Source organism: Camelus ferus, chromosome 10 (genome assembly GCF_009834535.1).
Source record: "Camelus ferus isolate YT-003-E chromosome 10, BCGSAC_Cfer_1.0, whole genome shotgun sequence".
Lineage (NCBI taxonomy): Eukaryota > Metazoa > Chordata > Mammalia > Artiodactyla > Camelidae > Camelus > Camelus ferus.
Genome location: NC_045705.1, coordinates 63385577 through 63457665, shown reverse-complemented (window position 1 = coordinate 63457665; position 72089 = coordinate 63385577). Strand labels below are relative to the sequence as shown.

General features: G+C 43.5%; 2 long non-coding RNA genes and 2 other non-coding genes across 5 annotated transcripts; 3 read left to right on the top strand and 1 right to left on the bottom strand.

Moving 5' to 3' along the window:
- The first annotated feature begins 14659 nt into the window (after positions 1-14659).
- On the top strand, positions 14660-19422 carry LOC116666500. The gene is made up of 3 exons (XR_004323395.1): positions 14660-14673; positions 16468-16472; positions 19354-19422. It is a non-coding gene; the product is annotated as an uncharacterized LOC116666500 (long non-coding RNA).
- Positions 19423-20227: 805 nt separating this feature from the next.
- On the bottom strand, positions 20228-20299 carry TRNAV-UAC. Its single transcript has one exon. It is a non-coding gene; the product is annotated as a tRNA-Val (tRNA).
- Positions 20300-38368: 18069 nt separating this feature from the next.
- TRNAT-AGU lies at positions 38369-38440 on the top strand. The gene has a single exon. It is a non-coding gene; the product is annotated as a tRNA-Thr (tRNA).
- Positions 38441-42162: 3722 nt separating this feature from the next.
- LOC116666499 lies at positions 42163-48663 on the top strand. 2 transcript variants are annotated; one of them, XR_004323393.1, is made up of 4 exons: positions 42163-42582; positions 45083-45182; positions 47485-47686; positions 48106-48663. It is a non-coding gene; the product is annotated as an uncharacterized LOC116666499 (long non-coding RNA). The 2 variants fall into 2 exon arrangements; XR_004323394.1 differs by lacking the exon at positions 45083-45182.
- Positions 48664-72089: the final 23426 nt, after the last annotated feature.

The window sequence follows — 72089 nt, the reverse complement described above, 5'->3', positions numbered from 1 at the left end:
TTTGTATCTCTTTTTTCATCTTTATTGAGGTATAATTGACAAAGACTATATATTTATGGTGTACAACATGGTGTTTTGATGTACCTACATACTGTGAAATAGTCACCACAACCAAGCAAACTGACATATGCATCGTCTTACATAGTCACCGTTTTTCTTTTTTCTCTCTGCTCACTCCCTCCTCCTCTTTTTCTTCCTTTTCTTCCTTTCGTCCTTCCTTCCTTCCTTCCTTCCTTCCTTTCATCTTTCTTTACTTTTTGTGGTAAGAACACTAAAGATCTACCCTCTTAGCAAATTTCAATTATCTAATATGATATTGCTAACTATATTCAGATATCTCTACATTTGAACTCTGGAACTTACTCATCTTGCACAACTGAAACTTTGTATACCTTAACCAACATCTCCCCTTTTCTCCCTCCATAACCACTGGGAACTAACTTTCTACTCTCTACTTCTATGAGTTTGACTCTTTTAGATTCCATATATAAGTGAGATAATGTAATATTTATCTATCTGTGTATTGCTTATTTCACTTAACATAATGTCTTCCAAGTTTATCCATATTGGCACAAATGTCAGAATTTCCTTCCTTTTAAAAGCTAAATAATATTCCCTTCTGTATACACACCACATTCATCTATTAATGGATATTTAAGTTTCTTCTACCTTTTGGCTAGTGTGAATAACGCTGCAGTGGATGTGGGAGTGCACAAATCCTCTTAGGAAACTAACTTTATTTCCTTTAGATATGTGACCACAAGTGGGATTGGTGGAGCAGAAGATAGATCTATTTTTAATTTTTTGAGGAACCTCTGTACTGCTTACAATAATGGCTTTAGCAATTTACATTCTCACCAACAATATACAAGGGTTCCCTTTTCTTCACATGCTCACCAACATGTTATTCTTTTGTCTACTTGATAATAGCCATTCTAATAGATGTGAGGTGGTATTTCATGGTTTGGATTTGCATCTCCCTGATAATTAGTGATGATGAGCTTCTTATCATATCCTTTTTGGCCATCTCCTTTGGAAATATATATATTTAAGTCTTTTGCCCATTTAAAAACATCAAATTATTTGGGGGTTGTGGTTGTTGTTAATGAGTTATAGGAGTTCTTTATGTATTGTGACTAGTAACCTCTTATCAGATATATAGTTTAGAATTATTTTCTCTTATTCTGAGTGTTGCTTTTTCACTCTTTTGTTTCCTTTGCTGTATAGAAGTTTTCAAGCTGGATGCAATCCCATTTGTCTATTTTTAATTATATAAATGAGTTCTTTAATTATAAAAAACTTACATTGTTTCTTTTTCTTCTTGAACTCGTATTTAATTTATACTTTGACATAGTTTTATTTAATGCAGTGTTTAAAATTTTAATTGATTATTCTAATATCTGAGATTATATATATTATATATAATTATGTACATAAGTTTTATATAATTATTATATAAAATAATTAAATAATAAAAATTATTATATAATAATTAAGTAATTATTATATATATAATGTTTTTCCTTGTGACCACAAAGCTCTAGGTCTTAAAACTTTTCTTCTGGAAGTAAAATTGTCATTATATGCAGATGACATGATACTATATATAGAAAACCTTAAAGGCTCCACACAAAAACTACTAGAGCTGATAAAAGAACTCAGCAAGGTAGCACGATATAAGATTAACATACAGAAATCAGTTGCATTTCTTTACATTGACAATGAAATATCAGAAAAGGAAAGTAAAGAAATAATCCCTTTTAAAATTGCATCCCCCCAAAAAAGCAATTTAGGAATAAATCTGACCAAGGAAGTGAAAGACTTATACTTGGAGAAGTACAAAACATCGTCTAAGGAAATTAAAGATAACTTAAGAAATGGAAAGATATCACATGTTCTTGGATTGGAAAAATTAATATTGTTAAAATGGCCATACTACCCAAAGCAATCTACAGATTTAATGTGATCCCATCAAATTACCCAGGACATTTTTCACAGAACTAGAACAAATAATCCTAAAATTTATATGGAATCATAAAAGACCCAGAATTGCCAAAGCAATACTGAAGAAAAAGAACAAAGCTGGAAGAATAACCCTCTCAGACTTCAGGCAATACTACAGAGTAACAGTAATCAAAACAGCATGGTATTGGTACAAAACAGACATATGGATCAATAGAACAGAATAGAGAGCCCAGAAATAAACCCACAAACCTTTGGTCAATTAATCTTTGACAAAGGAGGCAAGAACACACAATGGAGTAAAGACAGTCTCTTCAGCAAATGATGTTGGGAAAACTGCATGTAAATCAATGAAGTGAGAACACTCCCTCACACCACACACAAAAATAAACTCAAATGGCTTAAAGACTTAAACATAAGACAAGACATTATAAACCTCTTAAAAGAAAACATGGGCAAAACATTATCTGACATAAATCTTAGCAATGTTCTCCTAGGGCAGTCTACTCAGGCAATAGAAATAAAAGCAAAAATAAACAAATGGGACCTAATTAAACTTATAAGCTTTTGCACAGCAAAGGAAACCATAAGCAAAACAAAAAGACAACCTACAGAATGGGAGAAAATATTTGCAAAAGATGAGACAGTACCTCCATTTAAATAAACAAACAAAAAACAAACAAATGAATCTAATTACCCCAAAAAAAATTAAAAAGAAAAGATATATCCATGTTGAATCTATTCACATCAAATCCCTGGAATCTCTTATCTGTGACCTTATTTGGAAAAAGGGTCTTTGCAGGTATAATTAAGGATCTTGAGATAAGATCATCCTGGATTACCTGAGCGGATCTGAAATCCAATGACACGTGTCCTTGTAAGAGACACAAAAAGGAGACACATACAGAAAGAAGAGAAGATGATATAAAGGTAGAGGCAGAGACTGGAGTGATGTGGTCACAAGTCAAGGAAGCCAGTGACCACCAGAAGCTGGAAGAGGCAAAGAATGAGTTCTCTCTTAGAGCCTCTGGGGGAATATGGCCCTGACGACACCTTGGCTTCTGGCTTCCAGTCTCTAGAACTGTAAGAGAATACATTTCTGTTGTTTTAAGCTACAAAATTAGTGGTCATTTGTTATAGCAGCCCTAGGAAACTAATACAGTAGTCAACTTAAAAACGAGTCAAATAATTTTGAGTGATTTTCCTTGGCTCTTGATGAATTGACAGATGCTACCAATACTGCTAGTTGTTTATCTGAAGAGTCAGTGCTGAGACTGACTGACAGAGGATTTAGCCTCTGTGAATAGTCTGGGTGTGACAACTATAGTTGAGAATATTTTCAAAGGAGTTGCGGAAACACTAATCCAGTTCAACCTAAAGTGGAATCAGCTAAGACGTGTTACAACTGATCAGGACAAAAACATGTATAAAGCAGAAAAACAGGTTAACTGGACAATTTTACAAAGCTTGTGAAAATGTATGGCATTAAAAATCTGTAATTATTTTCCAGAAAATGTCTGAATCTATCAAATGTTTTGTTTGTGTGTGTGTGTGACTGGATGCTTTATTTCATGATGTCTTCTTATTCAACCCTTTGTTTTTTTGCTTTTTTAAAATTATGTATTCTTTAACCAGCAGTGTCAACAGTGAACTTCATTCACTCTCATAACCTTAACCATCTTCAGTTCCATGAATTTTTGTCAAAAATAGATGCTGAATATCTTGACTTGCTCTACTACATGACAGTTCAATGGATTAGCAGTGGTAGAGATTTACTGTGATCTTGTGAGTTTAGGGCCAAAATTAAAAGTTTTCTAAATGAGAACTGTCCTCAACCCATATTGCAGATCACTGAATGGCTTTGAAAATTAGGTTTTGCTATAGACTTGATAATGTTTCTTAAAGATTTCAACTTAAAATTACAAGGCAAAACAGTACTAATGTGCCAAATTTATAACGCAGTGAAATCATTTCAATGACGGTTAACACTGTCTGAGTCACAAGTAAAGCCAAATTGCTTATTATGCTTCCCATGCTGTCAAATGTTAAAACAAAACTCCAGCTCTCCATTCCCACACGAATTTGCAGCAGACATACTTCCAAGCTCAAACTGCATTTCCAGCCCAGTTTTTCAGACTTTGATGCAAATGTCAAGGAAATTTCCATTATTTCAAAATCCATTTCACTGTGCACTTCAGGAGCTTCCACCTGATCTCCAATTGGAAGTGATTAATCTGCCATGTGAAGACCTGCTAAAAGGCAAATAGCGGGAGAAGAATTTAACAGAATTCTATAAATGCCTTCCTGGTGATGAATAGGATCAACTGAAATCATATGCTCATGGGCGGACATCAGTATTCGGCAGCACATGTCTGTGTCAAAAGACATTTCAGAAAGGTAGTGGGTAAAAATCTCGCTGTAGATCTGCATTAACAGACACCGCAATAGAGTGTTAATAACAGAGAACACTAACTCTCAGCCACAATCACGGAAATATCCTCCACACACCACCCTCACCTCCCAAACAAAATTCTGTTGTTATTAGTAGGCCTAGACCTTTAAAAATCATACTCAGTTATAATTAAAATAAACAACAAGGTCCTACCATATAGCATAGGGAGCTATATTTAATACCTTGTGATAGCCTATAATGAAAAAATACGAAAAGGAATGTATATATGCATACAATTATATACATACAATTAAAACATTGTAGATATCTGTTTCCTCTCTTGTTACCGAAGTACTTACGTAATATCCTGATTTTTGTCTCTTGGCCCACAGCCTAAAATATTTACTGTTTAGCCTTTATAGAAGTTTGCTGGTCTCTACACTAGAATAACATTTCTGGAATTAAATATGGGTACCCCTTTAGGAATCTGCACCTCAGTCTAGGGTACATGTGACTGCAGCTCCTGGCCAAGCCCTTTGCCCACAGGACAGCTGTCGGCACTTCCCCTTGCCCCGCTGCTCCTGGACAGGCAGTTAAGCCCAGTGGGGCAGGAAGCGCACGCGCAGCACAGTCTCACATGGGCACGTCTGCGCAGGCGCAGGCAGTACGAAGCCGCTGATTGGGTTTGCAGGTGGAATGCGGCGGAGTGAGTGCTGAGCTGTGAAGTGCACCGTCCAGACGGTTTCCTTCCAGGCAGTTTGTGCTAGAGGGTCTGGCGACCAACAGAGGATGGGCTCCCCTGGCTGGGGCTTCATGGTTCCGGTGGTGATGGATGAAGGAGCCTGGGGCCAGGTCCTGGTTTCTTGGACACCTCGGATTATCCTCAATGAGGGTTTCTTTTTCTTTTCTTCTCTTTTCTTTCTTTTCTTTTTAATATTTTAATTGTGAAGCATAGCACACATCTAGAAAAGGACACAAAACAGAGATGTACAGCTTATTAGTGTGTCAAAATCATTCCTTAAAAACTACCTCTCAGATCTAGAGATAAAGCTTTGCCTGTCTCCCAGAGCCCCCTCCCCTCCCTGCTTCTTCTCAGTCACCGCCCCCCACTAAGTAATGCTTTTTTTTGAAAAAAGTATGAGAATCATGGTATTGCTTATACAGCAGTCTCCCCTTATCCATGGTTTCACTTTCTGCGGTTTCAGTTACCCAGGGTCAAACGCAGTCTAAAAATATGAAATGGAAAGTCCCAGAAATAAATAATTCGTAAGCTTTCAATTGCGCCCTGTTTAGAGTAGCATGTTGGAATCTCACACCACCTGCTCTATCCAGCCGGTGACAAGAGTCATCCCTTTGTCCGGTGTATCCCATCCATTAGTCACTTACTAACTGCCTTTGTTATCGGATCAGCTCTGGAGGCATCACAGTACTTCTGTTCAAGTCGCCCTTCTTCTCCTCAGTGATGGCCCCCAAGTGCAAGAGCAGTGATGTTGGCAATTCGGATGCACCGAAGAGAAGCCGTAAAAGGCTTCCTTTGAGTGGTGAAAGTTTTCAACTTAATAAGGAAAGAAAAAGGTCATATACTGAGGTCACTAAGATTGATGGTAAGAATGAATCTTCTGTCTGTGAAATTGTGAAGCAAGAAAATGAAACTGGTGCTAGTTTTGCTGTCACACCTCAAACTGCAAATGTTACAACCACAGGGCACAATAACTGTAGTTAAGATGGAAAAGGCGTTAAATCTGTACCGTATTTTGAAAGAAAGAGAAACCACCTTCACACAGCTTTTATTACAGTGTGTTGTTATAATTGTTCTATTTTATTATTAGTTATTGTTGTCAACCTCCTTCAGACCTTGATTTATAAATTAAACTTTAGTATAGGTATGTGTGTATAGAGAAAGACCTGGTATATATAGGGTTTGGTACTGTCTGAGGTTTTAGGTATCCACTGGGGGTCTAAAAAAAAAATAAGTCTTATACAGTTTGCTCTTGTGTCTGGCACTTTTTGTTCAATATTAGGTGAGATTCATCCATGTTGCTGTTTGTGGCTGTAGCTCCTTCATTCTTATTGCTACTTACAAAAGTACAACTTATGAATACTTTGCAATTTTAATTCACCCTACTGATGATAGGTATTTGGGATATGGTTTTTTCCCCCCAAAATTTCTGCTAAAATGAATAAGGCTGCTAACCATCTTTTAACTCTCTCTGCAGCTCTTGGGGGGGAAAAGCATTATCCCTTTTTAGGGATGAGGAAAACCATCTCAGAAAGGTTAAGTCATTTCCTGAAGACAGTGATGCTAGTGCGTGGGGGATTCAGATTCGAAGGCAGACTCTGCCTCCTGAGAAGATTTCTGAATCCTTCTGTGTAGGAGTTAGTAGAGAAAAGAGTGTGGCAATTAGCAGAACTGCTCATGGAGGACCTCTAATCAGTTACCAATGCCAGGGGCTGTTGTTCTTTTCTTTGGTTCGAATTAACTTTACTGAAGTATCATTATATATGACAGTATTGTAAATGTCCAGTTCAGTGAGTTTGGGTAAGTGTATGCACCTGAGATCGAGATACAGCACACTTCTAGCACCTCAGAATTTTCTCCCCTGATGCTTTGTGCTGCAGAATGTACTTTGTACTTCACTTCTTCCATCTGGCATTCTGTTTTTGAGAATCACTTATATCGTGAGTCTCAGTAATTGGTTCCCTTTTGATTGCTGAATAGCAGTAAGTTGTATAAATGTACCACCATTTGTCTATCCATTCATCATTTGGGATGTTTCCGGTGTGGGGCTATTATGAATAAAGCTGCTGTGAACATTCATAGAGAATGCTTTGCTGGATATATGTTTACATTTCTCATGTGTGAATATCTAGGAGTAGAATTGCAGGGGCATAAGCCAGTGTGTGTGTGACTTTGTAAGATACTGTTGGACAGTTTTCCAGAGTGGTTGTACCATTTTAACACTTCCACCAGCTGCTGATGCAAGTCTGCTTGCTGCACATCTCCCCTTCTTCATAGAGAAACCCCCAGATTTCTGGCCCTGCTCTGAAGATCCCAGTCACTCCCACTGCCCCGGGGCTCAGAGGGGCTCCAGCTGGCTGCACCCCAGGGAGATAGACACTAAGTGATCATGGACTTAACCCCAATTGTTTCCCTTCTCTCCAGATTACAGCCTGCCTCTTCTTGTGGTCTAATGCCTAAAGAGAATTGCCTCCTATTTTTGATTCCAGCTTTACTGTTGTTACCTTAGAAGGGCTCGGTCTGTACTAGTTCCCCCATCGCAGCTGGTAGACCAAGTCCTCCATGCTGTGTGTTTTATTGAGGGGAAGTCTCAAAGAATCACTCTTTTTTGTTGTCACCTGGTAATGATGGCTGAGACACTCATTTATGTGAATTAAGAAATGTGCAGAAGGGAGGTTACTGAAAGAGTGCCTCTTGGTCAACATGCACTGAAGAATGAACTTCACCAAACTAAATCCTTGTGTGTTATCTGTGCAGTCTCCCTCACAGCAGAGGATCGAGTGAAGTCACAATCCGAAACACTTTTTTTGGGGGGGGGGTGAGGGAAGGTAATTAGTTTTATTTATTTGTTTGTTTGTTTGTTTATTTATTTCTGGAGGTACTGGGGATTGAACCCAGGACCTTGTGCATGCTAAGCATGGACTCTACCACTGGGCTATTCCCTCCCCCCAGAAGCTCTTTTATTGAGGATTTAGTGTGAGGAATCACAGTCTTGGGCAGCCAGTTTTAGCCTGGATGTAATCATCAAGGGCATTCTGTCTCTAAGGTACAATAGAAGCCATGTTTTATTCTGAAGTTTGTGCTGCTGATGGAATCAGCGTGGGGAATTAGAGGAATGGTCAATGGCAGGCAGCTATGATAGCCTGATGCATGCAGCTTATAACAGGGAGAGTCTTGCCAGTAGGACCAGAAATACGTAAGGTTAGCAGCACTGTTTACAGTAGCTGAGACACAGAAGCAACCTAAATGTCCATCAGATGACTGGGTAAAGAAGTTGTGGTGTATATATAGACAATGGAATATTGCTCAGCCATAAAAAGAATGAAATACCATTTGCAGCCACATGGATGGACCTGGAGAATGTCATTCTAAGTGAACTAAGCCAGAAAGAGAAAGAAGAATACCATATGATATCACTTATACATGATATCTATAAAAAATGACACAAATGAATGTATTTACAAAACAGAAAGAGACTCACAGATGTAGAAAACAAACTTGTGGTTAACAGGGGAGGGGAGGAGGGAGGGATAAATTGGGGGTTTAGGATTTGCAGATACTAACTACTCTATATAAAAAAGATAAACAATAAGGTCTTACTGTGTAGCACAGGGAACAATATTCAATACCTTGTAATAGCCTATAATAAAAAAGAATATGAAAAGAAATAAATATGTATAACTGAATCACTATGCTGTGCACCAGATATTAACACAACAGGGTAAACCGACTCTATTTCAATTTAAAAAAAAAAAGACAAGGACCATTAGATATAGCTAAATAGGTGCCATTTAGATGACTAATAATAACAGGAAATCTGCTGTCGTCTGCTGGTACATAGAAAAAGAAGCAATGTCCTGGCATAGAAGATAAGAAAAAACTCCAGAAACAGTAAAATCCCAGCAACATAGCTAAAGTTCATGAAAAATTCCATAAGAAAAAGTACATTTACAGAATCTGTAGTGTGTTACTTTGCATTTTAATTGATTTTATTTACCTCAAAAACTTCATTAAAGCATGTTTTATGTATTAAAGGAAAAAATACATAAGGTTGGCCATATTCCCTCCATAACATACCTAAGAGATGTAAAAAATTCAGATGATCTCAATTAAATAGAGTTGGGAGACCAGCAGGGGGAGCCCTCGTGCCCTGCAAGGACAGCAGAGCCCAACAGAAGAAAAAAAGACTCTCTTTTCCTGACAAGGATTCAGCCAGTGTAAAACCATGGATTCCTTTTTGCTATAACCCTCCCAACTCCCTTTTTCTCTCTATAAAAGTGGTCTCCTTCCCTTGCTGTGTGGGGACTGGCACATAGATCACCAGCACTGCAGACCCCAAATTGCAATTCTCTGCTGATCTTGAATAAACCCATCTTTGCTGGAGAAATATCTGGCAGTCAATTTGTTTCAAGTCAACAGACCCTTTCCTTTGGAACAGGAAATATTTAAAGCTGGTGACTAAAACTTATCCTTCCCTGCACAGCCCTTGGATAGGGCCCGTTTGCCACTCTGATGTTCCTTTGGCTTTTCTTGGGTGACTTTGCTTATCTGCGCTCTTGTCCTTTACAAGTGATCTTAGAGTTGAGCGCACGGATGGCAGCCCCATTTTCCTCATTTCCTCCAAGTATGGAAGGTGGTCGAGCTCACTAAGCCTTTGCTGTGTTCTAGGGCTGCATCTCTGTTCTGTAACAGAATATTCCATTACAGAATATCCCATCTGGCTCTGGGCTGTCCTGCCTTCCGTGTGCCTTAAGGGTGCAGCACTCCTCTGCCCCGGCTGAAGGAAATATTGTATAAGGAATTCCTATCAGAATAAGTGGTTGGACTGTGTTCCTTCCATCTAACGACTCTGAAATTCTAAGTTCACATGCCCATTTCACATCTTGAAATGTCACAGTCATGGGCTAGTTTGGAGAAAAGGCAGCTTCATTTGGTTCTGCAACATCAAAGTGTACTTGACAACCAGTGAGTGACAGAGAAAGCACTGCAAAATCTGGATGAGTACCCCAGACCGACGTCCTGGCATAAGGGCGGAAATTGATTGTCTCATCATTCTGGAGGCCAGAAGTTTAAGAGGCTGCGCACAGGGTTGGTCCCCTCTGAGGACTTTGAGGGAGATCCTGCTCCCTGCTGCTCTCCTAGTGCCCGGTGGTTTGCTGAGCACTTTGGCACACCCCATCTCTGCCTTTACGTTCTGTAGCGTTCTCCCTGTGTGCTTGCCTTATTAGGTCACGTGGCTGTGCTCCAGACATCCTCCTGCCACCCACATTCCAGTGGGAGGCCAGCTGACATGGGTAGCATCTTTCTTTCCCTGCCACGAGGAGTGAATAGGAGCTCCCCTCCCTCAGAGTCTGTAGACATAGGTGGAGTCCATGCAGCCTAATGAAGCAGCCCCATGTTGTAGGGGAGTGGGCTGTGGACTTGGGACAAAAAGCCCTGGCCCCCACTGCATGACTTCATGTGCCAACATCCCCATCTGCAAAGTAAAGGAAGTGAAAAAGGTGGCTTCTTAATGTCCCTCCAGCTCTAGGACCAAGTCTAGCAACCACTGGGGAATCAAATTGTAATCTCCAAACTAGAGATGAGCGCCATGCTGGGTGTCCACTAGGGGGCAGCAACTGTCTGCTTTTGGATCCACTGCCCTTTGAGCAGGACACCTCGCCTTTCATGAAGTCTAATGAAAAAAAAATCGGGTTGGATAAGAATCTCTCGTTAGTTTTCCCCTCAATACCAAGCCACTCTAGAATAACAACTTATAAGTTATGGCCACTTAGGGCAATAAAAAAACCTGTTTCTCAGTTTTTTTGTTTCACTGAGTTTTTTGCTTTCTGTAATCAGTCTGAATTTCCCCAGACTTGACCCCGTACCCATGAAGAACCATCTCTTTTTCCTAATATGTTGAACTTGGAGATCACTGACTTGTTAAGTCACAGAATTTCACACCTGGAAGCGGCTGTTCGCAGTCAAAGAAACTGACCAGAGTGGTGAGTGGCTAGTTCAAGGTCACTTGGCAAATTAGTGGCAGTGCCAGGACTGGAAACCATCAAAGTCAATTTTCTCAGCTGAGAAAATGTGAGAGGTGATCTCTGAAGTTCTTGAGGCCTAAGAGATCAATGTTCTGGTCTTGATTATCTGGTCGGTGATCTCTGCTCCTCCATGGTGGTTCTAATTGATCATTAAATTTCCTTGGTAGGTTGACTTAAAAACAACAACAACAACAACAACACTATTTTTAAGTGCATTTTTAAATTCACAGCAAAATTGAATGGAAGATACAGAGATTTCCTATGTACCTCCAGCCCCTACACATGAATAGCCTCCCATTACCAACATCCCCAACAGACGGCACATTTGTTACAATTGATGAACGTGCATTGACATCACTATCACCCAAAGTTTACAGCTTAAATTAGGGTTTGCTCTTGGTGTTGTACATTCTATAGATTTAGATGAAATTATAATGATATGTACCTGCCATTATAGCATCAGACAGAGTCTTAAGAATCTTCTGTGATTTGTCTATTCATTTCTCTCTCCCCACAACCCCTGGCAACCACTGAGATTTTTACCACCTTCAAAGTCTTGCCTTTACCAGAATATCACAAAGTTGAAATCCTAGAATACGTAGTCTTTTCAGATTAGCTTCTTCCACTTAGTGATATGCATTTAAGTTTCCTCTGTGTCTTTTCATGACTCAATTGCTCATTTTCTTTAATGCTGAATCATAGTCTATAGTCTGAATGCATCACATTTTATTTATTTATCCATTCACCTACCGAAGGACATCTTGGTGGCTTCCAAGTAGGTTGAATTTTAAATGTATAGAGATGGATTTTTCAAAACTTTCCCTGTCAGAATGAAGTTCAATGAAGTCCCATTTAGTCCATTATCTCAAATGAAATCCGATTAAGTCCATTAAAAAGATGGTTCTCTGGACTTTTGGATTTCACAATGCTGTAAAATTAACAAAAATGTTTGGGCATTTAGAGTGCATTGATTTTACTGAGTAAATATCCACATTTTAATTTTAAGCCTATCACTTATTACTTTTATACAAGGCATTTTCAACTCAAAAAATAGAGACAACAAGATTATACTATATAACATAGGGAAATATATACAAAATCTTGTGGTAGCTCACAGCAAAAAAAAAATGTGACAATGAATATATGTGTGTTCATGTATAACTGAAAAATTGTGCTCTACACTGGAATTTGACACAATATTGTAAACTCAATAAAAAAATGTTTAAAAAATGGAGTCCCATTGTGGTTAGGAAAATAAATTATTTCACAGCAAAAAAAATGAAAGAAAGAAAGAAAGAAAAATACCATATGATATCACTTATATGTGGAATCTAAAAAAAATGAGATAAATGAACTTATTTACAAAACAGAAACAGACTCACAGACATAGGAATCAAACATGTGGTTACTGGGGGTGGGGGAAAGAAGAGGTAGAGGGATAAATTAGGAGTTTGGGATTTGTAGATACTGACTACTATATATAAAATAGATAAACAACAAGGTTCTACTCTATAGCACTATAAAATATAGGGAACTGTATTCAATATCTTGTATTGATAAAGAAATAATAGAAAAATATGAAAAGGAATATATATGTATAAATGAATCACTATGCTGTACAACAGAAATTAACACAACATTGTAAACTGATTATACTTCAATAAATAAATAAACAAACAAATAAATAAATAAACACCATCTCAGAATACATCACAGTGAGAAAAAATAAATTCCTCTTTGAAAAACTCTTGCATTGCTCTTATTTTTCTCATTTTGCACAAATCTGTAAAATCCTTGTCACCCACGGACCCCAGCCCACACATCAGCCTCGGAAACTACTGCTTTGAGGAACTAGCCAATGTGGCAAATCTTCCTCTACAAAAAAGCTCTTCTTGCTATGAATGGCTCCCTTCAAGAGATGTTGGAGGCTGAAGATATTTCCAAGATGTTAGAGAAAACAGTGATGGTGGGAAAATATGTTTTCTACAACTGAGCTTCCAAAGAACTTCCTGGGAGATTTGCAACTTCTATTTCTATATGAGAAAACACTCTTGAGGTCGAAACTGCGCAAAGAATTGAATGGGGTTGGGGTTGGGGGTAGGTGGGAAAGAGAGAAAATTTTCTTTCTGTGAATGCAAACATGCTGAACCAGTAAGATGTAGGTTAAATCCTAGTCCGATGGTGTAGACAGATGCTCTGTGGGCTCCTCACTCTCAATCAGCAAAGGCAGAGAAGGCAGTGAAGGCAGAGGGTAATAGTTTCAAAGAGAAATGGAGAAACCAGAATTCCTGCTTTTATGCACTTAGGGGCTCTTTGGCAAATGGTCTAATCTCAGTCTGCAGTTTTAAAGGACATCACACAATTATTAGCAATCTCCGCTCAGATAATGCTGGCCCTTGTTTACTTTCTTTATTTTTGTTTTTTTGCAGGGCAGGAGGTAATTAGATTTTTATTTATTTTAATGGAGGTGCTAGGGATTGAATCTAGGACCTTACGCATGCTAAGCACATGCTCTACCACTGAGCTCTACCCTCCCTGGGCACTTCCTTTTAAGACTATAATTTTTCACATTCCTTCTGATCATAAGACAGAACCTACCTTCTGTCTTATCAAGAATGTCCCATTCTGCTATCTCTTACATACTCTGCCTCTCTTCTTCTAAAGCCAGGTAAAAATCCATCGAGGACTCGTCCCAGATAGTAGGGGCGTTCAAGAAGCTCCCCAGGGGCTGTGTGCTCCTGAGAAAAGTAGGAGCCCAGGGGATTTCTACCTGTAGGAAAATAGGAAACCATCACCACTTGGAATGGAGAGGGATGCTCGCCACGATGTCTCTCCAAAATCCCAAGTTATGCCCAAAGATCTCAGTTGTCTAGAAAAGCTGACAAAGGGGGACGTGGGAGAGGGTACAGCTCAGTGGTAGCACGAATGCTTAGCATGCACGAGGTCCTGGCTTCAAGTCCCAGTACCGCCATTAACAAACTAATTAAATAAATAAACTTAATCACCTCCTCCACCCCCCCAAAAAATTTTTTTTTAAATTTTTTTAGTTAAAAAAAAAGCTGGCCAAGATGGAGAAGGTGAAATAAGAGGAAAAGCTGTTTAGGATTATAAAGCCTCGCTGCACCATGAAGCTCTGGTGGCTTAGTGCCTTTTCCCCAAGGATAAGTACAGGTTACTGGCAAAGTCTTTTTCACCAGGTAGGCGCTGAGGCTCTCAGGAATGTTCTAGAAACCTTCAGAGGCTGGTATGGAGAGTCCCATTGTCCCTGCAACCTGGGCTTTTCTCACCTTGAGAGCGGTGATGTTTGACTACTAGATTTTTACATAATTAAAATAATTTTTAAATAAACTATAAAAGAAAATATTTAAAAATAATACATCCTTATTGTTGGAACTTTGAGAAAAACAAAGATGGAAGGTGATCACTGTCATCTCACTGCCTGGTCACCCCATGGCTATATTTCTTCCTGTGACTCCTGTGTATTTTTCAGGCACAGCTGTAATCATGGTATCCTAAGTACCTCGTATTCTTTTGTTTCTTGTGTGTGTGTGTGTGTGTGTGTGTGTGTGTGTGTGAGTTTTACCATGTCACAGCTCCATGAGCCTCACTTGTACTGGCTGTGAAATTCCTTCCTGTGGGTGGCACATTTTAGTTAAATATTCCCTTGTTGGGCTTGGGGACAATATGCTTTTTGTTTTTGTTGTTGCTACTCACTGGAAATCTACGGAAGTGTTCATTCTGCCAAGCCCTTGCCTCTGTTAGCCATTGTTATGTTTCAAAAATCTTTCTGAATTGAATAAAAGTAGCAGCTCATGGTTAATACATATTTCTTTCATTACTGATGAAGTTGAACACTTGCATTATTTTGTTTGCACCTTCTGTTTTGGTGAAAGAATCTTTCTTATCGAAAACCATTTGCAGATAAGCAGTAAACGTTCAGTGGGGGAGCATTCACAGAGAATGGGCTGAGAGGGCTAAAATATGTTATGTGATTATCAAATATTTTAATTATTTTAAATAATTATAAGAATTTATATTTTAAATATTATATTTTAATATTAGTATTGTTACGGAAATGACAGGCCAGTCAAGAAACAAGCACCACTCGGAGGGTTGGAGTACTCAGATGTATTACGCCGGCGGGCTCAGAGGGGCTTCTGCTCCGAAGCTCTGAGCACCTTCAAGATGTGCACATGAGGTTTTATAGGGTAAAGTACAAGCTTGGGGTATTCGGCCAATAGGCGTGGAACAGCTTTAGCAGCATTATCATCACAAAAGTGGAGGCGGGGAGGCAGCAAACTAACATTCCAAAGCCAGATATGTATCTTTGAAAATCCAGCTGGCTAGCAAAAAAACATAAACAGCAAACCAACACTAATTAACTTAGATTTACAAGTTAGTCCAGCAGAACTCAGATCAGTATTCCAGTACTTAGACTTGTTAGCCCAGCCCAGCCTCTCCTTCACATTCCTAGACCTGTGAGTTATCTTGTTAGACCAGCCCAGCTTTTCCTTCACAGTATAAATAAATATATTCTATTTTAAATATTATATTTAAATATAATATCTGATATTAAATATAATTATAAATAGATGAAATGTTATTTTTAAATGAAAGACTAAAACATTTACCCCTCTGTAAATCAACTGCACTTTAATAAAAAAATTTTTTTTAAAAAGAAAGTAATAAAAAGGAAGTAATCTTTAGGGAAAAAAACTTCCCCTTCTTTTTTTTTCTTTTTTTTTTTTTTTTACTGTCCACAGTATTTGTTAGTTGTTTATTTATCAAGAGAAACTATCCCTTAGCCCAGATAGCTTGGAGTAGTTTTAATTTTGTTCAGCACGTATGTCTGACATTCAACTCATCTCTTTGTGAATTGAACTGGTCAGTTTTTTTGTATAAATTCTCCACGATCAGTGAAGACCAGAAGTCAGTTACATATAGAGTTATTAACTGAGGGCTCCTCAGAATAAAAAGATTCACCTATTCAAAGATTCCAAAGGTATAATCCTAGGTCCTTTTCTACTTCTGTTGAAATATCCTTCCTCTAGTTTTAAGATTGTCTGACTGGCTTTACCATAGGATTTCTGACCTCACTGTTTTGCCACATTGCCCCTTAGCACCTTTTCAGTTTATCAGGACCATAAATTCCTTTTCAGATCATTGACACCTGTGTTATATCACTAACTAACATCTCCGGGGTGCTGCCGGTGGCAGGCACGGGTAGGCATTTGACGGGCGTTGCTCATTTCATCCTTAGACACCCTACGTGCTAGTTACTAATTCCGGCCCACTTTACAAACGGAGGCACTGAGTCTCAGAGATGAGCCAGCTTGCTCTGGACCCAGAGGAGGTGCCTGAGGAGTGACCAGGATTTGAACTCCTGTCCTGATTCAGAGCTTCCACCTCAGATCTGCAGTTTAACCCCTGAGGTCCTGAAAAAAAGTCCTCTACTCTTCAATTTCATGCAATGTGACCTAACATGTATACCGAGCAGATGCCCATTAAAATCCTTGCCAACTAAAAAGGGGTTCTACTTGTTTGAAAGATTTTATGTCTTCAAATGAGGCAGTTTCTCTGCCTCTCTATAAACGATAAGTTCACAAAGTTAAGAATTCGCAGGAATGTTACTTGGGGCTGTGGTGGACTGGAGCCGTTTAAGTCTGTGGAATGACCTTAATGAGAACAGAATAGAACAACTACCTTATTGTAGTCCTAACAGTACCCACACAACAGCCCCTTTGAGCTTGATAGGTTTTTTAACTATTTGCTCTGCAAGGAAGTTAAAAAATATAAACGATGTAAAAACAACAGTATGTTTATTTTAAATTTGATTCCAAAACACACCTTAAAATGTGTTATGTTTAATATAAATATCTCAACCTATTCCCTTATATGCGAACCAATTTTCCAGATTTGGAATTAATCAATAACGCCTTTTTTAATCAATTTAAATATTTACACATAAAAAAGAGAATAGAACAGAATAGAATTTTTGATCTGAGAAACTCTTTATTACAGAAAAGCCAATAAGCTATGGATAAACTATGTAGCCAAAATTCAGCAAAGGGTAAGGATCCAGCATCCCTCCAACTTTCAAGACAAAATTTTGTCCTGTCTCCCAGATGAAACTATATCTGTGCTCCAGGCTCAGAATTATTTTTCAACTTGGACACGACATCTCTGTGTTCTCTCTGTGGGTAATACAGCCTCTCAAGACATTTTTATACACTTGGCAAAGGAACCACCTTTTCAAACTTGGACCTTAAAATCCCAGTTGTGAGATCTTCCTTACAAATAGCCTCCAAAGTAAGGACACACTCCTTTTCTCTAACAAAATCCAAACTAGTTGTGTTGGTACACCATATACTTCAATTAAAAATTTTTTTTCAAATTATGTAAACATAGAGTTCTGGCATGGGGAGATGTTCCCTGTATATTACTTTTTTTAAACATTAAAAGCAGTATGTTAAGTATGATCCCATTTCTGAAAAGAAAAGTGTGTGTATTTATAAGTACATCTGACATCAGTAGAGAAAAATTTAGAAGCATAGGCCCCCGAATTTGAATTTAACATGCATCTAATTTTCTATAATGCATATATTAGTGGCACAACCCAAAAATATGCATTAAAAAAATATCTAGACCTGCACTGTCCAACTGGGTAGCCACCAGCCACATGTGGTTACTCAAATTGAAAAGAACTAAAGAAATAAAATGTAAAATTCTGTTCTTCACTCTAGCCACAGTTCCATGCTCCACAGCCGCACGTGGCTAGTGGCTACCTTATTGTACATTACAGATATGAACACTTCCATCATCGCAGAACGTTCTAGTGGACAGCACCGGTCTAGGGGACTCAGGGGAAGTGACTTTTGGGTGTTCTTTCCTCTTCTTTTGCTATAAAATGTGAAGACTTCCCAAATATAAGCAGGACCTCAAGATCCTTCATTTATCTCTTTGGGCAAACTAAACATGCTTAAAGTCTTTGTCAGATCATTTCATTAAACTAATTTCACTGGAAATAAACTCAGATGCTACTTACTGATTTTGTTGACTGCCTTAGTGTTACATCTTTTTGAGGTTTTATATGGGTTTATGGACCATGTTCAGAGTTTGTTATGTTCCTCCTCATGTCTCTCCTGTGCTCACACCTCCCAGTCTTGCGGTTTTACATTTACCTCCTTCCCATCCTCAAGGTTTTAGTCCAGGACTGGCTCTCAATATGACGGTTGGACACTGCTGCCCCATGGCGCAATTAAGGATGACACGGATCCTGGCACTAAGCCAGTGTATAGCCTGATTTACTCCCTGGGCCACAGGATAAGTCCTGGTCACCCCACTTCTCTGGACCTGTGGCTTAGCCCAGGCAGGCTTCAGTAGCAATCTCGGTCAGCCCCTAGCCTAGGCTGGCCCAGCCCACAACTTTAAGCAGGGATCCAGCTCCATCCCCCATCTAATTTGAGAGCTTTAGTTCCAATGATCACCCAGGAATGAAATTCCACTGAGCTTCCCTGAACGTCTGGGCCTGGAGCTCTGTAGCCCACTCACCACAGGTGCATTTCCATTCTGCTTCTCATCTGTTGTTCTGAGCCCACCTGTATACAGAATAATGGCCTGTAGAGATGTCCATGTTCTAATTCCAGGAACCCATGAATATGGTGCCTTACATGGTGTCAGCGACCTTGAATGAATAGGCTGTGGGACCCAAGGCCAGGTCACAACAACATGCTTGTAGTATAAGGTAAATAATGACTGTATGCATGTGCCAGGTTGTATAAGTTTTAGAACAAAGAAAGTGGAAGTATGCATGTGCTAGTGGTGTTATGTAAGCTTCACGAACAAAGAAATGAACACTGTGCATGTGCAGGCAGAAAATAGATAAAAGCAGGACAGGTGCACCACAGAGAGCACGCACTACCTTGTGGTAGTAGAATAAAGTGCTGTTTCGCTCCATGTCGGCTCCTTGGACAGTCCGTCTCGCGGCATGGCAGCTCCTCATGCATTTTTCTGGTTGGGCCACTCACCTCCTCGAATCCCACTTCAGCCCACCTCGGCTGACACGTGGCAGAAGAGAGTTTGCAGATGAGACTGAGTTCAGGATCTTGAAATGGGGAGATTATCTTGGATTCTGCCAATGGATCAATGTGATCACAGGGGTCCTTATAAGGGAAAGGGGGAGACAGGAGACTCACAGAAGATGTGACAATGGAAACAGCAGAGGTCAGAGAAAGAAAGAGATTTGAAGATGCTATACTGCTGGCTTTGAAGATGAAGGAAGGGGCCATGAACCAAGGGATGCACATGGCTTCTATAAACTGCAAGGAAACTGATTTCCCCCTCCAGTCTTCAGAAGGGATGCAGGCCTGATGACATCTTGATTTTTAGCTCAGTGAGATGTATTTTGAACTTCTGATCTCTAGAACTGTAAGATAATAAATTTGTGTTGTTTTAAGCCACTAAGTTTTCAGTAATTTGCTATAGTAGCAATAGTAAACTGTCTTTGTTTTTATTATTCTTATTATTTTATTGTTGTTGTTCTGGCTTTGATTATTTTTAAAACCCCCCACCTTTTCTGTGAGTGGAGCTGAGAAAGATTATCAAAGATGAGTTTGCCCACAAGCCAAACCTTTCTCTAAGAATAATCGTGACCATTCATCCAAGTGGGAAAAACAGATTGGTAATGACAGGAGTGTGTAGAATGCTAGCTAGCGATATTTTCAGTACTTTAAAAAGTTGCAAAACTTTTTTCTAAATCACACATATACCATGTATGCACCTATAAGCCTAATATTCTAAGGCCATAAGTGAACTGCCAGGTGGTTTTTAAAATAGCAATAACCTGACAGTGCAAGTGATGAACAAAAATGCATTGAAATCTGAGATACCTTTTTATCCTATAATCTAATCCCCAAGAATTAAAGAAATAATTCACCTTCTCTAAGACTTCCTTGTAATTATCTGCCTCTTTCAGAGTTTGTGGGAGTAATAATATTTAAAGGCTTTTAAACTATTAGAATTGCTTTCTTTTTTTTTTAGGTTTTTTTTTTTTTTGGTGGGGGAGGGAGGTAATCAGGTTTATTTACTTATTTATTTTAATTTTTTTAATGGAGGTACTGGGGATTGAACCCAGGACCCCATGCATGTAAAGCACGCACTCTACCATTGAGCTATACCTTCCCCATTAGAATTGCTTTCTTGCTAATAGGTTGGTGATGCATTTGTAAGAAAACTATTGTATAAGTTATCTATCATTGCATAACAAATTCCACCAATGCTTAGTGACTTAAAAAAAAACCAACAAATATTTATTATTGCACATTGTTTCTGGGGGTCAGGAAATCAAGTGCAGCTTATCTGGGTAGATCTGGCCCCAAGTGTCTCACTAGGCTGTGGTCAAGATGTCAGATACAGATACTGAAGAGTGATTAGTCCTGGAGGACCTGCTCCCGAGGTGACTTGCTCTCATGGGTGGCAAGTTAGTGCTAACTGTTGGCAAGAAGTCATCCCTCTTCTCAAGGATCTCCCCAAAGGGCTACTGGAGTGGGCAGTTCAAGAGAGAGCAAGGCAGAAGCTTCAATGCCTTTTTGTGACCTAGCTCAGAAGTCACATACCGTCATGACCACAGCATCCAACAGGCTACACGGGTCAGCCCTATTCAGCGTGGAGGGGACAATACAAGGGCGTGAATAGCAGGGGACAATGACCATCTGGGGCTGTCTTAGAGCCTGCCTACCATGACCAGGGAGAATCTGTTTTGTTTTCAGCCATAAAGCCTTCCTTATCTCATAAATCCCTAGACATACAGAGTAGGAAAGAAATTCCAAGGTCAGTTAGTCCAAATATCCAGCTCACATGAATCACTTCTTTAAAAGCATACCACTTGGTGAGGTGGGTATAGCTCAGTGGTAGAGCACATGCTTAGCATGCATGAGGTCCTGGGTTCAATCCTGGTATCTCCATCAAAAAAGATAAATAAATAAACTTAATTACCTCCCCCTACCAAAACAAAAAACAAAACACCCCCACCAAAACCAAATATATATAATAAATAAATAATTTTAAAAAGCATATCACTTAAAAATCTTTACTGATAATTTAAAACTGAGTTGCATAAGGCCTGTCTCATTTACATTAGAGCCTCAATATATCTGAAGAGCGGAAATCCTGCCTTAGGAGGAATCCAGCTTTCCGAAACTCTTAGAACATCTTGCCTGCTTCTTGGCACACAGTTAGGAACACATACATTTTTGTAAACTTGACAAATTGTCAACTGGCATTTGCAGATCAACTCATCGGTTAACAGTCAGTGACCCCCTTAATCTGATGTTTCTGTGTGTTTTGAAAGCCCGGGCTCATGGCTGACCTCATAAATTCAGGAGAAGTCAGTTGTATGGTGAATCCCTCCACACTGAGGTTGAATTTCGGAGCCAAGTGGGGTATAGAGAACCAAAAATATTGTCCAATGTCCTTGTCCAGGGATGCTAGTGAGTGAAGGACATTTGCCAGAAGCAACATGTACGAATGGTGATGCAGGATGTCAAAGATGGTGGAGAACACAGGTACCTGCTATGATTTTTAGGCAAGTCCTCCAATCACCTAAACTCTCTGGGTATGGTTTCTTTATCACTTAATTGGAATAATAATGCCATGTGTTTTCAAAGATGTGAAGCAACTGGAACTCTCCATAAGTAACCATAAATGAACCATAAATAGTTAATAATCACTTTACAGACTACTGGCCACATCCAGTATAGTTAACGATATAACATTCACCTCATGAGAGACACCCCGGCAGTTCTACTCTTGGTCTGACCTTTGAGCAGAAGTTCTCAATCCTGATTGCACCTTAGAACCACCTGGGGGAGTTGCTGGGGATTTTTTTTGTTTTTTGTTTTAAAGTCCTGATGTCTCAGCTCCGCCCTCAGGGATTAAGATTTCATCAATTCTGGGATGAGGCCCAGAAATTGGTTTTTTTAAAAAGCTCCCAAGGCTATTCTAATATGCACTCTGCCAAAGAAAATCTCACACGGACAGACATCCACCTCTTAACAAATACATACACAAAACCAAGGAGGATTAAGTCTGAATGTAAAAAGAAAGTCTTTAAAATTCTTTACCTATGACCTTGGGATACAGAAGGATTTCGCAAGACTCATACAGGAAAAAACGATAAGAGAGACATATTTGTCTTTGAAATGTAAATAGTCTTGTATTTGTAAAGACTTCATAAACAAACAGAATAGATAAGCCACAGACTGAAAGAAGTAATTTGGCAAATCAGATGACCAAGCAAAGGATCAGCGTTCAGAATATAAAAAGAATTCAAATGTGTTAGTAAGAAAAAGATGAATTATCTCATTTCCATGAGATTATTGTAAGGAGAATAGATAAATAAAATGGGAATAGTTACACGAGGAATTTTTCAGCAGTAAAAAATGAATCAGGTCTATATTAACATATATATATCTTCATATATGTGTCTGTATTAACATGAATAACTTTTAAACACAATGTTGATCAGTAAAAGCAAGACCTTCAGAATGATACGGTAGGACACGAATTTTCTGAAAAAAATTTGAAACGCACAAATCAATACTATATGTGTTTATGAATACCTACACAGGTTGTGCAAGTATAAAACACACAGATCTGAAAAACACTATCCTAAATTTTATTTTTACCTCCAAGAAGACAGGGAAATAGGATCAGGATTTCCAACAAATCTGTAGTATTCGAGGTGTTCAGCTGAAGTGTAAAATACATGAATGTTGTATCATTATCTATACTTCTTTGTATGCTTAAAAATAATATACAAATCACTGAACAATCTAAAAAGTAGCTCTAGCATCTTTTGGGGGCTAATCCTCTAGAACCACAATAGTCTTTTTGGTGTGACACCTTGATCTGATTATCCTGGTTTTGTAAACTGTCACTTGAAAGAGAAGGCACATGAACTTGTAGAGAAACCAAAGCTGAAAGTCTTTAGTTCATCATAAGCGGTAAATATTAGGGTTTTAATTTTCTATGTGTGATAAACCCTAAGCACCCGTTTGGGGGCGCCAGAGGACAGCACAGGCCAGCCGATCCAGGGTTCTCCCTGGGGAACAAACGGGCGTGTTCACCTGTTCTGCTCTGGTTAATAATCAAACCACCAGTAGGTTCTCACCTCCTGAAGTGTCATGTGATGACAGTAAGCCCGTGCTGCCTTTAACGCCCTTGGCTTCATATAGTGAGGTTTTGCGGAGCCCCTGAAATGCACTTTATTTTTGACTTGAATACTTAAGAGCTTTGAGAACTGAGTCAAGGTGACAATGGTTCTGTCGTTGGATGGGGTTACAGGAACTTTATTTGACTAAGCCTTTGTACTTTCTGACACCCCCAGGAGCCTCATAATCCTTGATAAACATGCTTTTTTCATGTCTTGAGAAATTGTCATGTATCAAAGGATAATTTGAAAGAAAAACAGGGATGATCAAGGTCATTACCCAAATATTATAAAGAAAATTACGTGTAGATAGGTTGAACCCTGGTGAAAATGGAGAGTGAGCAGCTTTCCTTATCTAAGAGGAGGGTCTTCTGAGAGGTCTTGTTAAACTCATCTGGGCAAGTTAGGAGGAAGTCTTCCCATTTTATAGCAAAGAGAAAAGTTCATCCAAAAGTCCCCTCTCCTGAGTCCCCTAGACTGGTGCTGTCCATTAGAACGTTCTGTGATGATGGAAATGTTCACATCTGCAATGTACAGTAAGGTGGCCACCAGCCACGTGTGGCTGTGGAGCACTCAAGAATGGCTAGAATGAAGAACAGAAATTTACATTTTGTTTAATTTCAGTTTTCTTCAATTTGAGTAACCACATGTGGCTGGTTGCTACCCAAGTGGACAGTGCAGGTCTAGATATGTTTAAATGCGTATTTTTGTGTTGTGCCACTGATATATGCACTACAGAAAATTAGATACATGTTAAATTCAAATTCGGGTGTGTATACTTTTAAATTTTGTCTCTACTGATGTCAAATGTACTTGTACTTGCTTTTCTTTTCAAAAATAGGATCATACTGAACATACTGATTTTAATCTTTAAAAAAAGTAATATACAGGGAACATCTCCCCATGCCAGAACTTTATATAATTTTTTTAATTTAAAAAGTTTTTAAAGTCTACTTGATTTACAATTTTGTGTTAGTTTCTGGTGTACAGCATAGTGAGTCAGTTATACATATATATTCTTTTTCATTATATGTTATTATAAGCTATTGAATATAGTTCCCTGCGCTATACAGTAGGACCCTGTTGTTTATCTATTCTGTATACAATAGCTTATTATATAAATTTTGATAGCTGGAGTGCCCTCTGTTGAGTGGATAATAATGGAAAATGATTATTTTAAGCACATTGCTTGAGTTATCCCACGTGATCCTCACCGCCCTCTGAGGTGGATATCATCTCATTTTACAGATGAGGACTCCAAAGTAAATGAAGATTAACATGTACTTTGCAAAACTCAGGCAGAGGCAGTGGGGGAGCCAGGATCTCACAGCTCCCAATTTGGTGGGCTAACTTCAGAGCCTGCTGTTGAATCGCTCTGCTTTAAATAAATCAAGTTTAAAATAAGCATTCAATTCATCTAAAAGACACCCCAACTGCTTTGTTCTTAGTTCTAATCTTAGAGCTTGAACACATCCTTTGTGCTACATTCAGTAATGGCCGAGATACCTTTCTTTAAGTTGTTTTATTTAATGGGGCATCCTGTCAATTACTGAAGAGTTTATTGGGAGTACCTGGGCCTTCATCTCTGACCACTAAGATGCCTTTAGGTGATGTCGAGCCACCGCTGTGGGGGGGCCTGTTTTCTTACTAGGCTTGTAAAACCTTCCACATCAAAAGCCAATCTCGCCAGCCAAGAGTTACGTGCCTTGCTTCAGAGTACAGCACTTGAAAACAGATACTAAGTGTAAATGAGTTAATCTGCTTGTGTTCATAGCCAAGCTCCCCACCTGTAAAACATGGCTTATATACTGGTTGAGCACCTGCAGTGAGCAACGTACGTGGGTTCTCCTCCAGAAGACATGGAGGGACATATGGCAAGGTCCTTACTGAAGACTTCAGACCGCATCCACCAAATCGACATGGCAGCTCATGTAAATAACACGGGCAAAACACCAGGTTCAATGGAGCAGAGAAAGGGCGGTGCTGTTTCCAAGAAAAACTCCAAGAAGAGGGAGATGTTTGACCCAGGAGCTGAGCCGTCATACAATGGCTAAGCTTTCAGCTGGAAGAAATCCCAATTGGAGAAACAGAATGCTATCAAAGAGTATTGGGTTTTGACTTAAAACGTGTGTGAGTGTACGTGGGTAAGCCATTTCCTCTTCTTATCTCAGTGAGGGGTTTGCAAAGCTGCTGACCACAGACACGTCATCTTTGTTTACACTTCCTATCCTAATTACAAACTAATAAATGCCAACTGTCAAATAAAAATAAGAAAATCTAGGCAAATATAAAGAAGAAAACTTAAATTATCCTATTCCTACCCCTTAGAAAAATTTCCTTCTAATCTTTCTCCTACCTGCCCCCACTACCACACACATGCTTTACCACATTAAGTGAGATTATGCTGAATATACATTTTATACCCTAGGATTTAACCTAGCATTACATTGTGATTACTTTCTCAAGTCAACACAGATATATTTGTCTGATGTTGTTTGCTTTTTAATCAAAGAAATACATGAACAGCATTTAAGAGTCAAATAGTCCTGCAAAGCTTCTTCTGAAACAAATCACCCTGACACCCTGCTCCCTAGATTAACTCTCGAAACATTTTAGCCAATTCTTTTGAGGTTTACTTCCATATTTTAGAATTACGTAGTCTCTTCATACCTTGCCACTCTGGATGTGGCTAGCAGGCGTTACCTCTTGACTTCTGATACTGGAAATGAGGGTTTAGCCCTCCCCCTGCCCGCCTGCCCCGCCCCACTCAGCCATACCTCTTCTCGCCCTATCTGTCCACTTGAAAACAGATAATAAAATGGTGTGAGTTAATCTGCTTATGTTCATAGCTAGTCACTGGATTACTTTTTCTTTCCTACCCAACTTTTAACTTTTCCTAGCTTTAACACTCGTCTTATTTTTTTTTTTTTTGTTAGATTTGTTTTCTTCATACCTATTTCTAATTTTTCTCCAAATCTCCCTTGGAAGTGTAAAACTCCTTACTATAAATTTAAGCACATTAGGCATTTTACCAACGTCATCCTCTTTGGGGTGTTTTCCCAGAGCCTGGCGAGTGGCTCCCAAGGGGACAGGCTGCTCTCTCTGCACTGCAGCCCAGTTGTGGTCCTGCGCTCTCCCTGCTCCATTATCACCCTGAGGACTCCCTTCTCCTCACTCTTGTGTTGAGACCTGGATTTCCAGATGGGGTGGCTTTTTCTTTCTTGGTTTACTCCTTCATTTTGGTGAAACACATCCTCTAGAAGCTTTCTGGAAATGGGTGCAGTGTGGCTAAAATGTCTGACATTTGCATGTCTGTTAATGGGGCACATTCAGCCCCATTCTTGATTGATGATCTGTCTAGGAATTGGACTCTAGGTTACAAGTCATCCTCCCACAGATCTTTTTAGGCCTTGCTCTGTTGTCCTCCAGCCTCCAGTTTCCTGCTGAGAGGGCTGCTACCAGGTTGATTTGTCATCCTCTCACTGGAATCTTTTAGAAGGGAGCTTCTCTTTGTCCCCTAGTGCTCTGAGTGTCATGGTGATGTCTGAGGTCTGGGTCTGCTTCCATCCATTGACAAAAAAAGCCCTTTTATTCTATCAACTCATATCATCAGTTTTGGACATTTTTCTTGAGTTGTTTTTCAACAATTTCTGCTCTCCATTGTCTTGGTTCTCAGATTCTCAGATTCTGCTCTTGCTGGCTTGTGCCCTAGTTTCTTATAATTTCTGATGAATTTTCTAGCTCTTCATCTTTTTCTCTGCTTTCTGAGAGATTCCTTCAACTTTGTCTTCCAACCCCTCCTTTGAGTTTCTAATTCTATCAGTATATTTTATTATAGCATGTTAACATTGCATAATGTAAAAAATTTAGTATAATATATTTGGGGGAGCTTTGTTTTGCTCCCTGTCCCTTTTTCATAGCATTCTTTTATTCCATAGATGTAGTATCTTCTTTTGGGGGGGTGGGTAATTATGTTTATTGATTGATCGATGGATGGAGGTACTAGGGATTGAAGTCAGGACCTTGTGCATACTAAGCAAGCACTCTGCCACTGAGCTGTAGCCTCTCCCTGATGCAGTATCTTCTCACATCTCTCCTTTCCATACTTCTTGTCTTGTCACTGTTTCCCTCAAGTTGCTTTCTTTCTGTTTCTTTTTTCTGTCTTGCTTCTGTCTTTGATGTAAGAGGTCATCATCCTCAAATGTCTAACAATCCTTGATTCTCAGTTCCTATGTAACAGTGAAACATAAAAGAGCGATTGGGAGTTTGGGGCTCACAGATGGGGCTGGTCCAGCCTGGGCAGGATGTAGGGTGATCTAAGTCCCCTCCACTCTCCTTCTAGGGGGCATATACCCAGCGTGAGCAATCTGGGGGCCTCAGCAGTCAGGTCTAAATCCTTTACTTAGTCCAGTTATTTTAGGGAACATGACCCTGACCCTCAACCATTTCTGGTGTGGCTCAGTTCAAGACTCTGCTTTTACTATGCACAGAGAACAAATTTCCAGGCTTCAGCTGGGGTGGAGAAAAGGGCAGTTGGTCATCTGCTTAGAACAGAGGAGGAAATCTGGGGATCTAATTTTATCTTTTTTTTTTAAATTGAAGTATAGTCAGTTTCTGGTGTACAGCATAATGTCCCAGTCATGTATATAATATATATATTTATTTTCATATTCTTTTTAATTAAAGGTTATTACAAGATATTGAATATAGTTCCCTAAGCTATACAGAAGAAATTTGTTTTTTATCTATTTTTATATTTACTGGTTAACATTTACAAATCTCAAACTCCCAAATTTATCCCTTCCCACCCACTTCTAATTCCATCTTAAAAAAACTTTCAGGCTGCTCTTCTCTCTGAGCAATTATTTAATTATTTAATTAATTATATTAAGTAATTGAGACAGCCTCCCCATTATATGGGACACTTTATAAAGACACAACTATAAGGCAACTGTCTCTTTTCTAAGGGATACTTTTGCAGAGGGAGGGGAGAGGTTCAATGTATATTCAAAGAAATGCAAATTAAAACCACAATGAGCTACCACTCTACACCCACCAAAAGGGCTGCAGGTAAAGAATGGATAATACCGGGCGTTGACAAGGATGTGGAGCAACTGGAACGTTCATATAGTACTGGTGGGAATGCAAAAATGATGTCACCACTTTAGGAAACTGTTCAGCAGGTTCTTATAAAGTTCAACATATACTTATTGCATGACTCAGCAATTCACTCCTAGGTGTGTTTACTCAAAAGAAATGAAAATATGTGTCCACACAAAGACTTGGCCATAAGTGTTCTTCACAGTTGTGTTCAGCACAGCCCCAAACCAGAACGATCATCAAGAGGATGGGATAAAAGAGATGTGGTATAGCCATAGGGTGGAATGCTAGTCATCAAGAAAAATGAACAAAGTACACGTAACAACATGGGTGAGTTTAAAAATATTATACTGAATGAAAGAAGCCAGGCACAAAAGAGAATACCTATGATTCCATTCATATGAAATACTAGAAAAAGAAAAACTACTTCAGAGTGACAAAAAGTAGATGGCTGATTTCCTGGCCCAGCAGTGCGAGCGAGGTGGAATGGGTTGCAGAGGTGCACGAGGAAACTTTCTGGGACGGGGGCATGTTCTATCTTCGATGGTATTTGTAGATTCATGAGTGTAAATGTTTGTCAAAAGGATTAAAGTGTCTATTTACAAAACAGGTGCATTTGATTGTATGTAAATTATACTTCAATAAGTTTTGTGTGTGTGTGTGTTTTCAGCGAGGCATGAGTGAAGAGATTATGACTTCTGTCCATGGGTAGGGATTGCTGGCTGTTGACCACTGGGCTTCACTTGAGGGAGCCGGCAGTTTTGTTTTGTTTTTGTTCTTGTCTTTCGTCACATATATGCTTTTATTGTGAGCAACTGGTGGAACATTCCCAGCAATAATTAAAATATTAACTTACCAAAGGAGGGATTCAGTGAAGCTGCCTCATTGGAACCCCTGGGAACTCATACGTAGATGGTGACCCAGAGCAGCAGGGAGAGGACTCCAAAGCCCATGAAGAGCGAAGCCACCAGCAAGATGAGGAGATATCCTGAGTGTACTTGGGAGGAGGTGAGCTCATAGATGTAGAGCTGGGCAGTGAAGAACATGACACAACACCTTCCTTGTGTCTATTTCTAATGCAAAAAAAAAGTAGAAGGTAGCTCCTGCTTTGAAAAGCTACAGCACCACAGTCAGATGAAGAAAGACATCAGGTTCACTGCTCATGGCTTCAACTCCCTTTTGCCAGGAACAGGGTAATCCACCACTCTGCCTCCGAAGAACTCAAGCCTGCAGTTTTGATGATCTCTTTCATGGACCTTTTCATTTCCTTAAAAAAGGAGGCGCCACATTTTTGCCTGGCAGGTTGGGGTGGGAAGGAACCTGACTGTCTTGGTTCTGGAATTCAATACAGTTCCCTGTCCTGACTTAAATCGTTAGTCTTTCTCTTCTCTGTGAGGCTGGATCCTGGCCCCAGGCTTTCCTGAGTCACACCACCCCTCCAGGGTCTTGCAGAGCTCCGCTCCTGCACCACACCCCCAGCTCCAGTCCTTTCCTGTAGTCACCATTTCCTTTCCAGATACTTGTTAACTCACCCTCTGAGGTCGGTCCTTTCCCCTACGCCATTGTCATTGTGGTTTCACCTTTTTTACTTATGGTGGGAGAGGAGATAAACCCACAGTGCATGAGTCAATTTGCCATGCTTGTTAGCTTTTCAAAGCAGGAACCACCTTCTGCTTTTTCTTCTTTACTAGAAATAGACCCAGGGAAGGTGTTCAAGAAATATTTGCTGAATAAGCGAATGACGACCACGGGTCTGGTCTCACTGCAGTGGGAGATGGTGCACAAACTAAATCTGAATTTCTGTAATTGGTGACCTTCACGAATGTGGTTGTGAAACACCACTTCTACATGAAGAGCTGAGTGAGTTTCCTTATCCAGAGAAGAGAGGTGAGGATACCTGCTCGTTTCAGTACAGAGATGATGAAAGGCAGGGAAAAAAAGAGAAAACAACGTAAAACCCAGCAAATATTTACCATATGTTGGTTTTTTTGGTTAGATGGCTTTTTTAGTGGTACTTCCAACAGTCTGTAGAATTAATATACGACAGGAGTTTTTTATTTTACTATTTTTTTTCTTCTGCTTAGAGGATAAAGAACAGTACAACAGAGAAAATCTAAGTGACTGAGTGATTTTGTTGACATGTGTAGGGCTGGGCTTTGGTAAAACTCTAAAAACGTATCAATTTGGTGCAATTAAAAAACTTCTCCTTATTCCTCCTTTTTTTGACAGGAATTGTGACAGAATGGCCCCCTCCTCACCTCCCCCCACAGATCTCCACTCCCTAGTCCCTAGACCTTGTGAATTATCTGTGTGCTACCTCACATTGTCAGAGCAGGCAGCTGGCTAGATATGACCAGAAGAAGGGGGACACAGGCCAAAAGGCAGGAACTGGGCAAAAAGGAGGGGCACGGGCCAAATGCAGGAAAACACACATAGTGTAAACAACAGGGGTCCCTGGGCAGAGAAAGGCAGGAACCTCTGGGCGGACAAGTGGCCACACATTTTGGGGTGACAAGTGTCCTAGAGGCTGACAAAGACAGGTGGGAAAAGGCAGAAATCTCCCGTATCTGAATGTAACCTTTTGCTCATTATGCCCTCATTTCAATAAAATTAGCCTTGCAGATTAGAAGTACCCATCATGCACCGATGCCGTGACACTTCCAATCCAGGCTAAATAAGGACAAAAATCCCTCCTCCCTTCTGGAAGGTGGAGCTGGGATGACAATCAGGAAATGAGACCCCAGATCCCTCCCCAGTGAACATTCCACCCATTCAGTTTTACACTCTATGTAACCAACTTGCCAAAGAAACTCAGGGCCGCTGCTCACCTGAGCCTGCCCGCTCTCCCCTTGAGAGTGTACTCTCCATCCCTTAATAAATCCCCACTTTACTTTCTTAACCTCTGGGTCCTGTCTCTGAATTCTTTTTGCAACGGGACGAGAACCTAGTTACCAGCAACAACATGGCCAAGGAAAATTAAGGTAGCAGATGGGATTGAGGTTACTAATTAGCTGAAGTTGAAAAAAAATGATTGTCTTGTTTTATCTAATGCGCCCAGTATGATCACAGAGATGATTAAATTTGGAAGAGGGAGGCAGAAGATATTACAGTGATGAGACTCAACAGCCACTGCTGGCACTGGAGACAGAGGGAGGGGTAGTGAGACAAGGAAGGAGGGAGCCTCTAGAAGATGGAAAAGGTAAGGAAATAGATTCTCCCCTTAGAGCCTCCAGAAAGGAGCACAGCCCTGGTGATGCCCAGATTTAGCCCCAAGACACATCCGATCTACAGAACAGTAAGATAATAAATGACACCATTTAGGCCACCAAGTGTGTGATACACTGTTAGATCAGCACGGGAAAACTCATACAGGAATTAAAACCATTTAAGTTCCTTAGACCAGTAAGATGATACAGGTAATCAGTTAACTTCCTGCTGGGCCAGTCTCTTAACTAGTTTGCTAATGTACCTATAGGATTGCCCCTCTGCAGGTGTATTTATAGGAAACCCTGTTAAGCATCTTCCCAGAGGGTTATAAAAACACAGCCACTTAGAAAAGAGAGGTTTGCCCTGTCTTTATCCTCAGTTAAACTATAGAAGAAATTGTTCCTGACTCACATACCTAACTCAGGGGAGCCCAACTTGGAGATGAAGAGCTGTGAGCTCTTCGTAGGTGGACTTTGCTTTTTTTTTTAATCCTTAGAGACTTCTCTAAAGTCAGTTGTTAAAGTCCAAGGTCTCTTGGCAAAGCAGGCCATTCCCAGCCCTTAGTTCCCCATGCCTCCCTCCCCTTCCTCCCGCTCTGCTCCACACCCCCCACACCCCCAACCGCTGCCTCTGTGGTCAGGCGTTCTGCTTCTTCCAGGGTTTCAGTTGGAGGCATCAACCCTCTTGTCCTTCAGCCAACCCTTCTGTAACTGATACTCCCCATCGTGGACCAGAGGGAGCAAAGCTTCAGGTTAATGTCAAAAGGATTTTAACCCTTGCTCTGCTCAGAAGCCTCCTGTGTGTGCCTGGAGGAGGCAGGGTGACAGAGTTCCTGGATTTCAGTCCTAACTAGGGTCAAGGGGAAGCTGTGAATCAGCACAGTGCCCAGGACCTTTCCTAGGCTTTGCTCAGGCAAAATCAAGAGAAAAATAAAGCATGACATCACATGCTCTGTGCCCAGGAGCCCACTGGAAAGGAGGAAAGGGGGGCCCCCCATCAGAAATGGGTCTTTGTATTGTAGTAGCACTGACCACCAAGAAACTCCATGAAAGCTCAGATTGTTTGAGGCCAAAACATACACACCTGAAAGTTCTGGAAGTGGGTATCAGTGATGGTTGCACAGCATTGTGGATGTACTTAATGCCACTGAATTGTACATGAAGTGGTTCAAATGGTAAATTTTACATTATCTGTGTTTGATCACAATTAAAACAACAACAGAAGCTCAGTTGCTTGCTTCTAAAACCTAAGAATGTTCTTTTTTAAAAATATATTGACTTTTTTATCTTGAGATATAACTGATATATCACATTATATTTGTTTCAAGTGTACATTGCAAAATGATCACCACAATAAGTCTTAGATCCATTCCTTTTTTTATTGAAGTATAGTTGATTTACAGTGTTGTGTTAGTTTCTGGTGTGGAGCATAGTGATTCAGTTATACATTATATATATTCCTTTCATATTCTTTTTCAATAAGTTTTTACAAGATATTGAATATCGTTCCCTGTACTCTATAGGAGGTCCTTGCTGTTTATCTATTTTATATATTGTAGTTTGTATCTGCAAATACTGAACTCCTAATTTATCCCTCTCTCGCTTTGGTAACCACAAGTTACCATGAGTACTATGTCTGTGAGTCTGCTTCTGTTTGGTAAATAAGTTCATTTGTACCATTTTTTTAGATTCCACATATAAGTGATATCATATGCTATTTGTCTTTCTCTGTCTGACTGACTTCACTTAGTATGATAATCTCTAGGTCCATCCATGTTGCTGCAAATGGCATTATTTTACTCTCTTTTATGGCTGAGTAGTATTCCACTGTGTATATATACACCAAAATTTCTTTATCCAATCACCTGTTGATGGGCATTTAGGTTGCTTCCATGTCTTGACTATTGTAAACAGTGCTGCTGTGAACATTGGAGTGCCTGTATTTTTTCAAATGAGAGTTTTCTCCAGGTATATGCATAGGTGTAGGATTGCTGGATCATATAATAACTAAGATCCATTTTTTTGGTGGGGGGGACAGAGTAATTAGGTTTATTTATTATTATTATTTTAATGGAGATACCAGGAACCTCGTGCATGCTAAGCACTGCACTCTATCATTGAGCTATACCCTCCCCTCCCCAACTAAGATCCATTCTTTTTTTTTTATTATTATTATTGAGTTATAGTCAGTTTACAGTGTTGTGTCAATTTCCAGTGTATAAGATCCATTCTTGAGTCTCTTTTTCACTCACCCCACACAAACAATCTATGAAGAAGTCTTGTCACCTCTGCCTCTAGGAGATTTCCAAAATCCATCCTCTCCATCTCTACAACTATGCCCTGGTCCAAGTCACCATCTCTACCCTTGATTACTGCAGCAGTAACTTCCTAACTCATAACTCATCCTCTTGATCGACATAGGCTCCTCTGCAGCCCATTTCCCTCCCAGCAGCCAGAGCTCGTAACTGCGCTCGCAGTCTTCTCCTGGCTGAAACCAAATGGATTCCCCTGGCTCTCGTAATAAAAGCCAAGCTTCCTGCCCGGCCTCCAGGTTCACAAGATCTATCACAATCTGCCTCTCCAGCCGCATCTCCTGCCACTTCCTTTCTGGCTCAGCATGTCCAGCCACTTTCTTTCTGCTCCTTGAACGTGCTGAGCTTGCTCCCACACCAGGCCTTTGCTCTTGCTGCTTCCTCTGCCGAGTCTCCACATGCTGGCTCCTTCCTGGCACTCAGACCTCAGCTTCACATCCTTTCCTTTCTTTTTTATTTTTTAATTTTTGGGGGGGATGAGGTAGGTAATTCGGTTTATTTATTTTTTTAATGGAGGTACTGGGGATTGAACCCAGGACCTCGTGCAGGCTAAGCATGTGCTCTACCACTGAGCTGTACCTTCCCAGGCCTTTCCCTTCTAAGTCTAAAGTAGCCACCATGTCACTCCATCACATGTCCCTGGTGCATACCCCTTATAGCCCTTATTTTTATTTAATTAAAGTATAGTCAGTTTACAATGTTGTGTTAATTTCTGGTGTACAGCATAGTAATTCAGATATATATATATACACACATACATTCTTTTTCATATTCTTTTTCATTATAGGCTACTATAAGGTATTGAATATAGTTCCCTGTGCTGTACAGCAGGACCTTGTTGTTTGTGTATTTTGTATATAGTAGTTAATATCTGCAAATCCCAAACTCCCAATTTATCCCCCCTCCACTTTCCCCCACTGGTAACCATAAGTTTGTTTTCTATGTCTGTGAGTCTCTTTCTGTTTTGTAAATAAGTTCATTTGTGTCATTTTTTTAGATTCACAGAGAAGTGATAGCATATGATATTTTTCTTTCTCTGTCTGACTTACTTCACTTAGTATGATGATCTCCATTTCCATCCACGTTGCTGCAAATGGCATTATTTCATTCTTTTTTATGGCTAAGTAGTATTCCATTGTGTATATATACCGCAACTTCTTTATCCAATCATCTGTCAATGGACATTAAGGTTGCTTCCATGCCTTGGCTGTTGTAAATTGTCCTCACTGTTCCCTAATATTTTCTTGTTTATTTGTCTCATCATGTATTATCCATCGCCTCCCTCTAGCATGGAAACTCCACGAAGAGCAGAAACCTGCACTTCTGGGTCCCCAGGATTTAGCATGGTGCCTGGCACATGGCAGGTGCACAACACATCTGACTGGGTGAACGAATGAAGAATTAAAGTGCATTTCTCAAGCATCAGGAATATCACTGTAGCAGGCTGAATGGTAGCACCCAAAAAGATACGTCCAAGTCTCAGAACCTGTTAATGTGATCTTATTTGGAAAAACAGTCTTTGCAGGTATAATTAAACTGAGGATCTTGTGATGAGATCATCCTGGATTACCTGGGTGGGCCTTAAATCCAATGACAAATGTCCTTAGAAGACAGAGATATAGCAGAGATGGCCACATGAAGACACAGGCAGAGATTGGAGTGATGTTGCCACAAATCAAGGAATGCCTGGAGCCACCACAATCCAGAAGAGGCAGGGAAGGATCCTCTCACTTAGAGCCTTCAGAGGGAGCTCTGCCAACACCTTGAGTTCAGACTTCTGGCCTCTGGAACTGTGACAGAATAAATACCAATTGTTCTAAGCCACCCAGTCTGCGGTCACGTGTTACAGCAGCCCCAGGACACAAAAGGTACTTCATGCTGAACTCGTCTGGCATGTTTGAACTGGGTGTTCACTTTGATGTTATGTTAACCACACACAGTAGCATGGGATTATCTCCCACGTGCTTTCATATTTCTGCCACTGATAACCAAGGGAAGGATGTCACTGTTCTGCACCTTGGAGTTGCCCATAATAGTTTGCAGAGCATTAGGGTCAGAACAGGTGCTCAGCAAGTCGGTGTTGATTGAATGGTGGGGAATATTGATACATTCACTGCTCAGCTTGGGGCTACAAAGCAGAGACTCTGGCATCATGAAGGATCCAGGGAATTTGCTGCACATTAAAGCCCTGAGTTGACACACGTTTGAGTGTCACCTCGGCCTCATGTACACTAATCTGCCATCCCTCACACCCAGCCTTTACAACACAGGGAATATAGCTAATATTTTACAATCACCATAAATGGAGTATAACCTTTAAAAATTGTGACTTACTATTTTGTACACCTGTAACTTATATAACATTGTACATCAACTTTACTGCCATTAAAATTTTAAAAAACAGAGGGTGGAGAATAGCTCAGTGGTAGAGCGCATGCTTAGCATACACGAGGTCCTGGGTTCAATCCCCAGTACCTTCATTTTAAAAAAAGCATTAAAAATAAAAAAGGACAAAACAAAACAAAATTTTAAAAAACAGCCTTTAGCTCTTGCTTCTCGATCCCAGCTGAGCTTGACTTCTGTGGAACGGGCTTTTAAGCCTTGTTCTCTGATTGGCACTTGGAAGATTGTCAACAAGACTGAGTTCAGGGAGGGGACCACCCAGAGGATGAGGTGGGGGATGGGTTAATGGCTTTGTTCTGGGTTCCTCACTGGCTCCATCTGTGGGCACACACCCAAGTCCAGTGGTCTCTGGGGGCCTTCTCAGGCAGAGGAGGAAGGGACAGTGGGAGACGAAATCAAAGGGGAAAAAGAAAAAAAAAAACATAAAAACCACAAGAAATTGGGAGAAACAGCAGGGCTGAGGGAAATGCAAGAACCTCAGAGTTGGTTAGTCAGTGGAAGCTGGTTCCGGACAGAAAAGGCTGGGCTCTGGCCTGTGGGCACCAAACGTGTTGACAGCCACGTTAGGGAGCAGTGGATGCTGGTCTTTTCCTAAGAGCACGCCTCTGTTTTTCTTTCCTTTTTTGACTGTGGGGTTTTCCACTTTGCCTTTCCTGCCCAGACTTCTCTGGGAATCCTTGCGCTCCTTTGCAACAAGGTTCTTCTGGCCTTGCTGGAGAGAAGGGCTTTGATAAATGCTCCACGGGGTACACAAGACCCCCTCCCTGCAGAAGGCAGCGAGATGCTGCCCCCTGCTCCCTCTGTGCCTGTTGGAAGGACAAAGGCAGGGATGGTTGTCTTTCCTGTGCTGGGGCAGTGGAGGGCGTGTGTGGCCAAGCGGCCAGCATCTGGGACAGAGATGATGAAAGGTGCCTCTATTTTCCATTTCTCTCTGTTTCCTTTTCTGGATTCCCCCTCCCCTACCCCCCATTTTCTTTCCAAACACAGAAAGGAGCAAACGTTAGTGTGAAGCCAGAAGTGAAGATAAAGAGAGGAAAAGAGCAGAGGAGGACAGGAAGGTGATGCTTCCATGGTAACCGTGTGAGGCTTACTTGATGATTAGGTAGCAAAGTCAATACAAGCAATTTCTGTAAGGAAGATTGTTCAGTAAACAAATTAGGGATGCTATGTACCTGCCAGAGAGTTACAGCTCAGGTTGGACTTCTTAGGAGGTCAATTTTCTCAGCCTCGGGCTATAAAGATTGAAATTGGCCACTGAAGGCAGAGAAGGATAGATTAGGAGTTTGGGATTAGCAGATACACTCTATTATATATAAACTTGATAAACAACAAGGTCCTACTGTAGAGCAGAGGGAACTATATTCAATACCTTGTAATAGCCTATAATGAAAAAGAACATGAAAAGGAACATATGTATGTATAACTGAATCACTATGTTGTGCACCAGAAATTAACACAACATTGTAAACCAACTGAACTTCAACTAAAAACAAAAAGCCTTTAAAAACACAGCTTAATAAGTTGAAATACGTGTCTGCTTTCCTTACTCCTACAAGGCTTCTCCGCTTCTCTCTTCACCTTGGCATTTGAACGGGCTGCAGATGAGTGCGTCAGCTGAGATGAGGTCATTGATTTACTCGAACCAGACGTGTGTCAGTCTTTCTCTGAGGAGGGAAAGGGTAGGTACTCATTTCATACCTCAACCAGGACACCCTGGCTGAAATAACCTGAAAATATGCCCCCATCTCCCTCAAGGGTCTGTTTTGAGATTCTGACAAGATGGTTACGTTCTTCAAATCCCTTTGAAAGTGAAGGCACTGGCCAGGGCTAATGGTGCTGTTATATTTCTTTCTTACAGACTGGGAGCACAGGAAGTGGCTTGTTCTCATGCCTGGCTGGCGGCTTTGCTGGGATGAGAACCTGGGGACCTGACCCCCAGCCCGGGGCAAAGCCTGCCTGGCAGAGTGTTTAGATGGGTCTCATGTCTTGCAACTCCTTCCATTAAAAGCAGTCTGGTGGGGAGGGTATAGCTCAGTGGTAGAGTGCATGCTTAGTATGCATGAGGTCCTGGGTTCAATCCCCAGTACGTTCATTAAAAAAAAAAAAGTAATTAAAAAATAAATAAACTTAATTACTACCTCTACTCCCAATAGGAAAAAATAAATAAAAACAGTCTAAAAATTGCCTAGAAGGAGAGCCTGCCACCACCTACTTTCTGCTCTGGGGGAAGAACGCCTGTCACCCTAAGGCTGGCTGGTGGGAGGGGGAGGCTGGGGCTGCGGTGGGCAAGGGCAGCAGGCAGAGGGACTGCAAAGAAGTCATCCTGGCAAGAGATGGTGAGAGGCCGGATTCTGGAAGGAACCAAGCAGAGGGGACCACTTTGAGAAATCCTGTTTCTCTTTTGCTAAATCTCACTTTCTGTTCTGGAAACATTCAGACTGACACAGAAGCAAAGAGAATGGTATGACAGACATCCATATATCCGGCACCCACATTCAGCAGTTATCAACAGTTTGCGTTGGCGAGCTGGTGGGAGGTGAGGTGGAGACGACTCGGTGATTTGATTGATTAGATGGTGGGAGAGGGGGTGGGTGATGCGAGGAGGAAGAGCAAAAAGGGAAAGAAGAATCCAGAATGATCCTGGGCTTCTGGTCTGGGTCGGGTAGACAATGGAAGAGGTTAAGCCAGCCTGGAGGAAGACGATGAGCTGGGTGAGCAGAGGCGCGCAGGAGCACAGGGCTGTGCTATTTGCCACCCCACTTCCCAGTTCCTTGCACTGCTACCTCCTAAATGAATAAGCAAAGGACACTGGGTAGTGGGGTCCACCAAGGACTCCCTGAGCCTACTGCAGGATGGGCCTGCCTAAGGGCTGAGCTGGGGGTTGGGGGAGCGGGTGGAACTCTCTAGTTCTTAAACCTTGGGTGTGCCCCTTGAGGATTTCTGAAAATGAAGAATAACCCCTTTGCATTTTTCCCATAAAAAGACAGGTTTCACAGATGAACAGAAGGATGCAAGAGGGTGTTTTGGGAAAAGAATGGGTAATGTAACAATGATGGTTCCACCTTGCAGGACGTGCCCAGGCTCTATCCTGAAAAACACTTACAGTGCACAGCAGAGGGGACAGGAGGTGTCCCAGGGTGGGTCATGCTGACCTACAGTGGGTCCAGGGCCAGGGAGCAGGCCCCTCCTCATGTTCCTGACACAGCCCATCTTATTTTAGGTCAGGATGACACTGACCTGGTCTCGATTTGGGCAAGTTCCGGCTTCTCCTCTGTTTTTAATGAGGGATGTGATCACCCTGGTGGGCTGATCTTCGTAATTCCCAAGCGACTCTTATCGCAATTTACGCAATTATGGGCCACACCAAGGGTGCCCTTTGAGTCTGGTTTCATCACCCCTGAGGTGTACATGGTTCTGAGATACAGACCTCATGGGCGTCCTTTACACAAGAAGCTCTTGGACATTCTGGCCAGTCCTAGGCTGCTGCAGGCTCTCCTTTGTCTTTCAGCCAAAAAAGCAAAACAAACAAATTGTTCCCTCTCTGTTGAACTTCTGCCAGCCTTCTAGACCCAGCACACGGCCTTCAAAGGGGCCTCTCCTTGCATAGTAATTCCTCCCATTAATTTGTCTCACATGACTCAGAAGCTGGTGCCCTCTACCTGTAGCAATCGTCACAGACCCATTTGGCATGTGCGGAACTGTGTCAGCTCCCCAGCTGGAGTCAGAGCTCCTTGGGGACTTGCCACTTTCCCTCCCGTCCAGGGCAGCCATGTAGAGTTCACCAAGTCTGGTGCATTCAGAGGTGGTTCACCTGAGTTGTGGTGAAAATGATTTTGCCTAAAATATTAAGATGGGAGCCTAAGGTAGCAAATTGCCCCAGCACAATCCAGGACGGTTGAACTGATTTCAGCAGCTCTGACACCAGTGGGGATCTTGAGAGTGGCCCAGGGAACATGTGCTGCCTTGGGGAGATGTGACATCGTAGAGTCACATTTTGATTACTAAGACTTTCGATTTTTAAGAACATCAGTCTCCTTTGACTCAAATCTCCTCTCCACACTGTCCAAAATGCAATGGCTTTAGGGTTTGAGGGGATTAAGTAGAGGTGAGAGAGGAGGGTCTTCTTCTTCCTCAAATCCCTTTGCGCTTGTGCTTTTTCTTCTATTGTTAAGTACAGTTGATTTACAATGTTGTGTTGATTTCAGGTGTACAGCAAAGTGATTCAGTTACATGCAGGCACGTGTATCTATTCTTTTTCAGATCCTTTTTCATTACAGGTTATTACAAAATATTGAGGATCGTTCCCTGTGCTACCCAGTCCTTGTTTCTTGTGCTTATTCTTTTTGTGTTGAGAACGGAACCAGGGAGAAGGAATTCAGTGTTTCTCTGACTGCCCATGGCAGCGGTCCCTTCCCTGTTTTTTGTAAAAGCCTCCATCCACAGTGATGCCTGTTTCTCTCTCCAGCACCGGCCATTCCTCTTTTTAGAGGGTCAATAGCACAGGGCTGCTTCTCCTGGGGGACATGGTTCTTGGTTCTTCAAAGGACCCTGAGGGACCTCCCAGCTGGGACTGGTTTCCATTAGGTGGGCTCAGTGCTTCACAGTCTCTGGGCTGAACAATAGAGTTGTTTTTCTTTACTGCCAATGTATCATAGATCAATACTACTGTAAAATACATTAAAAATTACTAGTAGGGGGAGGATATAGCTCAGTGGTAGAGTGCTTGCCTAGCATGCACAAAGTCGTGGGTTCAATCTCCAGTACCTCCATTAAAGTAAATAAATAAACCTAATCACCTCCCCTCTAAAAATTAGAAAATAATAATAATAATGAAATATTAAAAATTAAAAAAAATTAAAATGACTAGTGGACAGTGGCAGAATATGCCACCCCAAATATGCCAGTTTTGCATATAAAGATTAGTTTAAGCTAAATACATTAGAAAAAAAAAAACAAAAAACAGGAGATAAAACCTCCAGATGAAAGATGTCCTCCCTACACCAGGAAGAAGGTAACATTCTTATAGATCAAGGTCAGGAAGTTGAACCCAAAAGAATTCTGTACAAACAGACCTTGTTAAAATAATTCTCATCTCCCACTGGCCTCCCTTCTGTCTTTGTTACTTTTCTTTTGTTTGTTCAACCTACTATGAACACATTTAGATTTTATCACTTTCTTGGGGTCTGTATTTCCTTCTGAGGGCTCTTATGTCACACCAAGTCTGTGCTAAATTAATGTGTGTGCTTTCCTCCTGTTAATCTGTCTTATGTCCACTTAATTCTCAGGCCCAGCCAAAACCCCTAAGAAGCGAGAAGTGAAAATTGCTAGGAAATGGACATAATAAAAGAAAAAAAAAAACCTTACAAAATAGAAGTCTTGTTTTTATGATTAAACTCAATGGTCAGGAAATTATTCTGCCGAATGGCTATGCGACTTTCCTAAAAACTTCTCTGAAGTGCTGTACTTAGTTCTTCTTGGCGTGGCCATGCAGTTTATGGCTCAGTCCCCTTTCCTGGAACACAGTTTGTGTAGCCCTGGTCTAGCCCACCTTCAAAGCATTTGCTGCATTTTAATAAAATGGATGTTTTACTATACTGTTGTAAGTAATACTGTAATTCGTTCAGGATGAAAACCAGTATTTATTCTTTCCCAGTTCTCTCTAGCTCTCCCCCCAGATCAGCTCCACTTCTTACCTCCTCTTCTCCTCCCTCTAGTCTTTTTCTTCCTCTAGAATCCCAACAGCCAACTAACTGGATGATCTGACCTCTTTTTACAAACTTGTTTATCTCTGTGTGTTGCAACTTCTCTGGGGCAACAGGGGCAGGAAAGGAGCCAAGAACTCACACTAACTAGGAGCAGCGCTTTTGTTCGTGTCTGGGAGCAGAGGTGGCTGTAACAACCGCTAACATGACAGGAGGAGAGATAAGAGACTATTCCATTGTTCAGCAACAGTGATATATGTGCTCCTGGCTTCCATTTTAGGGAGGGCCCAGCCCTGGGCGCCGCCAGCTTTGCTCTCTATGGCACAGCGTGGGTGGTTACGGTTCCAGAAGCCACTTCCTTAATCTTTCGAGGAGTCTCCACACCCCGTGGGCTCCAGGTTCTAGCTGGATCGCTTTACCAACCTGCTGATCTCCACGGTGGTTGCCGGATGATGGATTCAGTTCCACACTCTTGGCTTCAATGCCCCCTCAATGGCAGTGGTGGCAGAACTAAAAAAGATAAGACTCGAAGGTAAGAGTCGTCTCAAGTTCAGTGAGGAAACAGATTTAGGGCACATAGCACATTTCTCATTAAATCAGATGAAGCGGAGCTACAATGGTTACAATGGTCCGCTGGGGGAGTCTGGGGAGAGGAGGTCAGCCCGGGAGGAGTCACGGTGGGCAGGATGGGTGAACTGTGCCCCCTGGGTCAGAGGAGAGAGGACCGCAGAAGTGGGGAACAGGATGAGTGAGGGGATGAGAGCAGGGTGGCTTGGAGATTCGTTCAGGTTCAGGGTGTCTGGGGCTGTGCGTGTGAAGGGGGAGGAGCAGGCGGTGATGCTGACAAGGACTCGCTTTCTGCAGCTCGGCCCTCGCCCCCTCCACTCTCGCGAGACTCTGCAATTGACATCCCTGCCTTCTGGACTCACTTCCTCCTCTCTTGTCCCCTAAAAATCCACTCTCAGCAGCCAAAGCGATTCTTTTAAAACGTAGCTCAGACTTGTCACGGCCCCACTTCACCTCCTCCGCTGGTTTTCTTTTACCAGTAGAATCAAATCCGAACTCCCCACTTAGCCTCAAAACCCAGCGACTCCCTCTTCTGACCCGTGTGGCCCCACCCCCGACCCCCACTCTGACGGGCATCACTTGACAGCAGCGCTGCTCACTACCTCTTGGAACGGAAAGGGAAGAGGTTGGCGTGGCAGAATGCTCGGGCTGCCATGGGGACCACAGGAATTTCACTTTCTTTGCGCAGCAGGTGCCCACGGGTTCATTTGCTTGAGAAAATGGGATTTCCATTTTCCATATGCTAAATTTAAGATCGGGCTTTATCTAGTGACGCTAAAGATGTGCAGACCTGGCGTCCAGCCATTACAATCCTTCAGAAGCATCTGTGCACATGTAAGGGAGCTCAGAGGGCAGAGGCAGCAAGCTACAGCCCGCAGCCAGTCTTGCCACCAGTCTGGTTTCGTACAGCTCGTGAGCTAACAATTGTTTTACATTTTTAGGATGACTTTTCCTTTTTTCCCATTATTTTAAAATTTATTTCAAAATAAAGAAGAATATACGTGGCCACAAAACCTAAAATGTTCCTTTACAGAAAAAGTTTGCTGACCCCTGATTGTAGGGCTGCTCACACAGAATTGTTGTAGTAATATAAAACCAGAAACATCGGAAATATCCATTAGCAGAACAGATCAATAAACAGTAGTTTGTTCACATAATGAATATTGCTTATCAATGAAAATGAAGCAACGATAGTATATGTGACACTTTGGATGATTCTCACAAACTATGGAGAAAAGTAAGAAATTATTTTTTAAAAAACTCAAAATTTTGGTGACCTCTAGGGCTGAGGGAGGAGGTAGTAATCAGGAAGGGCATTTATAAGTTTCCAAGGTGCTGAGCGATATTTTCTTTCTTCCCTTGGCAGTGGTGATATGGGTTTTCCCTGCATAGCTGATCTTATGTTGTGTATCTATGTTTTATACCTTCATCTCTATGTAAGATTGTAATGGTCAGCTATTGCCATACCAATGCTGTGTAACAAACTGGCCCAATATTCAGTGGCTGAAGAGCACAATCCTTTAATCTAACAGCTCTGGGGTTCAGTGGCTCTCATGCATCTGCAGTCGTGGGGCTGCTCAGCTTCTTGCTTTAAGTCTGCATCTTGACTGGGGCAGCTTTGCTCCATGTGTTCATTGCAGGCCCAGACTCAGGAGGCAGAGGAAGCAACTTTCACTCCTATGCCAGAAACTCAACTAAGGCACAATGTTACTTCCATCCTACTGGCCGAAGGAAGCCATATTGCAAGCCCAAAATCAGGGGGTTGGGGAATATATTCAGCCAACAGTGAAGCAGGAGGATAATGAATTGGAGCCAATAATGCAAGTACATTTCTCCCAATAAAAGTATTAGGAGAGAAGTGGAGGCTACTTTGGGGCATCCAGTGAGGAGTCAGAAATTCTGATCTGGAGCTCAGAAAGCTCTCAAAAGAAGAGGATCAAGACTTGGCTCTTCTGCATTTAGGTAGCAACCAGTGCCCTACAAGTGATGGAGTTGTCTGGGGACAGGGTACCAGGAGGAAGCAAGAGCATCACTGTGAATTAGGCTCAAGATGATCCAGTATAGGCAGTTTACACAGGGACCAGCAGAGGGGCAGGAGGAGGAGGCTAAGAAAGGAGAGAGCCTGAAATGGAACAAAGCAAAAGGCATTGTCAGTGTCCAGTGTAGAACGAAGTGCTGGGTTCTGCTCTTGGGGGATCACGTTAGAGAAAGGAACTTGGCAGCTCTGTAGGAGCCAAATCCCATCTGCAATGGGTTGGGGCAATTGGAGAGGAAATGGGGCTGTTCTTTCAGGCAGCATGGTTGCCGAGCAGGTTCTCAACCCCCCGCGCCCTGACCTCTGCTCTACTCTCCACCACACTGGTACTCCCCTCACTGTGGTCAGTAGCAGTGTTCACCTCCAGGTGACTTTCAACTGTCCTCACCTTCCTCCAACCCTGTTTTAAGAAATATTGTTATAAAAACAGGACACAGAGATGGTGAATAGGAAAGGATGCTGTACCCAGAGAGGATATCGTATTGCCGATAAGCAGAAGAGTTTCTGCCCTACCCAAAGGTGAATTCATGGTGAGTGCCCTTGCAGAACTGTCTATAGGGAAAGTGACCCGAGAACACCTTACAGGGATCCAAGGCATGGCAACAGGAAGGCTGAGTAGACTCACCTGCTATTGGCAGTGATGCCATTGAGGAAGGAGCAGCTAATTCTGACTGGAAGGAGCAAGGAGGGGGACGCTGACAAATGTGGAAGCATTTGGGGAGTGGGCTGAGCTGGAGAAGGGATGAGGAAAGGTGATGGAGGCAGAGCAGCATGTGGAGTGTCTAGGAGAGCGAAGCATGGAGGGAGAAGGTGTGGGTGGTGATGGAAAGGAAATTGGGGCTCCATATGGAGTACAGCCAGTGCTGGGGCCTCGGGCTTACACTCAGCAGGCAATGGGGAGCCACCGTGGGTTTTTGAGGAGGAGAGTGGCATGATCTTAGAAGATGATCTGGAAGCACTGTGAGAAAGGAATAGGCTGTCAAAAGGCAAAGGCAGGATTACCCAGGGCTGTTGCAATGGAGACAGAAACTCTGCAAACTGCGGAACAGGGTAAACTGTGAAGGCAGGAAGTGTGACTCGGGAATCCTTCCAAAGAGCATCTCCTGTCCTCTCTGCATGGAGACAGAGCTGTGCTGTCCTTCCTATGGAGGGTGGCGGATCAGGTTAACTTACTGGTTACTCCTCCCAGATCTCCTGTGTGCAAGGGTAAACTGATCCGGGCTGAGAACCTGGCAGGATGGAAGCTGCAGCCCCTGTCCCAAAGGAGTGGAAACCTGCCCGTCTTCCTGATGTGACTCATTTTCACCAGGAGGAGTCACTCTTAAGGCGCTCAGCCAAGTTTGGTACATCTCTAAATGAATGCTGACACACTCGCCAGATAGAGGGACAGGCCCCCGTTCTCCAAAACAGTGCTGATTTAGAATACCTATCTGACCCCGTTATAAACCCTCAAGATGACCCAGTATCACTATATTTGGGGGACCATTCAAATGACACCACCCAGCTTTTTTTTAATCAAGAAGTATTAACACTATCAAACGATACATCTTCACCTGAGGGTTCAGATAACACGGTCACCATAGCTATGGGACAAGTCATTTAACACCTTAAGTCCTTGGTTTCCTACCTGTAAAGAACTGGGACACATAGTAGCCGTGGTCGTCTCCTGCTCTAACGGTGCGGGCTCTGGTCCTGGGCACGAGATGCAGCAGCGGTCAGCACTCACAAGCAGGACTGGGGTCCCGAACTGCTGGCAAGTCAGCTGCTTGCCAGGCAAGCTACTCTCCCTCTCTGTGCCTCAGTTTCCAAATCGGAAAAATAAACTCACAGGTTTTTGGGAGTATAAATGAGTTAACATAAGTGAAGTGCTTATAAGAGTGTCTGGCGCACAGAGAGTACTCAGAAAGTTCTAGCTATTATAGGCACGTGGAAAGATGCTCAATAGTGCTAATTGTCAGAGAAACACAAATCAAAACTCTGGTGATGTATCATCTCACACAGGTCAGAACGGCCATCAGTAAAAAGTCCACAAACAATAAATGCTGGAGAGGGTGTGGAGAACAGGGAACCCTCCTACACTGCTGTGAGAACGTAATTTGGTGCAGCCACTATGGAAAACTGTATGGAGGTTCCTTAAAAATTTAAAAATAGACTTACCATATGGTCTAGCAATCCCACTACTGGGCATATATCCAGAGAAAATTCTAATTCAAAAAGATACATGCACCCCAATGTTCACAGCAGCACTATTCACAATAGCCAAGACATGGAAACAACCTAAATGTCTGTCAACAAATAACTGGATAAAGAAGTGATATATATATATATACATACACACACACATACACATACACACGATGGAATACTACTCAGCCACAAAAGGGATGAAATAACGCCTTTTGCAGCAACATGGATGGACCTAGAGATTATCATACTAAGTGAAGTAAGTCAGACACAGAAAGACAAGTATCATGTGATATCCCTTATATGTGGAATCTAAAAGTAAAGATACAAGTGAACTTATTTACTAAACAGAAAGAGACTCACAGACATAGAAAACAAACTTATGATTATCAAAGGGGAAAGTGGGGGGAGGGATAAATTAGGAGTTTGGGATTAGCAGATTCAAACTACTATATGTAAAATAGATAAACAACAAGGTCCTAATGTATAGCACAGGGAACTATGTTCAATATCTTGTAATAACCTATAATGAAAAAGAATGTATATATGTATAACTGAATCACTGGGCTGTACACCAGAAGATAATACAGCTTTGTGAATCAACTATACTTCAATAATAATAAAAAAAAAATATTACCTATTATACAGCTGAAAGGTGGAGACAAACCACGTGTCCACCATGGACGAATAAATAAACCAAATGTGGTCTACGTATACAACGGAATACCATTCAGCCTTAAAAAAGAGAATACTGACACATACAACAATATGAATGAACCTCAAAGACATTATGCTACGTGAAATAAGCCAGCTGCAAAAGGACAAATTCTACACGATTCACTTATATAAGGTACATAGAGACAGAAAGTAGACAAGTTGGTGGTTGTCAGGGACTGGGCAGAAGCGGGAACGGGGTCTTGTTTAACTGGTGCAAAGTTTCAGTTTGGGAAGATGGAAAAAAACTCTAAAGATGGATGGTGGTGATGGTTGCACAACAATGTGAAGGTACTTAATGCCGATGAACAGTACACTTAAAAATGGTCAAAACTATAAATGCTATGTTATGTATATTTTATCACAACTTTAAAAATATGTATTAGTGATTGTTACGTCTAGTCTCAGTATCTGGAGGAGCCCAAGTGGATGTGGCAATCCCTGTCTTCCCCGTAACTCCGGCAGATAGGGCTCACATCTTGCACCCCCCTCACACCTTCTCAGTCACAGTAAGTGATCTTTTCCCCTTTAAATCCAATCTTGTCCTTGTCATAGGCCAGGAGAACTATGGAACAAATGGCCCTGATGGTGAAGTCAAGGAAAGCTGGAGGAAAAATAAATGAGAAGTCTAAGCAGAGGGCCTCCCCGCCCAGATTCTGCTGGAACTCCGGCCTACGCTCCCAGCCCGCAGCATTCTAACCCTGTCTGCGACTGGGCTGGAAAACAAAGTTTCTCCGGAAGCCGGATGCCCACCAGGGAGCTCTGTAAGTGGGTTTTTGTGGCATCCCCTCCAATTAGCACCAGGAGAATGGCCGACTGGGAAAGAGGAAAAACTTAAAAGTTGAAGGCTTATAGTGTTGTGGAAAAATGTGTTACAGCTCGGTGATACAGCTCAGTTGTGACACCAACCGGGACCCGGACAAGACACCAAGCACCACTCTGAAAGTTGGAGAACTCAGGCTTATTACACAAGCAAGCCCAGCAAAGTTGACACTTCAAGCTCTGGACCCCGTCTGTAATTTTACACAGGCCTTTTATAGGCTGCCAGTTTTACACTTTGCAACATCATATGCAAATAAAGTACAACAGAAGTTGACCAACCAGGAACAAGTTTTGTAGAAGTAGACCAATCAGGAGTGAGCTCCATGCAGATGAAGTACTACAAATGGACCTATCAGAAGTTAGGGAAGTGGACCAATCAGAAGTGAGAGTAATAACCAATCAGGAGTGAGAGTAATAACCAATCAGGAATGAAGGAAATAACCAATCAGAAGTGAGCTCAGGGAACCAATAGAATTCTAGGTGTAAGTTAGCCGCTTTGGAGGCAAAAAGTGAGATAAGAGTCTCTGGGCCAGGGAACCGGACAGTGCTAAGAGGAGAGCAGCGGCCCTGCCTAGGGGTCCTGCTGGTCTTTTTATGGGACTTCCCGCCTCAATGGATCCCATTTGTACCCTCAGCAAAGCCGTATTCCTCTGGGACCCCAGGAGGTAAGGGCCAGCAGACCTGTACCTTGGATGATTCTTACTTATAACATGGCCCAGGACCCCAGGACAAGGACCCTGTCTCTGGTCTCCACAGAAGGAATCCTTAACTTAATAAATCTTTTCTGCATATGTCCCATAAGCAGGACTCAAAAGCAGCGGCACCCTGGGAACCACCTTGGGAAGTTTAACCAACAGTGATGCCCACGCCCCACTCCCAGAAGGTCTGGTTTAACTGGAGAGGGGCGACCCAGGCATTGGGATTTTAAAAAGCTCTCCGGATGATTCTAAAGTGCAACCAAGGTTGAATATGGCTGCTCTAAAGTTCAAACAGGAAGACTATGGCCACGGAGAGGGAGGTGGGCGCTGCCGCAGAAGTAGATTAAAAAGAGCCAGGGAAGCCCAGGTACCACTGAGTGACGGTTCCGAGAGGGCCGATCTTAGAGAGGTGGTACTCTGCTATTCCTCCACGTCAGGAGCCATTAACCAGAAGCTGTTTGGTCTGTGCGCACATAGTGATGCGAAGAACCTGCCTTCTGTGATGAAAACATAGTTTTGTAACATAGAAATAGTTTCCCAAAATGGTCGCTTTTCTACTAGTCATGGTGTTTGGGCTTTCCCCTTTGGCGTGTACTTAACTGCTGAGAGAGGTGGAGTCCAAACAAACCCTGTCACATCCTGTGGGTATCTGCTGACTGCTGGCTTCAGCTTTCTTGATGTCTTAACAAAACTGTTCACTGAATTTCTTCATGGGTGAAGTCTGCTGTTTCTTCTGTTTTGAAATCCATGAGGCGGAAGACTCTGAATCACTTCCCTTAGGCTGTGGAGTTCTAGTGCTTCCTGGATCACAAACCTCGCAGGCACCAGAGTTCATGGAAGGGGTGGAAACTACCAGATTTAACTGCAAAGGCCTTGGGTGCAGATTCTTTATTATTATTATTATTATTATTAATTATTATTATTATTAATTTTTCTTTGGGAGGAGGAAGGTAGTTACTAATTTTTTAATGGAGGTACTGGGAATTGAACCCAGGACCTCGTGCATGCTAAGCGTGCCCTCTGCCACTGAGCTATACCCTGCCCCTGCGCTCTTTTTATAAACAGATCTTTCCTTTTTTTCACAATTCCCATTCCCTTTACCCCTTAAGTAACTATCCTGACATATTTTGTGTATGTCCTTGTTTGTGTTTTGGCATTTCAGGTTGTAGTGTTCTATGCATGTGTTTTAATTTGTGTTTCTGTCAGATCTGCTTGTGTAAATTAGGATGCATGCACTTTTTCTTCCAGCGTTGTGTTAGTGTGATCCACCTAACCCACTTCTCAGGGCTGTACGTGATTCACAGAGTGCAGCCACCATGCGTCACCTGTGCATTCCCCCATGGAAGGGCTGTGGATTTCACCCAGCGCCCTGCCTCCACCAGCAGCCCTCTGCTGTGACAAGCATCCTCGTGCCTGTGTCCTTAGGCCACTGTGTGAGAGACTTCAGGATCTATCTATACATGTATCCCCAGAACTGGATTATTGGTCAGGTGGCATACGTATCGGTGGTCTGGCTAGGTAAGACAGATTGCTTTGCAGAATGGCTACGCCATTTACCCACTACTCCCGGTGACGTAGGGACCACAGACTAACCCAACTGGCATTATTCAGCTTTTTAATTTTTGCTGAAGAGGGGGAAAGTAATATCTCATTGGCTTAACCTGCAATTACCTTATAACCAGTGAATATTTCCCCATATGTTTGTTTAGTCCTTTAGCTTTCTCATTCGGAACATGACCTGTTCATACTCTTGGCCCATTTTTCCACTGGGTTCTTCTCTGTCTTGTTGATGTGCAGGAGGTCCCGTGTAGTCCAGACACTAGTTGAATTTTTTGGCTTTAGATACTGCAGTATCTTTTCCTAACCTGTTATCTGGTCATTATCTTTGATCATTGTGTCCTTCGTTCTACTGAAATCTTTTATTTGGAGGGATCACATTCATCTTGAGCCTTGTGATTGTGCTTCCGATGTTTTTTAAAGTCCCTCTTTGCCTCTAGTCCACAAAGGCACTGTTCACAGTTCTATCATCTGCATCATTTACATTGCACAGGCAGGGCTGCAGTCCATCTGCACACTAGCTTTATAAATGATATTTCTCAGAGTCCAGTTGTGTTTGCCTTACTTTCCCCTACTTGCTGGAGCTTCATAACAGCTCTCTGAGGTCAAGGAGGAAACCAAGGACAAAGGTCAAAATGCCAGCAAGTAGCAGAATCCAAATCTGATTTCGTCTGTTCAGTTGTCACGTAGCTGGACCGAATCACAGATTTCCAGGGTAGAGGAGCCAAAAGCCTGGGACTCAGCACGCAGTTCACCCAGACCAGGCATATTTCATCATTTGGTGAATGGAGAGGCCCTTGGTTTGATCTCTTGGACTTAGTTCAATCAAAAATGCTGGTGAACCCCAGAGGGCCATACCTAAACCCCCAGCTTCAGTAGGAAGCCCCTTCCCATCTCTCTCTGACCTCAGCCCCATGTAGGCCACACACAGAGCCCACTCAACAGTAGCTTCTCCTGGGGGTGGGTACAGCTTGGTGCTAGAGCATGTGCTTAGCAAGCACAAGGTCCTGGGTTCAGTCCCCAGTACCTCCATTAAATAAATAAATAAACTGAATAAAATTACCCCCCCCCACACACAAAACAAAACAAAACAAAAACTAAAGAATTTCTTTTTTTAAAGTAGCTTCTCCTCCCTCAACTTAGGGCCTCCTACTTCCTGTCCTAATAGTTTGTGCTTAGGAACCCTAAAAAATCCTAGTTACTGAGATGGAGAGAGTACTCTCCACGTGCCAGGCACTGTTTGAAGCACTTAACACATAGCACTCATTTACTATTTGTAACAACCCTGTGAGGTGGGTGTTATCATTCTACCCATTTTGCAGATCATAAAATCGAGGCCACAGTTCTCACTGTTAGTACGTAGCAGAGCAGAGATATGAACCCAGGCCACTGAGCCTAGAGCCTGCACTCCAACCACGGCATCCTGCTGTCCCTTGTAGGGTACATCACCCTCCTGTCCAGATCAGGTACCACTCTCAGAAACTCTAAACTACAGGTCGCTGAATGAGGTTCTGATTTTATTTGGAGCATCGTTGTAATGAACGCTGCCATTTGACATCCCAGCACCCAGAATCGCCTGGGTGGAGACCTGCAGTTGTCGCAGTGGCCTGGCTACCTCTCATCCCTGCTGGAGTGAGGGACCTCCAGTATCTCACGCCGCGTGAAAGCCCACCTGATCCGTGAGGGCTTGCTGGGTGGTGAAACTTTTATTAAGGGGATGTTCCGCTAATGGCAGAGCTGCGGTTCCCAGCCCCGCCACATAGCAGGGCGCTTGTCACTGATTTTGGCAGAATCTCTTAGTTCCCTTTGTGTAACCAAATCTGGGGGGAAGGGGGCGGGCCGCGGGATGACCGATGACCGCTTCCCAGCCTGAGCTGGCTCTGTCCTGACCTTTGTTCTTCTCTCCCTGACCCATTGTTCTCAGATCCTTCGCTTTCTGCATTATCATCTTGTTTTTACCCCATCCGGGTTCTGTTCATTATCTTCATGTTTTCCTCCACCCTTAGCTCTTGCCTCCAGCGTTTATCTCTTCTCACTACCTGTCTCATGTTCAGAATGACATCTTATCTCCCTGTCCTTTCTTTGCCCTTCTTTCTTCCTCTAACCTTTCAGCCTGAACTCCTATTGGAGCTGATTCTGTGCAGTAACTTCTTCTCCTTCCCCCTCGTCCCACCTCCCTCCTTCACACTGGCTCCTGAGCCCCCCATCCTCTGCAGGTTCAGCCACACTGAGGGCAGCCCCCCGCTCTACCTCTTCCTACCGTCAAGAACCCAGGGAGGAGGGCAGCCCCCTTGACTGTGCGACAGTGGCTCTTCATTGTCCTTTGGTCAGATTTGAGTGTGAGCAACAAGATTGTTCTGGCTGCTCCCGCTGAAGTGCTGATCAATTTCTCTTCTCCAGGGAAGGGAACTGGGCATGAGTCCTTGCTGGTGTTGTTTTCATGTCCTGGGAGCAATCTCCTTTACTCAGCTTCTCTGATTAACCCTTATCACTTCAGTCTCTCCTGTCTGACCTCTAATTAGTCCCCCACCATCCCTGACCGTGTCTTTGAGCACATTTAATTACAAGGGGGGAGGGTATAGCTCAGTGGTAGAGCACATACTTAGCATGCACGAGGTCCTAGGTTCAATACCCAGTACCCCACTTAAAAAAAAAAAAAGACTGCTTCACCATGTCAGACGTGCCCTGCTTATCCTGTTTGTCCAGGGCACATGCTCTGGCCAAACGTTCTGGAATGCCTGAGGTCCTGTTGCTTCGTTTTGCCCCAATGGACTCACCAGTGAAGGTACTTCCAGGGCACAGTTACGCCGTTAAATGCACATGTGGGTTGGACCTGAGTTTAATCTAATGTACATAGATTATCTCCCAACACAAAACCTGACCTCCCCCAACAGCCACTCGTGACCCCCTCATAACTGTGAACCCTTTTTGCTGTTAACATCTATGTATTTTTGCTCATTCCATCCTTTTTTCCCTCAGATCTCCCACTGAGCTCCCCTGGCTGAGACTGACTCCATGCCTCTCCCAGTACAAGTTCTGGGCGGTCTTTCTGGAGCCAACTTGAGTCCCACCTCCCCCGAAGAGCCCTCCCTGCTCTGTTTCCTCTGCATGCTCCGTAGCTGCCCCAACAATGCAAGGGCACTCACATCCTTATTGAAACCACCTGGTATTTCTAATGAATTTTTGTATTTGCACGTGTCTGTCTCTTTAGTAAGATTCTTGGTGCCTTCAAGGCAAAGGACCACATTTTCAATGGTCAGAGTCCAGGTGGGCAGATGGGAAATGATTTTGGAGCCTTAACAGGTATCTGAATTAACACGTATGGCATCTCAGTTCTGTCCCTCATGCTTTAGTCACAGGCCACCTTGGTCTGTAGCTGTCCAGTTTCTCCTAACAGACAATAAGCCCTTAAGGTGAGTGCGGCAGGACGTCTCCAAAAGGAAGCCATCCCATCTTCCCCAGAACGAGGCACCACTGCAAAGAGTTGTTGAATTGGCATCGAGGTCTGAAGCCGCAGTTCTCTGCCCAGCGACCCCTAGGGCAGCTGGGAAACAAGGAAGTTAAGGGGGAAGGTGGGAGGGATTAGAAGCACTTGGGTGCCCATCTGCTGGACAGTCAGTCTTTTCATTTGCAAGACCCAGAAGAAAGACCTAGGGGTATCTGGTATCTTGGCACCAGGAACCCAGGAGGAATTGGGTATTAGAGGTCACGAGAGGGTCTTGCTCCCACGAGCCTTTGGCATCCTTGCTTTCCTGCTGGAGTGAGGTAGAGCTGACGGGACTCTGGGAAAGCACAGGACTGGGGATTCAGGACTCGGGAAGGCCAGCTGTGCCGTCCTGGGTGGGAGTGCTGCTTTTCCTGGATCTCTCGTTCTCACTTAGAGAAACTGTATCACCACCAATTGGCATCGCTGCTGACCAGGCCTAGATTCACCCCCCGTGGCTGCTGCGACAAACTGCCACAAACTTAGTGGCTGCACGCAGCACAAGTTTGTTACCTCACAGTTCTGGAGGCCAGAAGTCTGAAATGAGTCCTGCAGGGGCTAGAAATGGTCCTTCTGGAGACTCTAGGGGAGAATCAGTTCCTTGACTTTCCCAGTTTCTAAAGGCTGCCCATAGTCATCGACTCATGACCACATCTCTCCAGCATCTGCCTCCGGCTTCATGTTTCCTCTGACTCTTGGTGGCTCTTGAATGAATGACCTTGTGATTCCATCAGGCCCACTTGGATAATCCCTCCCTCTCAAAATCCGTAACCTGCTTGGTCCCTTTCACTGTGTAAGGTCACATGTTCACAGTCCCTGCTGGGATAAGGACCCAAACATCTTTGGGGGACCATTATCCACTCTACCACAGTGCCCCTGCTGAAGGGCATACGTGGCGATCTAGTTTTAACGATGGAATATTTCAAGCTTACAGGAAAGTATGGATAGTAACTGTATTAGAGAACTGTGTACCCAGCTTTGCCCAATCTCAACATTGTACCATATTTGCTTCTTACTTTTTTAAATAATAAAATGTTAAAATAAAATATTGCTGATTCCTTTGAAGCCCTTGGTGTGGCTCCCCCCAACATTTTCCTCTCCTTAAGAGATGAGAACCTGGGGGACCCACAGGGCCCTGGGCGCCGAGCTGCAGGGCCTGGGTTTTACTCTTCAGGTGATGGACGGTCAGCCTGAAGTGGGGTTAAGGTTAACAAGCCTTAGTGGGAATTGTGGCCGTGTTGTTTCCTGGCTGGTGTGACCCCTTGGACATTACTCAGTCTCTTTGCTCCTGACCAAATGAGGTAAGTTCTGTAAAAATTGCCTGGGACACTAAAAGCATTCACTGGGCCACAGTCTTACTCCTGTTTGCTTTATTATAATTGAAGGCACTGACCCAGGTAGGAGAGTCTCCTGGGCGCAGGAAGGAGAGAGAATTTGTAGCTCCAGAGGCCCATGGGCAGCTCCTTTCTTGGCTGGCTCTCCAGAAGATTCCAGGAAAGCCGGGAGGCACAATGAGTGGTGGGAACTTCCCAGCAGCTCACCCTCCCGGGGAGCCAGAGAGAAAACCTGAACAACACCTTTCCAGAAGCCGGGACTCCCAGCTTTCAGTCTTCCTCTCCCTCCCTCCTTCTCCCCTGCCACCATAGCCTGGAGCCTGGCCCCCACCGCACTGTCCCAGCAGCAGGAAGCCAGCCAAGCTGAAGGGAGCCGGCAGCAGATCAGCGAGCTTAGAACTTGGATCCTTCCCTTACTCTGTGTTGCTCAAGGTGGCTCTTCCTCTGACTCATCTTCACCTCCCACCCGGCCCCCTGCCCCACTGCACCTGGCGCTCAGGAAGCCACGTGGCTCAAGCTTCCCTTCCCAAGGACCTGCTAAGTTTGAGGCTCCCAGAATGACACTTGCTGACTGATGGATATGGGCCCCTCTTGGCCCAGGTTTACTTGAGCTTCTGAGAAGAGGCTCAGGGACCAGGGGCCTGGGGACAGTGGGTTCCCTGTGGCACAGAGTGCCCTATTCATGGATGACGGCTCAGAGCACTTGCCCTCGGGGAGCTGGTTGAGAGACAGGGACACACAGGCAGTTAGTGGGAAGACTGGGACCAGAGTCCAGTCTCCTGACTGGATTCACTGTCCATGGTGGTTGCCATCTCTGCCCTGCCCACCATCAGTGTCGAGGGGACCTCCCTGGTGCTCAGTTCAGGTGGCAGCTCTGTATCCTTATGTGATCAGGACCCAGGGCTGAAGCTAGGGAAGGCATTAGCCTCTGCAGAGCACACATCAGCTGTACCCCAAGTCTTCATTGCCAGGAACCCCAACCCCACCCCAATTCCCAGGTCAGGCCCCAGGCAGAGGGATATTCCTCCTCCCTCCTGAACCTCCAGCTCCAGGAGACAAAAACTTGGTTCACATGGAGGACTCCAAAGGGAGACCCACTTCATAGGGAAAAAATGAGAACTTTTTGTCTCCAAAGTGGACGTGATTGATGTCACATTCAGCCGCAAAAAATAAATAAATAAACAAACTAACAAACAAACAAACCTGACCAATCAACCACGTTTTAAAGAAAGAGTTGTTTATTTTTCTTGTAAAGAAGATGACAGGGCTCTGGGCTTTTAGCTTTTCCTTCATGGTTTCAAAATGGTTGCAGCAGCCCCATACATCACATCCTCATACCATGTTCAGAGCAGGAAGCAGGAGGTGATGTCAGGCAGAGTTTCTTCTCCCAGCTTCTCCTTTATCGGCAAGCAAATACTGTTTACAAGAACCCAACAGCTGACTCACATCATTGGCCAAAGAGGGATTATAAAGTCCTCCCTGGAAAAGCCAGAAGGTGTGCATTTGGCCTTTAAATCCCAGGCTTTACAGTACGAGAAGGACAGGAAAAAAGTTCTGGGGAATGACTTTGGGTTAGCCAGTCAAAAGTACCTGCCACCACTGACCAGCTCAAGGACTCCTGGTTTTGAGTAGCTAGACCTGGGTGAAAAATTCATACGGTTTTCTGGTGAGGGGACCAGAGATTGGCCTGCAAAGGCAAGAAAACATCTTCCAGTTTGAACTGGAGAAGAGGGAATTTAAACCCTGCCCCTGAATGTGACAGAAAACTTCCTGATGAGACATCGTCTTCAGATGGTGTCCCACTTGTTAATTGCTGTGTAACAAACCACCCCAAAATGTAGTGGCTTAAAAGGATAACATTATTATCTCTCATGGTCTAGGAGTCGACTGGGCTCAGCATGGCAGTTCTTACACGGGGTCTCATGAGATAGTGTGGGCTGGAGCCATCTGAAGTTTCCATAAATATCTGGCTCCTGGGCTGAGATGGCTAAAACAGCTAGGGAAATCATCTGTATACACAATACATAGTAAAGGGACACACAAAACCAAAAGGGGTAAAATACAATGTCAAAAACATTAAACACAGTGGAGGCACAGTAAAAATGCAAGGTTGCTAGAATGTGTTCACACTTAAGAGGTTATCAATTTAAAGTAATCATGTACATATAGGTTGTTATATATGAACCTCACAGTAACTACAAACCAAAAACATATAGTTCTAGTAGATACAGAAAAAAAGAAAGGAATCTAAACACAAAGCTGAAGGTAGTTATTGAACCACAAGTGAAGAGAGAAAAAGAAGAAGAAAGGAACAAAAAGGAGCTACAAAAACAACCAGAAAACAATGAACAAAATGGCAACAAGGACATACCTATCAATAATTACTTTAAATATAAATGGACTAGATACTCCAATCAAAAGACAAAGAGTGGCTGAAGTACCTAAGTGCCCACTGATAGATGAATGGATAAAGAAGATGTGATATATATACACACAATGAAATATTGCTTAATCATTTAGAAATAAGAAAAGAAATCTTGCCATTTGCAACAACATGGATGGACCTAGAGGGTATTAGGCTAACTGAAAAGAATCAGACAGAGAAAGACAAATACCATGTGATTTCACTTATTCATGTAATCTGAACAACAAATGAACAAACCTAACAAAATAGAAAGAGTCATGGATAGAGAGAACAAACAAGTGGTTGCCAGAGGCGGGGGGTGGGGACATAGGTGGGGAGATTAAGAGGTGCAAACCTCCAGCGTCAAAATAAAAGAGTCATGGGGATGAAACGTACAGCATAGGGAATATAGTCAACAATATTATAATAACTTTGTACGGTGACAGAGAGTGACTAGACTTTTCACTGGTGATCATTCTGTAATGTATGCAAATATCAAATCACTATGTTGTGCTTCTGGAACAGAGTGTCAAAGGTCAATTGTACTTCAATAAAAAAATTAAAAGTGCAAGCCAAAAGAAAAAAAACCCTACCTTAAGAAAAAAAAGTTGGTATTTTTAAAATGTTTTTTTCATAAGTACTATGAGTTATATACAGCTATCAAAGTGAAAACACAGTTGCAACCACCTACTGATCATGTGTGCTCCTACGAAACTAAATACCATCCGTGCATATTCGTAATATTTCCTCTAACGTGTAAACTAATAAGGCATGCTGAAATTGCACTTGTGCCATTGCATGAACAATTCACCCTGACTGCAGTATTTCAGTTTGCTGGTATTTAAACCTGTGTTAGAACTCCAGTGTAACCCAGTTTGTTACAATACAGATTTAAGTATCACACCTAACACATCATGTGTGCCAAAACCTAACTACCAGAGAAATTGTGAAATTGAATAAATGGAACCTTACAGTAGATGAACTTCTGAGACTGGCTTCTTTCACTCGGCATAAACACCACTGCCACTCACCCAAATTGTCTATCGACGGTTCCTTCCTTTTTATTTCCCAGGAGTATGAATATACTGAAAATGGCTTTCTCTTTTTCCATCCCAGCCAACTGTCCAAGTCAGGTAAACACCAACAGACTCTACAGGTCTCGGCCTTTCCCTGGGGAAGCTGGTAGCCCCATATTTTGTCAGGTGCCCTTCTTGTCAACTCCCCATGAGCCCTCCTGAAAGGAAGGCCCTGAGTCTAATTGTACTGTTTGAGAGAGAGAGGAATCTTTGGTCCCCTGGGTGCTGGCAAATGGAAGACCCCAAAGGGCTGACGGATGGCGTCTGGGGTGTATCGCTCTGAGCCTGGATCCCCTTGTACTCTGTGATCCACCATGTGCAGCCAATTGGCCAGGCAGAGTTGAGCGGCCAGTTCTCCCATCCCCCCACATACCATCACTGGTGGAGAGGCTGGTGCCTGTGGGTGGGAAGGATTCCAGAGACCCGGGGGGAGACTGAGCAGCAGAGAGAGGCCATTTGTGGCCCTGAATAACATCTTTCTTTGCACTATTTTTCTCCTCCAGATTGGCTTGGAGGGGCAGCTCGGCTGATGCTTTGGCTCTTGTTCAAAATGATTATTGATGGTCACGTCCCTTCTAAGCACCATTAGCGGACAGACACAACACTGGCCTCCGAGTTACCTAGGCATGTCTTCTTTGTCTTTTTTCTGTCCATCTGTCCATTCCTGGGTGACCTAGGGCTGGGTCCCAGAGCAACTGCTCATTTAAGAAAGACAGAGAGGGAGAGACCCTCTTTGATTTCTAAGGGCAAAGTCCATGGCCAGGTCTCAGAGTCTTTCTAAGGCTGCCCAGACCCTCAGGGGACACACCATGGCAGTGTTACTGACAAGTGATCCAGTTCTCTTGTCTGCTGGGGGGTTAGTGGGGAGTGGCTGTGAGCTTTGGCTCAGGGAAAACAAGCTGGTTCTGGGTTGCAGGGCAAAGTTGGCCGTGGGGCTGGGCTGCGGCCAGCTGGTCTGGGTGTCCCAGCTGGTGCTGAAGTCAGACTTTCACTTCCTTTGGAAATCCCACACATTTGGCCTACTGAGGCTTCTGCAGTATGCACGGATCCTATATTCCCCTGGGAGTTTTGGTTCACGGGTTTTCTGAGCAGTGGATCAACTTCAGGAAGATTACACACAAAGTTAGAACTTGCCTGACCCAGGAGAGCAAAGGTTACAATCCCAAGAAGTCCAACACCCAGAAACACAAAACCCTGAGACCACGTGCTGTGAGCTAGAAAATACGCACTCTTCTCTGGACGTGGCAACAGCGGAGGTTCAAGAGGCATCACGGGGTCTAATCCCAGCTCTGCCTAGAGACACCTTGGGCAGGGCCTGGGCTGCGGGCTCCTGAGCTTACAGTCCTTTGAGTTCTATTGTCCACTCTGAGTCACTTCATAGATGCCCAGCTCTGCGTGAGGCCCTGTTAGAGACAGAAGGGAAGATGGAGGTGGTCCTTGCTTCCAAGGGCACGTGGAGCAAGGCCCACACACCAGAAGGAACGGGAGCACAGGAAGAAGGAGATAGGAAGAATGGGGATGTGATTTTGTTCACTAAGCACTGTAGGAATCAAAGGGTGTGACGTAGGTTATAAGGAGGACTCAGAGGAGAAGGAAGGGGACCTCGGAGGCAGGGGAGTGGCGGAGGCACAGGCATCTCAGGGAATGGGGCGTGGCTCATCCTGGGGCAGGAGGAGGCAAGGCTGGAGGCAGTAGGAAATACTAGAGATGCCCCACCCAGGTCCCCATCACCAGCAGCTGCACCTACTCCCCAGAAGCTGTGAATGGCGGCCACTGGAGCAGAGCTCTAAGCCTCTCTAGAGAATTGCCTTTGACGGGAGCCACCTGGTCCTTACACACCCCTAGGGATGGCCTGCAGCCAAAGACTGTGGGATGCACCGACACGAAGGCCCGCCCCTTGTGTCAAGGTGGAAGAGCTCTGTGGTGTCATTCACACACCAAAGCTCCCGTGGGATCACGCTGAGGTCAGACTTGAGCTGAAAACAACTCTGTTTGGCTTCTACACCTGCCCCACCATGCTCCCCCAACTCTTACTGGTTTCCACCCTGAGGGCTTTCCCTCAGTGTATCATTTGTACAAAAACCTCTGTCTCAGATTCTGCCTCAAAGGAACTCAGCCCAACTAGGGCCAGACAAGGCAGGGTTAAGGAGTCCTTGGATGCTAGAGGAACTTGGATCTTGTAGGCAGACCAAATAGGAGCAAACCTGGCTCCTTTGATGTGCTCCCACCTGCGTCACTTACTTTCAAAGTTCAGCAAGGCAAAGGGGCCCACCCCACTTTTTCCTGGGTGCCCCGAGCCCAGACACACAGAGAAGAATTTCCAGTGGATTCCCAATGGGTTTGCTCATGGAGGGGAAGTGCAGCTCAGAAGTAACTCTTTTGAGGGGTGGTCCCTCTGCCTGACCCCAGCCTAAGGGGGGTGTCAGCCTCCTTGATGTCACCAGGCACTTAAAGGGACAGAGACGAGCGGGGTGTTTCTTTCTGCACACGATCAGCTCCTCAAGAGGCACATGAAGAAAAAAGCCGATAGAAGGGAAAGGCCGTCTCCCCGCTGCATGCTCACTTCTCTCGCCAGCCACCTCCTTCTCTCTGCATCTATTCCAAGTACCACCTGCCAATTCAACAGACACTGACTGAACATCCACCAGGTTCCAGGCACTGTTCTGGGCCCTGGGATATGGCTGTGATCACCACGGAGAGGCCCGGCTCTCAGAGACTCAGTGGAGGCTGGAAAAGGGAAGTATATGAAACAGAAAGAGTATTAACTACTATAAAGACAAAACAGTAATGGCTTAGAGAGAGACTGAGTCCTAGGGGGATGGGCCACTTGGGTAGGGGTCGTTGTCCCCCAGTCTGGTCCTGGCAGGGATGACCATGGAGGGAGGACATCAAATCTACCTGCGTGAAGTCTCTACACGTTTACACCGAGTGGCATTTTGACCAAGCAGAGCTCCCTGCTGGGATGTCGTCTTCTCTCCTGGATGGTGAACTAGGTTTTCAACCGTCATCCAAGGCTTTCAGGCCAGAGCACAGCCCCGCGTCTTCTCTTTAGTGCCTCGTGGAGTTGGATGTGCTGGTCACTCCCTCCCTGCACAGGCTGCTGACTCCCACGTGCCAAGGATGGGGATGACGAAACTTCCTGTCTGGGGACAAAGGCTTCAACTTAACTTCTCTTTGGACACAAACATGTTGAAAATATACAAAGTAAAACAGTCCCTTTGGCAAGGCAGGTCCAAAACACCTCTTAAAGCCGAGGGAACAGGGCTTCCATCTCTTTCTCCCAGGAGATGTGGAGCCGGACAAGGTACTGATTAACCTCCCCGCAGGCTGCCTGCCAAGGCATTCCTCACAAGGTGTCCTTCCTTCACTGGTCAGCTGGGCCCCTAAGCCGGCTTCCTTCCTCCACTGGCCTCTGAGCTGCCTAGTCACTGGCCTGGCTCGTGACAATTTATTTTACTGAACTGGTCAGGGAGATGCCAGGGAGCTCAGCAGCAGATCAGATGGGCTTAGGAACTTCAAGCCCCAGTGTCACCCTCTCATCTCTCTCGCTGACCCCCCTGAATTAACTCCAGACACCAGGACCATGAGATCTGATCCAGAGCCTTGGTTTTCTCTATGAATATAATCATGATAATTACGTGGAGGGGGAGGGAGCATCATTCAGACCACCCCCCACGTTGCAGGGTGATGTCTACTCTGCTCCTCCATTTCTTGGAAGCTCTGGACACTTTCTCTTTAGGTCCTTGAAAGCCCACTCTCCTCCAGCCACCATGGGCAACACGAAGAGAGGCCCAGACCCCACACCAGGGAGACCCCTGTCCCTCCATTCTCTGTGCTGGGCACCACTCTGGCAGGCAAGAGAGGGAGGCTGGTGTGGGACCGGGACACAGGAGATGGGAAAGCATGGCTAGGGGGCCACAGGCAGAGGGAACGGGCTCAGTCTGAGGGAGAAGGAGTGGGCGGGCATACGGGCAGGGAACACTCAGATGACATGGGTGTGACTTTCCGGAGCTCGAGGAATGGGTGCAGGTCACTTCATTGTAATAAGGAACAGCCCGAGTCTGCTGCAGTCCAGCCAGGAAGGGGCTACTCCAGATGGCGACACCCTCGTCCCTCCCCACCAAGCTGGGCCTCTGGTTCTCAGGCCCGAAGGGGTGTCCTGGATCCGGATGAGGCCTGGGCTTGGGGCAGGCTGGGCTGGCCCCACGTATACCCGGGGGTGGGACATGTTCCCTCAGGGTCCCCAGCTTCCCATGAAAGTAAATCTCAATGAGAGGTTTGGCTCCAGGAGCAAAACCTACACCTGCCACGTTCTTTACTAAACCAAAAGCCTTCCAACACAGAATCACCAGACACAAGGATTTCTAGGGTCACTTTAATGTTTAAATAGTGTCTGACCCTGGGGGGTTGGGGGTATAGCCCAGTGGTAGAGCACATGCTAGGCATGCACAAGGTCCTGGGTTCAATCACCAGTGCCTCTGTTAAGGAGAAAAATTGTTTTAAATTAATAAATAAAATACAAACATGTTAAAAAAAAACCAGAAAAAAGTTAGAAAGAATAAAAACAAAAAACAATGTCTGATTCTATGAAACTAGGGCTTCAAGGTCACCTTGGAGTGCTAAGAAAGGCACAGGGGTCAGACCTGCTAAGCTAGTAATGGCTGTTTGGTGGTGGGGACAGTGTCACAACATCTCGGGCATATAAGCAATAATACTGTGAGGCATGTGACCATAAGTGTCACTTTATACTTGTCAACACACGCGTCGATCCTCCCAGAGACACTGCAGTGAGCAGAGCAAGGACATCATACAAGTGTCCGGAGAGCAGGGAACCATGGCGCTCCACTTCCTGTGGCCCTACCCTGCTCTGGTCCTTCAGAGCCAACCTCTTAGGTGCGGCAGGGGAGTAGGACTGTGACCTCCCCCACCCCTAAAGGACTCTGTCCACCCCCAGAGCCCATGCTGGAGGCGGGCCAATTCACCGAAAACCAGCCCACCAAAAATCACCTTGCAGACTGATGTTGAATTGAATTGATTTATCACCCACTCACCCCCCCAAGTCACTCATCAATCTTTACTTAATTTCTACTTCATAGCAAATCCATTTGACAAATTTCCTTTAAAGCCCCCAAGCTGGAAATGATCTCTCCCCCTCTAAACTTCAAGCCCATCTTCCAGAAAGTATCTTTTGTTGCTTTACTTGTCTGTTTAAAAGATGACAGCTTAACTTATCACAAAAGCCTTGTCCCAGCCTTTGCACCACACCTTCCACCCCGGTCCTCTCTTCCTCCTAGAACTTATATTTCTGGCCAGTAGAGTTTTGACAAGAGACACTGATTTACTTAAGCAGACTGTTGACCATTGCTCAGAAGACAAGGCCCTTTTCCTGATGCCTTTAGCTCTCAGAGCTTCTGCTCTTATCTTCCCAAAGAAGAAAGAACACTGTATTATTGACTCTCTCAGCACAGAGCATGGTACTTGCTATGAAGCAGAAGTTAGGCAAATATTGGTAAGATGAGTGGGTGAGTGATAATGGTTGTTCTGTCTTTCGTTTGAAGAAATGATCCTTCAAGGGCCACCCTTAGCCAAGCACTTGATTCTCGCCCAGTCCCAGCACTAGTCGTAAGAAGAGAATATTTGGTCCTACCCATCCCTTCCCCAGGGACAGAATAAGGGCCTCCTCCTTCCAGAGAGCCCTCTTCTCTGAAGGTGATTCTCCAGAAACACCTCTTTATCTGCAGAGTCTGGGTTAGTGCGAATCTGGCTCCCACAGATCTCCCTCTCAAGAGCGTTTGTCCCCAAAGCTGAAAACCAGCCCCAAAGGAAAGGGCTTTGTCAGTGGTAGAGTGCATGCTTAGCATGCACGAGGTCCTGGGTTCAGTCCCCAGTACCTCCCTTGTAAATAAATAAATAAAAACCTAATTAACCCCTGCTCCCAAAAAAACAGTGTTAGCACAACTGGGGAGTCCTGTGGAATCAGAAACAATTGGAGGCGTTCCTCTTGTACACCAGGATACATTTCAAGGAACTGGGAGATTTCAGCATAAAATGAAACCATCCAAACACTAAAGGGAAATGTGGGTAAATTCTTCTACAACTAGGGACTGGGAAAATCTTTCCTAATTCTGACTCAACATCTAGAAGCAATAAAGGGAAAGATTAATAAATTCCAAGGAATTGAAGTTTTGTATGGCAAAAAAATTAAATTAAGTAAATAAATAAATGGAATTTAAAAAGACAAATGATGGGGATGGGGAGGGCATAGTTCAGCGGTAGAGTGCTTGCTTAGCATGCAGGAGGTCCTGGGTTCAATCTACAGTAACTTCATTTAAAAAATTAATTAATTAATTAAAACTCAGTTACCTTCCCCTCCCCCCACCAAAAAAAAAAAAAAGAAAAGAAAAAAAGAAAAAGAACACAAATGACGAACTGGTTAAAAAAAAAAGATTCACAACTACATCACAAAAGAGTTAATATTCTTAGAATACAAAGCACTTCTAATATACACTAAAGGCCAACAACCTTGAGACAAATGCACTAAAAATATGAACGGCTTACAGAAAAAGAAAGGCAAATATTTCAAAACTATATGAAAAGATGCTTAACTGCGTTTGTAGTTAAAGAAATACAATTGCTCCCAAGGAACTACTTCCTGCTGATCAGATTGGCAAAATCCAAAAGTTCAACAGAGTACTCTCTTGTCCAGGCTGGGAGAAAACAGACATTCTCACACTTTGCTGATGGGAATTTGAAATGGTCCCATCGCAAAGGAAGGGAATTTGGCAACACCTAGCAAAAGTACATGTGTATTTGTCCTTGGATCCTGCAATCCCACTTCTAGGAATCTATCTTAAAGATTCACTGCAAACAATTCAAAAAGACTCCGGGACAAGGCTGTTTACTGCAGCTCTATTTGTAATAGCCTAAGCCTGGAAAAAAAGCCAAATGCCCATCAATAAGGCCCCAGAGAATAAACAACGACACAACCACACAGTGGAGTACTTTGGAGCCATAAAAGGAATGAGGAAGATTCCTCAAAAAGTTAAAAACAGAATTACCATATGACTCAGCAATTTCACTCCAGGATATACACTAAAAAGAATTGAAAGCAGGTTCTCCAAGGGACCCCATGTTCACAGCAGCTTATTCACAACAGCTAAAATGTGGCAGCAACCTAAGTGTCCACTGATGGATGAACAGATAAGCAAAATGTGGTCTAAACAGACAATGGAATATTTTTCAGCCTGAAAAAGGAAGGAAAATCTACACTATGCTACATGGATGAAACTCAAGGACCTTGTGCTGAGTGAAATAAGCCAGTCACAAAAAGACAAATACTGTATGATTCCAATTAGATGAGGTACTCAGGTCAGTCAAAATCAGAGACAGAAAGTACAAAGGTGGTTGCTAGGAGCAGGGTAGCGGGGCTGGGGAGTTATTGTTTAATGGGTGTAGAGCTTGGATTTTACAAGATGAAAAGCGTTACGGGGATGGAAGTGGGTGACGGTTGCACAACAGTGTGGATGTGTTTAATACCACTGAACTCTAAAGATGGTTAAGATGGTAAATTGTAAATTATGTGTATTTTACTACACATTTTGAAAAAGGAGGAAGATTCCTACAGACTAATGCAATCATCAGGATCCTTTATTAAAGGGAAGAAAAATAAGGTGGAGAAAATTATGTCTAATATACTATTTACCTAAGAAGGAAAGATAAAAAATATAAATTAAAAATATAAATACATGATTTCTTATGATTAAAAAACAAATGGTACGATATGAAATGATATAATGTCTTGGACTTGCTTCAAAATAATCCAGGGTCAGAGAAGGGAAGTGAGTGGGAATACAGACGAAACAAGGGTTGTCAGGGAGCGATAACTGTTGAAACTGGACCATGGCACAGGGGAATTCATTAGACTATTCTCTGTATTTTGGTGAGTGTTGCAAATTCTCAATTCTGCCTCTGAGATTCCCATTTCAGGTTTATAAGAAGAAATACAGGACAGGGTCCTCCCTAACACTTGGTTAAGTACAAAGAACCATGTCTGAGGGAATGAAGGACCCTCCTGGGGCAAGGATTCCTCCTTTTCTGGACAATTCAATTACATCCAACCAGAGTCTGCACTGAGAACCTGCCAGGCGCCAGGGCACGGACCCAAGTCCCGGGAGCAGAGAGGACAACGAAGTTCCTGTGCCCACTGAGCCCTCAGTCTCCCAGTGGCCACGGAAGAATGGGCATGCAACAGCACAGGTGCTTCCTGTCACTCAATAAAGGCTGAAGGGACCAGTATCAGAGGAAGAAAGAGATCAGCTCAGAATCCTGGAAGACTCCACAGCAGAGGCAGGACTTTGGGGTTTGGAGGAAGGGTAAGTCTTTGATAGGTTGAAGGACACAGCGTTGGGGAGGAGAGACTTGAGCAAAGGGAAGGAGGTGGGGCCCCTACAGGACCTGTGCAGCACTGCAGGCACGAGTGTGGATGAGGCAGAGTGCTACTGGGACCAGCAGGAGGGACGGCAGGAGGGACTGAGACCTCTTGCAGCCCCAGCCTGCTCTGCCACCTGCCACCTGCCAAGCAACTGTCTGGCACGCGGGGACAGCAACTGGTAGCAACTGGGTGAAGCCCAGAAAGACAAGGGTGAGCCCGGCCTGGGGTTAGGCTCCTTGACTGCCCCTCCGCAGGTGCTGAATTGGTCTGATTTGGGCTCCCCTTTCCCTCTAACTTCTGGTTAGAAACACGGGGCATCCAGGATCTGTTCTTATCAGTTATGGGCAGTGCTTCAACATGCCTCACTCACAGTCACTCATTGCTGCTGGCTTGCCCCGGGGTCCCACGGGGAGGTGACTTCTGGGCCCAATGACGCCGTCAGGTATGACAAGCAAGGTGGTCATTAAAGACACTCGCAGGGAATGTTGTCAGACACGGCCCAAGCTCCTGAGGGCAGACACAGTCACACAGGTGACTGTATCTCCTTGGCCCAGCCCAGACTGGAGTGCATAGCCGAATTACTCAGTTATTTCCTGCTAGTCATTCTTTACAAATGCAAGGCAAGTTGTGTGTGAGTGTGTGCTGAATTTTTCATAAATGCGTTTTTTTAATTCAAGTATAGTTGATTTACAATGTTGTGTTAGTCTCTGGTGTACAGCATAGTGATTCAGTTATACAGTTATGTATATACATATCTCTATTCATTTTCATATTCTTTTTCATTATAGGTTATTAAAAGCTATTGAATATAGTTTCTTGTGCTGTACAGTAGGACCTTGTTATCTATTTTATATATAGTAGTTAGTATGTGCTAATCCCAAACTCCTAATTTATCCCTTCCACTATTTCCCCCCCCACCAGTAACCATAAGTTTGTTTTCTATGTCTGTGAGTCTCTTTCTGTTTTGTAAATAAATTCATTTGTATCATTTTTTTAGATTCCACATATAAGTGGTATCATATAATATTTGTCTTTCTCTGTCTGATTGACTTTACTTAGTATGATAATCTGCAGGTCCATCCATGTTGCTGCAAGTGGCATTATTTCATTCTTTTCATGGCTGAGTAGTATTCCATTGTGTATATATACCACAACTTCCCTATCCAGTCATCTGTCGATGGACATTTAGGTTGCTCCCAAGCCTTGGCTAATAAATGTGGTTTTGATCACGGGCAGCTCTTTATTTTCTCCTTCTCCTTCTTTGCCTGCCTTTACCACCTCTGCTTTGCCCAAATGATGACCACTGCTTAGCATATAGTCCTCTATCCTTTTCATGCTGACATATCCATATGCAAATGCTACCACTGGGGTTTAATCTCAGGAAGCAGAGGAACATGAGAGAAAGCTGGCTTGGGGGTCAAAAGGCCTAGGTTCTGGTCCTTGGCTTGGCCACAGACTTTCTGTGTAACCCTGAGTCAGTCCTTTCCCTCTCTCTGGGCCTCAGTTTCTTCACCCAAGGCCCGGCACAAAGCCAGCATTTTAAAATGTTGGTTGAATGACTGAATGAAAATATTAGACAGTCTCAAAGCCAACTTTCTGACTTGAAAATTTTGTGACCTATGAAGGAATTAGTTGCCATTTAGATGATTTTAAAGGTAAATTGTCCTAAAAAACCTAAAAACAGACTTATCATATGATCCAGCAATCCCACTCCTGGGCATGTATCTGGAGAGAACTCTAATTCAAAAAGATACATCCACCCCAATGTTAGCAGCTCTATTTACAATAGACATGAAATGGGTACAAACTAAATGCCCACCGACAAATGACTGGATAAAGAAGTTGTGGTATATTTACACAATAGAATACTACTCAGCCATAAAAAAGAATAAAATAATGCCATTTGCAGCAACATGGATGGACCTGGAGATCATTCTGAGTGAAGTAAGCCAGAAAGAGAAAGAAAAATACCATATGATATCACTCATGTGTGCAATCTAAAAAAAAAAAGACACAAATGAACTTAATTACAAAGCAGAAACAGACTCACAGACATAGAAAACAAACTTATGGTTACCAGGGGGGAAGGGGATTGGAAGGGATAAATTGGGAGTTCAAGATCTGCAGATACTACTATGTATAAAATAGATAAACAATAAATTTCTTCTGTATATCACAGGGAACTATATTCAATATCTTGTAGTAACCTATAACGAAAAAGAAGGTGAAGATGAATATACGTATGTATATGTATGACTGAAACATGCTGTGCACCAGAAATTGACACAACACTGTAAACTAACTAGACTTCAATTTAAAAAATAAATGAAAATTTAAAAATAAAGGTAAATTGATTGAAAAATGCGCTGCCAGTGATAGAAAATGTGTCTACCTCTGAATGTGCGGATAGAGGCCATTTTAATCACAGCACAGGGCAGGGGCTGGAGGGGAGGACTGGCTCCCCAGAGGAAAATTTGGGTCTAATACCCAGAAGCGGGGGTGGATGATGGGAAGTAGGTGTGGATCTTGGAGAAATCACCAATTCCAGAAAGAGCAAAATAACCACATACACACCCACAGAGCTGAAAGGTGAGCTCATAGGTAAGACATGGGAGCTACTGAATTCCAACTAGTGATTCCAAAGAATTACAAAAGACAGGTTTGAAAGGGGGTTGGACTGTCATCCGCACAGCTAGAACCAAAAAGAAGGAAAGAGAGCGTAAGCACCCTCCCTTGGGAAGGCTCTCCCGGGTCTGGCTCAGGCATCCGTCCTGGACCACGAGCTCTCTCAGAAAGGTGGGCAAGTCCTCTGTCAAGAAGGCCAAGGGTGGGCTGAGGCCCCAGTTGAGGAGTGGGTCATCCTACGTGCCCCCAAGTGGTCAATGTCAGCGCCGGGGACCCAGACTTTTCTTTTGGGAAAATCTGCCTGATTCTCAGATCCCAACCAGGAATAAGGGGCTGTGAGCCCTGGCAGGAAGCTTTGCCCAGAGCTCCTAATCCTGGTGTGTCCACCTGTGGCTACAGAGAGGTCTCAGGCCCACGGGGCGCACTGCAGTCTGAGGAGCCAGGCTCTGTCCCTAATAGAATGTCCTAGAAGTACTCTCTGGTCTCAGGAGTGGGTCTGGACCCAGCTGCTCTACTCAGGGATGCCACTGAATAGCCAAGGGTCTCCAGGCCTCCTGGTCATCCCCTAGGCCTTCCAGCCATGAGCACCCAGTTAGGAGACAACTCAGACCATGTCCACCGTCTGAGCCTTGCCACGAGATCCCCAACAGTGCCCTCTAAAGAACCACAAAGCTCCCACCAAGCAAACAGACCTCGGTTACCAAGCAAATCAACCTATTAATTTTGAAAATCACCCATTACAGCTACTGGTTAAATTGCAGTTTTGAAAGTGCCAACTGCCAACTTGGGTGCCTTGACGCTCACTGGTCAAAGCTTGCCTGGATTTGGGGCTGCGGGAACCGCTCTCCACCTACAAGCTTATTTCAGTCTCCAGGCAACTGGAATCTCCAGGGTCTCCTTCCTCCGGGCGTCCAGATCCAGAGTCCTGGACTATCAGCTGTGCTGATTTTCAGACTTGCACTGGGTACACTGGATCCCCAGATTTGAAAACTTATCCCGCAATTAGACTCCAGTTACAGTCACAGCCCTGTCTTTTACCAGCTGTGTGGCCTTAGGCCAGGCAGTCAGTAAACCTCTCTGACCTTCAGACTTCTCCTCTGAGAAGGGCAGACTTATAGCATGACTACCTGCCCCACCTCCTCCTCAGAGGTGTTAGCTTCAGCCACAATAAGGTGGCAACTTTGTGTAAACTCTCTGGCATGTTATGCTGATGGGATAGTAACAACTCCGAGAAAGCTCTAGTCCCCTCTCCGGGAAGCACGTGGCATGTTTTCCAGTACAGAGAATCAATCCTTCCACACTTCCTCCCTGGCTCCTTGTGACCTCCCACAAATTCCTCCAGCTAAGGAAACATTCTGTGGCCACCAATGCAGGTAAAGAAAACCAGTCACAGAGAAGGGAGCTGGAGACCATGGCGTCACTATCTGCAAGGCCCAATTGGTCACAGAGCCACCCTGTCTTGCAGTGTTCTCAGGTCTCTGCTGGAGAATAACCCTCAAACCCTAGAGAGGCGCATGTATTCTCCGCATCTTCTATGGGGGGAGGTAGGGGTAGTAGAAAGAGCTATTCTTACTTAAGTAAAGATGGAAAAAGCAAACCTGTGAGGCAAGTGGTGGGGAGGCGTATCCTTCAATAACAGGAAAGGTGAGTAAGAGCCGGGCTCTTAAATGAACCCAACACACAGTTCTCGGTCATCTGAGAGCCTGGCGCTTCCTGGGTACCAAGGTATGGGAGAGGAGGCACTGCCAAGATGAATGAGAAGGAGCTCCCCTTCCAGTGTGGGAGGCAGGTACAAAACAGGTCACTGCAGAATGTGTGGCCCTGGAGGAATGTTCAGAGAGCTGGAGACACAAAGAATGGGAATTCTTGACTCTGCAGGAGGCGCAGGGGAAGCCTCAAGGAAGATATGTGAGCTACGTGTTGAAGGCTGGGTTGTTTTCCAAGCAGAAAAGTCAGAGCGGGGGATTATGGGCAGAGGGACCAGCTGGACCAAGTCCTGAGGGGTGAAGGGACTGTTCCTGTGCTGCAGGGGATAGCTGGAGAGGAGGCCCCGGAAGACAGTGGCTGGCAGATGGGCAGGGCCTGGCGCTGCCCAGAAAACCTGAACT